At 35.9% G+C, this 71,828-nt stretch overlaps 5 protein-coding genes and 1 pseudogene across 7 annotated transcripts; 4 read left to right on the top strand and 2 right to left on the bottom strand.

Annotated features, from left to right (window-relative positions):
* Positions 1-28,388: 28,388 nt before the first annotated feature.
* LOC147279223 (putative receptor-like protein kinase At1g80640) lies at positions 28,389-32,029 on the bottom strand. The gene is made up of 10 exons (XM_086250311.1): positions 31,652-32,029; positions 31,163-31,333; positions 30,771-31,024; positions 30,526-30,658; positions 30,363-30,426; positions 30,185-30,281; positions 29,938-30,040; positions 29,288-29,406; positions 29,103-29,192; positions 28,389-28,952 (listed from the first exon to the last, which is right to left on the bottom strand). Exons 1-10 carry the CDS (start codon positions 31,833-31,835, stop codon positions 28,785-28,787), a joined length of 1,383 nt encoding a protein of 460 aa, XP_086106437.1. The 5' UTR covers positions 31,836-32,029; the 3' UTR covers positions 28,389-28,784.
* An 11,407-nt stretch (positions 32,030-43,436) lies between these two features.
* LOC147279222 (uncharacterized) lies at positions 43,437-44,759 on the top strand. The gene has a single exon (XM_086252654.1). The coding sequence runs from the start codon at positions 43,572-43,574 to the stop codon at positions 44,289-44,291; it is 720 nt and encodes a 239-aa protein (XP_086108780.1). The 5' UTR covers positions 43,437-43,571; the 3' UTR covers positions 44,292-44,759.
* Positions 44,760-53,862: 9,103 nt separating this feature from the next.
* LOC147279221 (uncharacterized) lies at positions 53,863-57,448 on the top strand. The gene is made up of 4 exons (XM_086250759.1): positions 53,863-54,341; positions 56,277-56,339; positions 56,469-56,600; positions 56,873-57,448. The coding sequence occupies exons 1-4, from the start codon at positions 53,946-53,948 to the stop codon at positions 57,137-57,139; spliced, it is 858 nt and encodes a 285-aa protein (XP_086106885.1). The 5' UTR covers positions 53,863-53,945; the 3' UTR covers positions 57,140-57,448.
* An 890-nt stretch (positions 57,449-58,338) lies between these two features.
* Positions 58,339-62,470, bottom strand: ALF4 (aberrant root formation protein). The gene is made up of 13 exons (XM_086250671.1): positions 62,089-62,470; positions 61,861-62,010; positions 61,683-61,755; positions 61,351-61,526; positions 61,186-61,245; positions 60,876-61,020; positions 60,733-60,792; positions 60,363-60,628; positions 60,190-60,261; positions 59,895-59,972; positions 59,591-59,791; positions 58,770-58,821; positions 58,339-58,626 (listed from the first exon to the last, which is right to left on the bottom strand). Exons 1-13 carry the CDS (start codon positions 62,311-62,313, stop codon positions 58,406-58,408), a joined length of 1,779 nt encoding a protein of 592 aa, XP_086106797.1. The 5' UTR covers positions 62,314-62,470; the 3' UTR covers positions 58,339-58,405.
* A 244-nt stretch (positions 62,471-62,714) lies between these two features.
* TRS120 (transport protein TRS120) lies at positions 62,715-69,467 on the top strand. Of its 3 annotated transcripts, XM_086251971.1 has the most exons (10): positions 62,715-63,230; positions 63,303-63,509; positions 63,720-63,902; positions 64,089-64,198; positions 64,292-64,351; positions 64,731-65,019; positions 65,370-65,665; positions 66,555-67,432; positions 67,646-68,596; positions 68,914-69,467. In XM_086251971.1, exons 1-10 carry the CDS (start codon positions 62,820-62,822, stop codon positions 69,132-69,134), a joined length of 3,606 nt encoding a protein of 1,201 aa, XP_086108097.1. In that variant the 5' UTR covers positions 62,715-62,819; the 3' UTR covers positions 69,135-69,467. The 3 variants fall into 3 exon arrangements, with proteins under 3 accessions (XP_086108097.1, XP_086108099.1, XP_086108098.1); XM_086251973.1 differs by having other exon boundaries at positions 63,090-63,521; positions 63,729-63,902; XM_086251972.1 differs by having other exon boundaries at positions 63,090-63,521.
* A 449-nt stretch (positions 69,468-69,916) lies between these two features.
* LOC147279218 (pentatricopeptide repeat-containing protein At1g08070, chloroplastic pseudogene) overlaps positions 69,917-71,828 on the top strand; it is a 2,003-nt pseudogene continuing 91 nt past the window's right edge.

Genomic DNA, 71,828 nt, shown 5'->3' with positions numbered 1-71,828 from the left:
CAAGGAAACGGAAATATCTACAATACGCAGATGGATTCTGGTATGCTTTGGCTACAACAATGCCTAAAAGCAATTACTTGCTCATGTACGTACTGGGATTTCATCTCCAACAAAAAGAAAACTCAATATAAACTGTTAGTTGATGAATATATTAGATTCCGGTGGTTATGAGTGAAAGATGAATGATTTGATTTGGAGGGCTTTGAATGCGGGACAAAAACGATGCCTCAGAAGGCGGCGTGGGGTTATACTTCGAGCTCTGAAGTCCCAAATTAAAAAATCACACCCAAATCAGACCCACTTTCATTTTAGCAATAGAGGCAAGAGAGTGGATCCTTCTGAGTGCAAATTAGGTTGTGACACGTGGGGACCTACTTTCTTTTTCTTTTTTTTGTGGCCACCGGGACCCACTTTCTGGTTCCAACTACCAACAGCTTTCACATCCTATAGATTTCCATGTCGGGGGGGGGGGGGGGGGAGGGCTATGCACACCACCCTAATCCACTAAGTTGACCACCCCACTTAAATTTTTACCCCTTTGTGCCCATTTTGCCTCTGCATTAAAAAAAAAAAAACCATTTCTCCAATTTTGGCCGGCCACCCCTCCCCACCGCCGCGGAGCTTCACGACGTCGATTAGCCGCGCATGGTGGTCGGATGAACAAGGGAAGACCATGGTTGGACTCGCCGTGACCTGGGGAACAAAACCCAAGTGGTCCGGCGTCTCAACTCCGCCGGAAAAGGAAGATCACCGGCGAAGGGGCCGATCGGGTCACGACGTCGATTCGCCGCGCACGGTGGTCGGATGAACAAAGGAAGACCAGGGTTGGACTCGCCGTGACCTGGGGAACAAAACCCAAGTGGTCCGGCGTCTCAACTCTGCCGGAAAAGGAAGATCGCCGGCGAAGGGGCTGTCGGGTCTTCGCCTGGGCTGATCGGGTCTTCGCCTGGGTGGGTGGGTCTTCGCCTGGGAGGGGTGAGATCGACCGGCGAAGGGGAGAGGTGGGGTCGGCGACGGTGGGGAGAGGGTGGGGTTGCGCCGGCGGCGGGGAGAGGTGGCCGGCCAAACTTGGAGAAATGATTTTTTTTTTTTTAATGCAGGGGCAAAATGGGCACAAAGGGGTAAAAATTTAAGTGGGGTGGTCAACTTAGTGGATTAGGGTGGTGTGCATAGCCCCCCCCTTCCATGTCCATTCGTAGACCATGAAATTTAATAATTCACGTGGATGAGGCCACCAAAAAGCCCAAGGGCCGAAGCCTACTCGGCCCAAAGCCTACTCGGCCCATTGGGCCCAAAGCCCAATATGAACCGAAATTTGGGTCGGTTCGGTCTGGCCTGAATAGTCATTAGGCTGGGCTTGGGCCATCCCCTTGAAGCCCACGGGCCGGGCTTCGTGCTTAGGCCCTTCCGAAGTTCGCCGGTTTAGGCCCAGCCCAAAGCCCATTTACACACAATATATCTTCAATAAAAAAATATAGGATTTTAGATATGTTGTGAATCGAACATGAGACCTCATGGAACAAATTTCAACTCTCAACTAATTGAACTGACTAGTTTATTTGTCTAATTGGTGAATCATAACATATTTAATAAGTTTTTCGTTTGTATACTCTAATAAATTATTAATATGCTTATTAAGTTATTATATAATGTTATAATCATATAATGTTAGTAAATAGTAATAGTGTAAAATGTGTAATACTATAAATAATAAACTTTTAAACTTATATACAACATTACAAATTTACAACTATAGTTATTAAAGTTATTATAATAAATTTTTATAATACAACTATAATTAAAGTTATTAAACAACGATCGTTCATTAATTCAACGATATGAATCATTCATTTTATATGTTGATAGTCAAAGATCATCCTTACAAAAAAAATCGGCCAAATAGGAATTCGTCTACTCGTTCGAATGTTCGATTATCATTAAAAAAACTACGATCATTCATTAATTCGATCACCGTTACGTCACTCTTACATCTCCGATTGAGCTAATTTTTTGCAAGGATTCTCTTTGAGTGCGGAACTAAAGTTTGAACGGTTCGGATCGTTGAAAACACGATCGATATGTGAGCTTCTACATATAAATACATTTGAAGAGTATAATTCTAATAACTTTCTCGTTGAAACCTTGTTGTTTCCATAATTATGAAGACCACAATGTAATTTTAACAATCTGACCCATTCATTTTCTATGTTCATAGTCAAAGATCATCCTTACAAAAAATCGGCCAAATCGAAATTCATCTACCCATTCAATCATCACTAGAAAAACCACAATCGTTCATTAATTTGACCACCGTTATGTCATTTTTACATCTCCGATTAAGTTCATTTTTTGCACGAATTATCTTTGAGTGAGGAACTAAAATTTGAACAGTTCAGATCGTTAAAAACACAATTGTATCGTTTGTTTATAAAAATATGTAATAAAATATATAATAAAACATATGTACATTTATGTTTTATTATAGTTATAATGTTGTATATAATTTTAAAAGTTTATTATTTATGGTATTACACTATTACTAACATAATAGTATTATATAATAACTTAATAAGCATATTAATAATTTATTGAAGTACACAAACGAAAGAGCTATTAAATATGTTATGATTCACAAACTTGACAAATAAACTAGTCAGCTCAGTTGGTTAAGAGTTGAAGCTTATTATGTGAGGTCTCATGTTCAAATCACAACATAGCCAAAATCCTATATTTTTTTTTATTAAAGATATATATATGTCTAAACAAGCTTTGGGCCCATTCTGGGCCGCCCGTTCGGGCCTAGCCCAGCGCGGCCCTCCAAGCCTGCAAGCCACGATGGGAGGGCCTTGGGCTTGTGTATTAAAGCCCAAGCCCAGCCCGGCCCGGCCCGAAAACCCTATTGGGCTCCTATAATTCAAGCCCAAGCTCGGCCCGAACCCAAAAAATTTGGGCCGGGCCCATTGCCGACCCCTACATGTGGACTTGGGTCCTGGCCGGAAATATCATAGGACTTTAAGTTGACTAGGTCAACTTTTGTCATGGTATATATGAATGCATGGGAAAGAACTAAGGAATAAAATTTCGAAATTTTCGGTTAAATTTCACCAAAAATTTCAAATTTTGGAGTCATGAAAATTTTATCACCTATTCATTGATATTTTGTCAATATTTTTTCGAAATTTCACTCACTTATTGCACCACTTGCTCTTCCCCTGTCTATTTCTCAAGTACCCTTCATTTTTTCAAGCTCAAATTTCTTCAGTTTGAATTTGGTAATTATGTTTTGTGGTTTTTGTGCTCAGTGTGTAAGAGTTATGGGAGAAAGAAGAGATTGGGGAAGGAGAGAAGGAAGAGAAGAACAGATCGGGGAGGGAGAGGGAGGAGAGAGAAGAGATGCGATGTACTGGATTACTGGGAGAGGAGAGAGAAATGAACTAAAGGGAAGAAGATAAGTCACAGGAAGAAAAGGAGTCACAGGAAGAAAAATAAGGAAAGAAAAAAAAAAAAAAAAAAGGGTTTAGGAATTTAATAAAATTGGGGTTTGGAATCTTTAGGCAATTAGAAAGAAAAAAAAGGGTTTGGAGTTTGATTTGGCTTTTTTGGAGTTTCGTTTAGTTATTTTTAAATCCTAAATTCTAATACATTTTTATATAAAAAATACCCTAAATGGTCTAAACCTTAATATCTTATATCATATCCTAAAGAATACCCTAATTTTATTTAACAGTATTTGTCTCCGATGCGTATTATATTTATCTTATATAATATGAACAGGTTCCTTCTGTTGAGATATACCTCAACTTATTTATGTTGAGGTATATCCTGTTGGGGCCCACACGAGTCGTTTTGTGTTGATCCGAACCGTTCAATTTTTACATCTCTATAGATAGATCATCCTTGCAAAAAATTAGCCAAATCGGAAATCATTTGCCTATCTAACTTTGATCAATTAAATGGACGAACCAAATATTTTTAATGAAACCGTCCATTTGTTTTATCAAAGTTAGATAGACAAATGATTTCCGATTTGACTAATTTTTTGCAAGGATGATCTATCAATGCAAATGATCCTTGCGAACGGTTCGGATCGACACAAAGCGACTCGTGTGGGCCCCAACATGGTATACCTCAACATAAATAAGTTGAGGTATACCTCAACAGAAGGAGCCTGATAATATGAAACTTACTATATAATTAGGTTTTTGCAATATTTTTTATCAATGTAGTAGATAATATGTTAAATAAACATATGATAAAGTTTTATTCAAAATTTTCGTATTTTAATAGCAATTTTCATCGTTTCTATTTAATTTTTTTCAAAATTTAAAATTTATCAAAATTTTCATCAAAATTTCTACGAAATCTGAAATTTTACTCCTTCAGATTCAGATGGATTTTGTTTCAAATTTACTTAATTCATCATCATCATGAATCCTGACAGAGATCTTATTAATTACTAGAAATAGAAGGTGGGGACTTATAAACTGCACTTGGAGTATACAAGATTTGGAATTTTCCAAGTAAAGGTGGGGGACTTGGTTACCCTAATGGCCTGATTCATGTACCAATTAAGAAAGTTTCAGACAAAGAAGTGTCATACTCTCAAGTGTCAATTAAAGACATAAAGTCAAGCACATGCACATATTCTCTAAGTCGATCTCTAACTAAGCTCTAGCTGCCACATATGTAAAATTTTCATTTTTCATTCAACTAGGGCTGGTAATGCTGCTGTATTCTTTGAATATCTTAGTTCTCTACTGTGGAAATGAGTCATTAGACAATCTAGCAAATTATGTTTGATATACAGTTTCGATTTATAATTTGCCAACATAAAAAGTCATTTTTTTGTTACATTAAAAGGAAACAAAAAAAAATCTGGATCTATCCTAATCTTAAATTTCATGATATTTACAAAACTGATTATTTTTTTAATAAATTGTTTTTTTCTTTTTTTTTTCTTAAGAATCCATCAGCATAAAGGGGGAGGAAAGCCATGCAGACTCTTCCTCGATCGAAACAAGAACCTCACTGCAAGATAGGGCGAACAAAAATGCAGCAAGAACCCATGGCCCTCGGCACCCACTAATGTATTTGAGTTGAGCACGCAACTCTTTCGAAGATGTAACATATCCAATGATTAAATTGTGACACTTTTTTAACAAGCCAATTAATTTGATTCTTTTGAGCGTACATAAAGAACGGTGCTCGATGGGTCTCTGACCCCCCAGTTAACCAAAAAAGCAAAAAGAACGGTGCTCGATCTTCTTCTTATTATTTGAACTTTATAATTAACTGGTATGTAATGTAAATAGAATCTTATTCGTGTTCTCGATCTCTTAATGGGCCCTTTGGGAAATCTTAAGTATGGACTGGTCTTCAAGCAATTCTGATATTAGTGGTTCCTCAAAGTTTGTCAAATAGAAAGTTAATTCGGTGGAATCTTTGAAGTGTCTAGATCCCAACAAAAATGTTTATAAAAACAGATACCTAAAGCCTCATATTTGCAATTTGCAACTGACCAAATCAAACACATAAGAGAACCCAATTCAAGTGAAGAAATTATGGCAGAGAAGGCAATGAAGAAGAAGAACCCAAGTAATGAGGAAATGGCCAACAAGACGACAACAACATCAACATGGTCTGAAGAGTACTACTCCAAACCAATTGCCAAAACTGCTATTGCAAGTGTAATTCCAGCAAAGAGGAGGTTAGTGAAGCGAATGGTGTTAGATTCCATGGTCCAATCTATAGCCTCTCTTCATCTCCCTTTTCACTGCTGTTCATCAAATGCCAACAAGACCAATGACACATTGCCATGACATACAACTGTACGTCTAGCTACTTCACCAGCAATATAATTCAATATATGGGATAATCTTGTGGGAATGTCAAAAAGAAATAGAAATAGAAAACCAAATAAATGATATTGTAACGTATCAACAGTACCATGCCATTTTCAATTTGTTGCAATATGTATACTTGTATCAATATATACGTTTCTAGCTACTTGTCTAAATTAATAGTTAAAGTTTCATGATTTATCTTTCCCTTTCTTTTACTACACAGAAAATGTAATTACCAAAACGAAAAAAGGGGAATTCTTAATGTACCCTACTAATTAAAGAGGTACCTTACAATTAAGATAATTTTTTTTTTTTCATTGCTTTGGCCGTTTATTCTCTGACTGATCTTCGTGCATATAAACAGCTCTAAGATGATTCAATTCAAGTTGATAGAAAAATCATTGTATGTATGCGTGCATGGCTTATACACAACCTTATTCAATTGAATCAATTCTCATAAACTTTTATGTGGATCCACAGTTATATGATAATTTGTACATGAATGTTCTAAGAAAAAAATTGTACATATATAATCAGCGCAGAAAGCAAATTCTTCATTAATAATATTGCGCCCTGAACAAGAAAAATGAATTTTACTTTTTTTTGGTCGTTTATATGGTTTTACTTTTTTTTGGTCGTTTAATCAATGCTAACTTCTATATTTAAACGTGTAGAGTAGGAAAGGAAAAAATAAGTTGAAATTACAATAGAATAACGGTTTGATCCCTTACAATATAGTAGAAATAAAATAACGTCTATATTAGAGTTGTCCATTGTTCAAAAGAGAGAATAAAATTGAAAGTCATGACACAACATGATTTAATGATATTTCTCTCTATGATTTTAAAGATGTTCCAAATTTTAATCTTCCTATCCCAAACTATTAAAAAGAAAAACATAAAAGGTCCTAAGTGGGAATAAGGAAAAGGATAGTTAATAGGTCCGTATCATTGTAAAGGCGCATTAATTCATTTCTTATTGGTCAAGACTTATTGTCAATATATATCATACCAGAAATTAACGAACATATGTTTGAGATCAATATTATTCTTTTCTTTGATTAATGTTTGCTCATTGAATTTTATTCTAAATTTTGTATTATATATATTATAAATCATTGTCCTGTATTTCTTGTAGTATTTTCGCAAATTTCTTAGCTACATATAGTTGAATACCTTTGTTTGTAAATATTCATGCAAGTATTTTTTATTCAATTTGAGTTGCGTATATTTATTAGCATATATGAATAATTATTCACGGAAGAAGTTTAGAAAAATAAAGAAAAAAGTGCAGAAGTAGGAGGACTTAATTAGGGCTTGTTTGGCACTGCTTTTCGGAAGGGTAAAAGCACTTCTAAATGAGTAAAAGCACTTATGTGTGAAGAAGATATTGTTTGGCAAAATATTTAAAAGTGCTTTGAGTCCATTAAAAAAGCACTTGGAGTGGTTTTGGGAGAAGCACATGAGAGGTGCTTCTTCCTAGAAGTGCTGCCACTCAAAAACACGGGAAGCACTTGGGGTGTTTTAATGAAAATTTTGAACTTCCTATATTGTCCTTATTTTTAATTCTAAAGGCCCAAATAACCCTTATATTATCTTAAACAGCAAATGCTAGTCTCTCTCGTTTCTCATTTCTCATTTCTCGTTTCTCTCCGAGTTTATTGCCACCGACGTCGAAACAGCTCTGAAAAATGGGAGTTTGATGTATTTCGTCGGGGCAAAAATTAATGATGAGAAAGTCCTTTGGTCGTTTGGGTTGTCTGCCTAATTTCTTCGATTGTTTTCCAGTTCGCTCAAATATCTTTACAGTTCAGATTCACCTTTAATTGACCAGTGTTATACTGAAGTCTGGGTAACCAAACCCAAAATCTTTGGGGTTATCCACTTCCAAAAGACAATTTGCTCATGCGTAAGATGTGATTTCAGCTTTAATTTCATCTCAGTGTTCAATATTTGAAGCTAAGCTTGAATAGTACCGGGACTTGGGATTTCAAGGCAAGGATTTTAAAATTTGGATTTATGAGTGCAGAGTTTGCGTGATAGGCCTTTGTAGTTTATCGATCCAACATTGATATGATGAGGTGATTTGGGCAATAGGTCATTTGGGTATAATATATAGTTTCTGCATATGCAGACTGGAAGGCCAATTTGCAAATGCCTTCTTAGCTTTTGTGCTTCTGATCTAAACAATTCATGCATTATTTTAATAAAAAAGTTGTGTTATGCATCAGCTCTTTTTTTCCTATTTGATTTTGCATCAGCCTTCTAATATGCTTTATATACATATATATGTATTCTAGTGTTCAATTTTTATTTCTTAAACATTTTATTATGTAGATAATAAAAGGTTAATAAACTAAAAAAATAAACTTTTTCTTTAAGTAGCCAAACGTCATCAAAAGTACTTATCTATAGTGTAAAAGTACTTTTATGTTGACAACCAAACGAAAAATGCTTTCATGTAAAAGTGCTACTAATAAGAAGTGCTATTAATAAAAGCGCTACGATGCAAAAGCATTTCTTAAGAAGCACTGCCAAACGGGCCTTTAATAACAAGATAAAAATAGCTTGAATTGTTACCCAAATAAAAAAGAGCGTGAATTGTCTAAAGTACCCTTTGTTAAAGTTTTTGGCTTAGTCCTATACTCCTATATGAAGTTTTTTTTTTTTTGGGTAACCAAGGATGTCTTAGGTCAATTTTCATGCACTAGACTGATCCTTTGGGCCGGTCAAAAGCAAATAATTCACATATGAAGTTAATTCATCTTTGGTACAATATATGTATGACATAAAAACACATTTTTAGTTGGTAGTGAAAAATCTATATCCTAAAAAGATCGAGAGTAGTGAATTTGTCGAGATTCAGAGATAAGAAATGGGTCTATATCATACAAATGGTTATACAGCAAAATTGTTCGTGACTATGTACTTAAACGAAAATCTTATTAAAAGTATTAGACAATCATTAAACTTTAAATACAAGGTGACTTCTTTTACGCTAAAAAAGAATAAAAAATGATAAATAACAAAAGATAGCTGCATTTATATATTAACATGATAAGTAATAAATATTCAAGACCAATGTCCAAAAAATGGAAAGCATCTGCATCATCATGATTTGACTAAGTTGAGTATTAAAAGGTAAGGTACCCATACCACTAACAGCCATCAATTCATCTATAAATGAATATCAAGTTATTGGCAAGCATATATTACTTTCATGCTATTTCTACTTCTTTCAAAAGGAAACTTTTTTATTGTACTTGCTTCATCAAAAGAATAGCATATAAGATACTGCAACAGATACCTTTACCTTTAATTTATTGTAGGAAAAAGTATTTTGTATTTTTTCTTGCTCTAGAAGAAATGTGGGCTCCTCCCTATTTCTCAATCTCAAGCATCTTTATTCCATCACAATTTTGAGCTTCATTGAAAATGTCGAAGCAGCTTCTAAGGCCCAAAATTAACCATGGGCTTGGCAGACATTGATAACTGAATCCTGTTGGACTAACCCAAGATCATGCTTGGCTTAATCTGGCCCAAACTGTAGCTTATCCATAACCTAGTCCTAGGCTCCTAGCCCACCTATTATCTATCCATTCAACTCATAAAGCTCATTTAATCCTTAGCCCACTCGTTAACCCAGCCCAATAAGAGAATGTCACCACTTATCATTTGTGAGAAAAATTAACAAATTAAGTTTTGTTTTTGATAGAAACATAAGATTTGTAGAAACAGTAGACATGGTGGTGTAAGCTGCATAACCCAGGTGGCGAACTTGTCTGGGCCAAGACGGAGCTGCGGTCCCAACTGGTGGTCAAGACATAAGTGATCACAGGCCATAAGCCCAAGATAAAGACTTGGTCTAAGCCCAAGAAGGGTAGTGTTTTCACGCCAAGGAGAAAATTGGTGAAAACCATGTTTAGGCAAATGAAATCGAGGTAGCTGTGTTGATTCAAATTTCCATAAGAGAGATGCAATAACTTAAGGAGGATGATCTGGTTGATTAGAAACCTTATTGGATGATGACTTGAGATCTTCCTACGCGAAAACAAGATCAAAGGAGAAGAACCGGTGTGGTACCAGCCAAATACGCTCCGATGATGATGTCAATGATGTGTATTTTGGGGTGTTTGAATAAGAACAAGTGATGAACTTGGGAGAATAAGGAAGAACAAGGTAAGATCTTTTGGGTTTATTCTCAGCAAGTTGTGTGTATTTTGATAGGCTTTTTAGTGAATGAAGTTATTATCTCTTTTTTATGCACATAAGTCAGATTATATAGGCAAAGGAAGTTGTGAAGGGTAAGTTACCTGCATGAGGGTGAATGGTTGAGAAGAAGCCACGCGTTCGGCCATGAATAGTAGCATGCACAGCTACTCACTTCCTTTACATTCAATGCTGCATTCAATGCAAGGATGGAAGATCAAGTGGGATGCCCAATAGTCATGGTTGTGAGCTGGGATGTCTCATCTGTCAGAGAGCCATGTCAGAGATATTCGAGTAAAGTGATTCGTCCTGACTCCAATATTCCAGAATGAAGGTGGGATCCGAGTCGAGCCGATCATAGATACCGTATACGCAAGCATGAAACATATCCACGTTCGGATCAGACATGGATGAAATTGTCCAGACGGGTCCGACGTATGATGTGACAGTTGTCACTCGACGGTAGTCTGTTGTCTGAGAAGATGATCACCAAGAGCCGAGCCGAACCGAACTGGGATAACCAAGAAAAGATGAACACTCAATTCTTAGAAGATTCTCAGATCGGGTCGGATCGGGTGTGGGGGATCTGCCAGGATGAGCCGATCCGAACTGGCAATGAAAATGTGCCTAGCTGATGTGGTGACGTGGAGGTTCAAGTTTGACCCTTTTGACCGTTGAAAAGTCGAAACTTGAAGTTGGATCCAACTAGCCACGTATCGATCCGTGATTGGTTGTTAAATCCATGTGGATTTATCCACAAACAAGATGTGTTGGACGGACCACCATATTTTATACACCCATTATATATTATGGAGATTTTTGTAAGTACTTAAAAAAAAAAATTATAAAACATGAATATACATGAAGGCTCTATAGTTTCATTTTTATGGTCTAACTCGAGCCTCCAATATCTTAAAGCCGACTTTGTTTATGTCCTCATCTTTTTCCTTAGATTATAGAATGATAACCACATTGTACGTGGTTTTATAAGATACAATGTTGTGTTGTAGAGGAACTCATTAAGGTTTGTGGTTCTTTTAGCATGAATAACTTACAAAAAGCAAGGGATATCAATGTTATCAGAGTTTCTTTCAGTTTGAAAGCATGGGATCCCAACTTACCAGTATTTGTCCAAATTTGAACACACACTGGGAAAGTAATCAAAGCTATTAATGTTCAAACTAGGAAAGATAATTAAAATGACCAAATTCTGGGTTCATGATTGACAGCTCTCTTTCCCTTTTTGTCTTGTCGCTTGGCTGTTGCTGATGTTATGAATAATTTTAGTTATCAACTCAAGCCAAACAAACACAAGAGCATGTCACTTACTTACATTATCATTTGTGAACTCTTTTTGCCTTTTGACGTCTCCCACTCTCCCTTGTCCAGAGACTTTGGGGGAGTCAATTGGTAGTCCACTGTTCCAACCTGTGCATTATGGGAGAGTTTTTTTTAAATCGGATTCTTGGAGAAAATTGTCATCTCTATCCATGAAAAGGGCGACCTATAAATTGAATTAAAACGAAGGAATGTATTTATGTATGAGTATATATGATATTGAGTCATTGAGTACTAGCAGGTGGTTAAAGCGTGATGACATGTTGGAATCTCAATATCTAACATTAGTAAATGGAACTAGTATATAAGCTCTTGAGCATTCATTTTACAAATCGATTTTGCAATGATGAGTTGTACACACCTATGAGTTCCCATTACCTCCTACTTCTTATAACCACGCTATGGTGCAATGTATATGACTACCCCATCCTAAAAGTTTTGCAATAATTTAAAGATGAATCAACAGATTGGCCTAGCAAATGGGGGGTATTGTATTCTGGTCCTTGGTAAAAAAGAAAAAAGGAAGGAGGCAGAGGCACAGAGGCACAGAGGTTTTATAATCTTCACTTTTGGTCAAGCACCCAACCTTTAGCTTTAATCAGGACTTAACTTTTTATGAGTAGGGAATGAAGGGCACCTTAAATTTGTACCACGTGCGTTGACCCCAATGGTTTCTAGCGAGCTGCTTAAGTGTTAGCTGCCCCACAATATTAATTTCCTAGGATGTCCCTTAATTTGTGTCCCAACCAATATGCTATATATACACAAACAGCTGCTAGCTCCAAGCCTCACATCTTTGCACAAATCAAACACATAATAAAACACTACACAAATTGAGTAGTGGGAGTAAATCCAGCTGAACCCAACTGAGGAAATGGCAATGAAGAAGAAGCCAAGTGATAAACAAGTGGTGGAGGTGAGCAACAAGCAGACATGTTCAACAAAATGGTTTAAAAAACCAAATAACATTGCAAGTGTGATTCCAGCAAGGAGAAAGTCAGTCAAGCAAAGAATTTTCGATTCCATATTCCAATCTATAGCCTCTTTTCTCCCTTGTAGTCGCTCATCCTCTCAATGAGCTAGGCTTGCTACGTTCGCGTACCAGAAACACTTACACCATGTGTGTTTTATAGTTCATAACATGCAGTCCATCAAATGCCAAGAAGACCTGTAACAAACATATTTCCCGAGCCATATATCCTAGTTTTAATTTATGCCTAGCTAGCTATAATTATCTTCATCAACCTCCTCCTTCTCAGCTAGTTTTGTTGTTGTTGTTGCTGCTGCTGTTGTTTCTTGTGAGTTGTTGCGGTTATCCATTTGTAGCATTGTGGCTTACCATGTCCCTTGTTCATCATGTATGCAAAACGAAATTGTCATAGAATATGTTTTACAAATATATGCATTTGTCCTTTATTATTAAGATCACTTCCTAGATAATTATTTTTCACTAATTCAATGATCAATAGTCAACTTAATCAATGATCGATCCAAATTTATAGTATGACAACATGACATACTATCTTCGATTAAATTGATTCACCATATTAATATTAACAAAAGAGAAAGGTTCAAGAGAGGATTAAAAATTAAAGGAAGGAAAAAAGAAAAATTGTGAGTCTGCAATTACTGTGTAATTGTGACATGGTGTTCTTGCAAAATAAGTGATGCTTTTCTAACAACCTTTCCTTGCATTGGCTGCTTCTCAGTTCTACTTCTACTGTCATACATGCAAATTAACAGAAAAAACAGGAGATCTTGTGAGCTCCCTCACTCTCACAATAAGTGATCTTGTGAGAGTGAGGGGGTATACCCCTGTGGCCCTGTACACATAAGTTTTTCTCTATGTACAACATCTTTCAAATGTACCTAGGCGATCTGGGACTATACTAACAATCACTGGCTTTGATACCATGTAAATCTCATGGATCTAATTTATCCTTGCAAAACCAGCTTTACAAAAAAAAAGGTGTCCACAGGTGCTTATATAGAGAGAGAAAAAAAAACAGCAGACTTAAGCCAACAGTGTCATGTGTCCCAACCAAACTTTCAGCTATAATATCACTTATTGGGGGCTCGAGGTCTTTAATTTGGTCCTCATGTTGCATCGATATTGTCTCAACTCAACCATGTTCAGAGCATTCACATATAAAGTTTTATTGTGGTAGAATAGTATATTTCATTTACGACCTCATTCCATTGGAACAAATTAAGTTTTATTCTAGATGGGGTATACCGAGTAAATTGAATATGTGATGAGCATTCAATCAATTTGTTGGCCGGAGGATGATATCTCATATCTATGTGTGATGTGTCCTTAGCTACAAGCAGTATCTTTTGGATTGCTGAACTGCTGAAGCTCTAGTCCAGTCAACCCCAAATAAACTAATCCTCTGCAAATCTTTGCTTTCATTGTTTTAAGATCATATAAATCCTCTGTATATATACCTTTCAGATTGCTAGCTATATCCTCTGAAAATCCAAGGGATCACCTCCGCCTGGCAACAACAACTAACAATTATGAGATAATTTGTCTACCAATTTGGAGCTTGATTAATTAAATAATTAGCAACCACTGTTTATTACTGCAAATGATTTCACTTTCTGTAGATTTCCAAGACCATTTGTAGACCATGATATTTAATAATTCATGGGAATATTAATAATGACTAAGTTGACCTGGTCAACTCTTGTCATGGTATGAATGCATGGCCTTGATCAAAGGAACATAGCTGCATTTCCACTGTGATAGTTACAAAACAAAAAAGCAATAGAGCATGCATGGCCTACCTAGCTTTAATTTATTCATATTCACATGGATTTTGTGTCAAATTTACTTAATTCATCATCCATGATTCATGACAGAGAGTTGTTAATCACTAGAAGTGGAAGGTAGTGCGCTTTGAGTATAAAAGATTTGGAATTTCCAGGTAAAGGTAAAGGTTGTTAATCACTAGAAATAGAAGGTAGTGCGCTTTGAGTATAAAAGATTTGGAATTTCCAGGTAAAGGTAAAGGTAATGGACTGATTCATGTGCCAATTGAGAAAGTTTCAGATAAGGAAGTGTCAAACTCTCAATTAAAGGCATGAAGTCAAGCTAACCAGGCTCTAGCTGCCACATATGTGATATATCAGCTTATAAGCTAGGACTGTTAAATTTTCTTTTTCATTCAACTAGGGCTGCTAATGCTGCTTTATTCTTTGAATATCTTAGTTCTAGAAATATATTACTGTCATATAGTCATTTTTAAATCCTTAGATGTGATGGGTTTTCACTATTAAGTATAGAATTTCCACCATTAAATGTAAATGCATGTCATGTAAATGCATGTCATTCGGTCATTGTATAAAAAACGAACTCTTTTATTATATATTAATTTTCTCATTAGATAATTTAATATATTATGTTGTCAGACTGTCTGACTGACCTTTGATCAAGTCTAATTATGTTAGAATATGCAATTCTAATTTATAGTCTAGCAACATAAAAAATCAACTTTTATGTTGTATTGTTCCTATACAATTTTATAATCATTAAAATTGGAAGAAGAAATAAATTGGATTCTGTGAGACATCTGAAGGCACCACTGAACTCAGTGCATCAAGAGGAACGATCCTAGGGTGATCCGGCACCTCAAATCTGCCGAAGTCGGCGGATCGCCACCGCAAAGAGTCGGCTCTGTCAAGCGCCGATTTGGCGCGGTGGCTTGTTTTGTGGATGGGTGATAGACATGGGGAGGAAGAGGGAGAAGAGAGGAGAAGGATGGAAGTGGTCTCGTCGGCATTGGCCTCTGGACGGCGAAGTTCTCGCCGGAAATAGCCAGAAGAGAGATAAAAAAGAGAGAAGGGGTGGGTGCGGGTGTTTTTTTGGAGAAATCAGGAATGATTTCTGATTTTTTATTTTGGGGTTTTAAATCCTAGGTTACAAAATTACTAAAATGCCCCTTGTGTTCAAACACCCGTAACATGCAGTCTGTGAACATAATTTCACGGGCTGTTCTCGTCTACTCAAGACCTTATAGTTAGCAGTATAGCCTATACTCTATACTTCTATAATGTATTAATGTATATAGTATATACTTAATTGTTAATACTATATAGTCTACATTACTTTACTACTTTATACTTTTATAGTATATTAGTAAATACTATATACTATTTAGTATATAGTATATAATATAAGTTATATAACTATATATTATTTACTATGTACTATTTAGTATATACTATATTAGTATATTACATTATTAGTATATTAGTATAATACATTAGTATATTACCTAATAGGGCTGTTAGGCTAAATGACTAATACCGTATACTAATAATAATATATTATACCATATTATACATTTATGATTGAGGTAATTACATAAATCATAAATAGTCCATAACTCTATAGTCCTTATTGATATTAATATATTATACCATATTTTACTATATTATATCATATTATACAATATACTAATTAAATTACTAATATTATCATATTATATTATACTATACCATATTATACCATATTATAGTATTATACTATATACTATATACCAAACTCTAAGTTACCAACTATGAATCTATGAAGTATAAATTTATAGTATTAGACTATTAGGGTATAGAAATTAGTAATTTAGTATGAGATATCATATACATATACAATATAGGGTTTATAATTTAGTATAATATTAGGGTTTAGGATATTTTTAATTAGTTTTTATACATAAATGTATTATATAAATTAAAAAACATATAAGTCAATAAGTTATAGGGTTTATAAATTTATATATGTTTTATATAAATTATAGAAAATTAGAAATGTATTATATAAAATTAGAAATTATATAGAAAGGTATTTAGTATTTTAGTATTTTTTATTTAGGGTATATCGATATAGTATAGAAATGTATAAAAATAAATTATTTTAATTATATTTTTTCAATATACGGTCGGTATCGGTATACCGTCGGTACCGGGTTTTGTGAACCGGTACCGTTACCGAAATCATCGGTATCGGTATGAATACCGAGTATCGGCATCGGTAACCGGCTAGTTCGGTATTTTTCGGTATAATTCTCGATCGGTTGTCGGTAATTTTCAATTTTTCGACATAAAATCCCAGCTCTAATTTCAATTATCTACTTCTATCCCAACAAATATGTGCATGCAATTATGGTATGCACAAAGAAGTTCTTAATGTTGCAATTGAAGTGGCAATGTATACCACTCCACCCTATAATTTTGTAGTAATTAAGGTCAAATCAACAGATTGATTCGCCTAGAAAAGGGTTGTATGAATCTTAATTTGTCTTTGATAAAAATATAAGTTGAACGAATTTTACTTGTATCATGTCATTTTTAAGAATTATGAATTAAACATAATTATTCTACATTGGATAAGTGACTGTCTATCATAAAATAAGTTGCACCGAGATATTTTGAGATAAAATTCAATACTTAGATGAGTCCATTAAATTTACCGTCACCCATATTAGACCTAACTGATTAAGTTTTGGCATAATATGAATATAAGATGAGGGCCGGAAGTTGTGGGCCAACAATCCTGTCATGTCCCAATTGGAAGTTGGAAATGAAGCTGTCCTATATCTTGCCCTCGCGTGTCACTCATGGACGACGACGCAAGGGAGCTAGCAGACCCTCTTAGACATCCTATAGTCCTAGGAATAGGGAGAGGCAGAGGCAGAGTTTTATAGTCTTCACCGGCCCACCCATGACTCACTCAACCCTTTAAGAATACTTTTTTTATGGGTAGGGGTCCAGGGGTCCAGGGGTCCAGGGGTCCAGGGGATGAAGGGCACTTTTTAATTGTACGTTGAAATCTTTGCTTGGTCAAGCAACTTTGATTGATTTGAAACCTGGGTTGACCCAGAATCCAGATGGTGCTTAGCTGTCAGCTGCCGCCACAAAACAAATGTTTCCTTTGTGGGCCAACCAACATGCTATATAAACAGCTACTCAAAGCCTCACATTCTTGCAACTTTGCAACTCATCATCAAATCAAACACATGAAACACTAGACGATTATTAGACAATTAAAGCGATCGAGCTGAATCCAAGTGAGGACATGGCTGCAGAGAAGGCAATGAAGAAGAAGAACCCAAGTAATAAGGGAGAGGTGGTGGTGGGCAACAAGACAACAACAACAACAACAACATCAACATGGTCCAAAACACCCAAGACTATTGCAAGTGTCATTCCAGCAAAGAAGAGGTCAGTGAAGCGAATGATCTTCGATTCAATGGTCCAATCTATATAGCCTCTCTTCTCCATGGCTGCTCATCAAATGCCAAGAAGACTAGCTGATATCATATTTCCAGACCCATCCTAGTTTTAATGCCTAGCTAGCTACCTATAATCTTCATCAACCTCCTTCTTCCCAGCTAGTATAGTCTTGTTGTTTCATGTGTGTTGTTCTTGTTGCTGATGTTAGAAATTTGAATCTACAACATGTTAGGAACACTACCACACAAGTTTTTTTCGTTGCATTAATGTGGCTTATCATGTCCCTTAATCATATATGTATGGAAAACGAAATTGTCAGAGATTTTTGCATATGTATGTTTACATATAAAATTTCAACTACTTGAATTATCCTTTTATTATTAATTAAGAGGATTACCAGAAAGAAGAAAGTTAATTGCGAGTCCTAGCATGTGAGATGCTATTCTTGTAAAGAAAGATTAAATATTCGATCGTTTTGTCTCCATATGTTGTATCAATCTTTGTGGGTGTCCCCAAATTAAATAAGTGATGCTTTTCCAACAAGCTTTTCTTGGTAATTGGCTGCTTTCTCAGTACTTGTACTGTTGTACATCCAAAACAGCTGGTTTAAAATCTCATGAAGTTGTTGATATACTTCTGTCCCTTCAACCAGGTGTACAGCAATAAGTATGCACAAACAATTTTGTAATGATGCAGTTGAAGTGGTAGTGTTTCACTATGGTTTAAAAGCTGGTAGCAAGATTATTCGATCTCCTAGTTGAATAAAAAATAATAAGAAAAAACAATAGTCAGTAGATTCAGGACTAAATAATCTTGTATGGGGCATGCCCCATCGAAGACTCTCTCCATAGATTCAGTGACCAATTGATGAATTTTTCATTATATTAATTGACAAAATTAATAAAGAATCTTTTAAATATTTATTTTGAAAAGAAACTCTTAAATATTAATTTACAAAACTTTTATTCATACAAGAGAACACACTATTATAAGTTGTTTTAGGCATTTTGTCAAACACATTGTTCTAATTTTTTTAGGAACAAAACCAATTTAATGGGACAAATATATAAGATAAATTAATGGGACAAACATCTAAGACCCAAGGGATCGAATAAACTTAATTCATCTAGTGGACCGGGCAATGTGTAAGTTGACCTCGAGGCTACTAAAATCCAGCGAAATAAGACTATGTATTTTTGTTTTTTCGCTTTTATATTATGGTTATATCTAAAACTACTTTATTTTGGGATTAATATTTAAGTTTTATATTGGAAAGAAAAATCAGAAAAAACAATATAAGTCGAGGATCTAAACTCTGAGTATGTTCCCCTATCGATTTTTCTTCATAACTTTTTTTTCACAACCTATGTAGCACATGATATACGCACAACATTTTTGCATTAAAAAATAACAATGTTGCAGAGCCTATATATAAAGCCAAAAGTTGGACAATAACATTGTGCAATATGATAGGAATTAAGTAGCATGTGTTGTACAAGGACAAAATTGTGCAGCCCAAACTCATGACTATCCAATCACTTTGTTGGAGACTTGGAGAACATATGTGCCCTACATGTCTTCGGATTATATAGGCGAAGCTTAAGTCTATGTCAACCCCAAACTCCAGGTAATTAAGATTCAAGAAAAAAGTGGAAAATCTTTGCTTCATTGTCTTCAGAGATCATGTAAATCCTATACAATCTTTGGTTTCATTGTTTTAGGATCATATATATAAATCCTCTGCAGATCTTTGACAATATTGGTATATATATCTTCCTAAATCATCAGAAAATCTAAGGGAGCTGCTCCAGTTGATAACAAGTATGAGATCGTCTACCACTCTGAGGCTTAATTAACAACTTAATTACTGTTTCTTAATGCAAATACTTTGACTTTCTGCAGATTCCCATGTCCAATATATTGTCGAACAATATCATTATTAGAAAAGCTTATAGCCTTTAATTTAATAATTCATGTTGACTTGTTAATGTCCTATTTATTTGACTTTGAGTTGACTAAGTCCACTCTTGTTATGGTTATGGTATGAATGCAATTGGTATACTCTGATGGCCATACTTTCAATTCATTCAAAAAATGAAATTGGGAAAAGCAATAAAGCATGGCATGGCCTACCTTTAAATTTATTCAGATTCAGATGGGTTTAATTTGTTTGATATTAATTATTTCATGATCATGAATCATGACAGTGCACATAGAAAATAATGAGATCAAGATATATGGGATCTCCCAATAAATTAAGGTGGTTAAAGTTGGGGACTTGGTTACCCCAAATGGACTAAATCATGTACCCAGAAACCTTAAGGCAATGGCAAGAGATGCTGATAGATATATAGATAGATACCAAATAAGGGGCTGCCACTTAAAAGGCAAAAATTATTTAGCTGTCACATATGGACACATACATATATTGATCAGTCTATAAGCTAGGACTGTTAAATTGTCATTTTTCATTCAAGTAGGGCTGCTACTGCTGCTTTACTCTGTCCTGTATTGAATAGTACGTCTCGATCAGTATAGGGTGTATAGTTATTCCCTATTATAAATTATGTTTTACAGCATGCATGTTGTTTATGTCTTAATGTGTGGTTCTAATTCATAGCCTACTAACATAACAGATTAGATATATGACAACATAACTTAGGTTTTTTTCACCGCACCATATGCAAACACTCATTTTATTAACTCTTACATCTTTGTCTGGTGTAGTTTTCAACCTTAAATGTATGTCTAACCCTTAGTAGGGATTATCTACTATTCTCTTAGACTCAAACCATGTTATATATCAGAAAATGAGGTCACAAAAGAAGGGAAAATGGAAGGTATAATACAAGGGTGTCTATCCATATCAACCTTGAGTGGGGATGATAAAATGGGAAGAAAGAAAAAGAAGTTGGATTCTTGTCACATGAGAATCTAGATAAAGCACAAGAGATGGTTGAGCTAGCATGATGCATGCCCTCCCTTGAACCTTTGATATCTCATACATGTTCGACAATTTAGATGTCCATGGTATATTATACCGGAGGCATATATCTAATGTGCAGTGTCTCTGAGTTTCTTCCTATCTTGCTTGGAGGGCTTTCTTGTTCATGAAACCAAGCCCAAAAAATGGCTTCTGGAGCCGAGAGGCCAAAGCCCAAATATTGGCTTGTAGTTACAAGTTCATTGTTATGATTGGGGTTAAATCAAGGAATTAACCTTAGTAGAAGGTTTTTGAACTTTTTGTCCTTCATTTTAAAATTTAAAGATGCAGGAAACTAGCCAAGTAGCAAGGAAGGAAAGAAGAGTTATATTATCTTCACTGGCCCACCCATGGCCCAACCCAAAGATTACCTTTGATGAAGGGTATCTTTTAATTGCACCTTGAAATCTTTGGGCCATGGATTGGTCAAGCAATTTTGATTGATTTCAAACCTGGGTTGACCCGGTCAGATGGTGCTTAGCTGTCAGCTGTGTCACCGCAACACAAATGTTTCCATGCAAATGCATCCTTTGTGTCCCAACCAACAAGCTATATAAACAGAGGCTCCAAGCCTAACATTCTTGCGACTTTGCAACTCATCAAATCAAACACATAAAACACTACGCATTAATTGGGCTATTAATTCTAGAAGGGAATTAACCACCAAAACCTTTTGGTGGGTAAAGCGGGCTGAACCAAGTGAGGAAATTAATATGGCAGAGAAGGCAATGAAGAAGAAGAACCCAAGTTATAAGGGAGTGGTGGTGGTGGGCAACAAGACCACAACAACAACATCAACATCAACATGGTCCAGAAAACCAAAGACTATTGCAAGTGTCATCCCAGCAAAGCGGAGGTCAGTGAAGCGAATGATGTTCGATTCCATGGTCCAATCAATAGCCTCTCTTCTCACTTTTCATGGCTGTTCATCAAATACCAAGAAGACAGATATCATAATTCCAGACCCATCCTAGTTTCAATGCCTAGCTATAATCTTCATCAACCTCCTACTTCCAAGCTAGTTTTGTTGTTTCATGTCAGTTGTTGTTGTTGCTCGCTCGTGTTATAAATTAGACACATTAATCTTTGAAGTGGGATATTCGATCTACAACGTGTTAGGAGTAGTCCCACACAAGTTTTTTTCGTTGCATTAATTGAATATTTGTGGCTTATCATGTCCCTTATTCATGAATGGAAAATAAAATTTTCAGAGGGATTTATGCATATGTATGTTTACATATAAAATTTCAACTACTTGAACTATCCTTTTATTATTAAGAGGATTACCAGAAAGAAGAAAGTTAATTGCGAGTCCTGTGAGATGTTATTCTTGTAAAGAAAGATTAATATTCTCTTGTTTTGTTAAGTACATGTAATTAAAAAGTTCACTTATTAAGAAGTTGAACAAAGTGTTATTAAACGTTCGTAAAAGGTTATTAAATTAGTTAGCTAAATGAATATTAGTAAAAGTGAAAAGAGTTCAAAAGAGGATTAGCAAGAAGAAAAAAGCTAATTGCGAGTACTGTGATGAGATGCTGTTGTTGTAAAGAAAGATAAATATTCTGTCATTTTGTCTGCACATGATTAAACTTCTTTTAATCTTTGTGTGTCCCCAAAATAATTAAGTGATGCTTTTCCAACAACCTTTTCTTGCACTGGCCTACTTTCAGTACGTTCCTAGCTCCAATTGTGAGAAACTATAGGGTAATAGATTGTGGATCTATGTGGTCTTTGTTGTATTGATTTGCTTAAGGTAAGTCGAACTTGTATTTTGGATTATGAACACTTCTTCATCTTCCCCCCCACCCCCCGGACAAGAATTTATGGCCGGGTCTGCCACTGGGGTCAAATGACCACTTTGGCCCTGTCATGGATCGACCTGTGAGTAGGTTGACCTTGAGGCTACTAACAATCCAGCAAAATAAGGTTCTCTACTTTTGTTTATCGCGCTTTTATTGTGATTATATCGAAAACTACTTTGTGTTTTCAGGCATATGGTTATACATTTTGAATTTTGAGTTTAGTATTTAGATTTTATATTAGAAAGATAATCATATAAAACTTGACACACCTAGTTTTAAACATAAAACAATATCAATACAAATATATATGTATATATAATAAGTAGAGGACCTGAACTCGAATATATTTCATCCTCTTAGGACTACAAAAATGTAGCATGATAAGAAGGAAAATGCTATTTGTACCAATTTTTCCTCCCTATTTTTTGTTTCACAACTCATATATGTAGCACATGATATGCACACAACAACATTGTATTAAAAAACAAAAAACAATGTTACAGAGCCTATCACGTATTTAATTGTACAAGGACAAAGTTGTGCAGTCCAAACTCATAATCACTTTGTTGGAGACTCGGAGGACATATGTGCCCCAACAAATCTTCTGAATATATAGGCGAAGCTAAAGTCCATGTCAACCCCAAACTCCAAGGAATTAAGATTCAACAAGAACGCGGAAAAATCTTTGCATTTATTGTCTTCAGAGATCATATAAATCCTTTAAATCTTCAATTTCAGTTTTAGGATCATATAAGTCCTCTGCAGATCTTTGACAATATTGGGATATATATCCACCCCAATCCTCAGAAAATCTAAGGGCATCGATCCAGTTGGTAACAATTATGAGATCGTCTACCACTCTGGGGCTTAATTAACAACTTAATTTTTGTTCTTAATGCAATACTTTGACTTTCTGCAGATTTCCATATATGTCCTCCTTCTCAGCTAGTTTTGTTGTTTCCTTTTTTTTTTTTTTTTTTGAAAGAAAGCAATAATATTGCATTAAAACAGCCAAAAAGGCATAGAAAATTCAAAATTATGGCAAAAAGCCCTACAATAATAGAGCAAACAAGTTAAACGCTTACAACGAAATAATTAAGAGCCCGATCTTGTAACGTCGACATCGAGCAAACACTATAACCGCCAAATGAAGCCAGCAAGGCACCATAGAAATTAGTGAACAAGTCGCATTTGGGTCCACAATCCAACCAACATCTCTAAATCGAGTCTAACAGTACATTAAGGAAACTGGAAAAAAGATCTTTAGAGAGCAATTAAGCGTCGCTAAAGCAAGATCCGACGTCGCACAAATCGCACACAACGCCATGAATAGACTAAACCAGAGTGATCATAAAAGCTCTCCTTTATTGAAATGAAAAAACTCTCATATGGAGAGATGAAAAAGCTCTTGCAAAGAGGGAAAAGAGTATCACATAGTACCAACCAAAACAGCAAAAGAAAAAGAGAAGGAGAAGGGAGAGGCGAGGGTACGTAGGAGCAGCGGGCCTATGAGGAACATAAGAGCCACCACCCCTAGAAATACTGAGCTGAGAAAGATATGGTTGAGGAGAGAGAAAAGAGCGTTTGGGGGTGGCGAGTAGGGTTTTTTTGTTGTTTCCTTTGAACTGTTGTTGTTACTGTTGATTTTATCAACTGGACACATGCAATCTTTTAAGTGGGATATCTTATAAACAGCCTCACACGAGTTTTTCTCTTAGTATTAATTGTGACTTATCATGTACCTTATTCATGAATGGAAAACGAAATTGTCATATATTTATGCATAAAGATGTCAACATATAAAATTTCAACTACTTGATCGAATTATTCTTCTATTACTAATTAAAAAAAGTTAATATAAAGTTTTATTAACCATACACATATGTCCTTTAAATTAAAAGTTATCAAATTAGTTAATTAGCCAAATGAGTATTAGCAAAAGAGAAAAAGAGTTCAAGAGAGGATTAGAAATTAAGCAAGTACAGAAAAGGTGATTAGCAAAAGGAAGAAAAGTTGGGAGTTGGGAGTAATATGAGATGGTGTCCTTGCGCGTGTCCCCATACAAGCGATGCTTGTCCAACAACCTTTTCTTCTTGCATTGGCCGCTTTCTCACTACTTGTACTGTTATACATACAAACAACAGCTAGCTCTAAGATCGCATCATGTTGATGATATCTTGGTGTAATACTTCTCTGAGTCCTTCAAAGTTCTACTTCTGACCTTACAACCTCGTGCACTGCAACAGGTATGCACAAAGAAGCTCTTAATGTTGCAATTGAAGTGGTAACTATGGTTTAAAGCAACGAGCAAGATTATTTGATCTCTTATCAATTGAATAAAAAGTAATAAAAAAAACTGATAAGAAAAAACAACATTGAGTACGTTGATTCGTTGACATCAAGGCTACCAAAAATTCAGCGAAGAATCTCTAATTTTGTTTTTTCACGCTTATATTATGGTTATATCTAAAACTACTTGGTTTTAAAATTTACGTTAAACGTATTGAATTACAAAAAAAAAAATATAGGTAGAGGATCTAAATTTACCAACTAGTTGTTAGTCTAGTGGTATTTTTCTCCCCAACGTTGGGAGAGCTCCAAAGTTTGAATCACCCTTTTCCCAAATAAAAAAAAAATAGAGGATCTTAAACTCGGGAATATTTCCCTAAAGGGCTAAAAAGAATCTTGCATGACAGAAAGGAAAATGTTATTTATACTCACTTTTTCTCGCCAACCTTTTTTTTCCACAACCTATGTAGAACATGATATACAAACAACAACGTCATTGCAACAACAATGTTGCATAGCCTATCTAATAATGCCAAAAGCTGGGGAAGAAAAGTTGGACAATAACACTGTCCAATATGATAGGAAGTAGCATGTTCTGTTCAAGGACAATCACTTCGTTGGAGACTTGGAGAACAAATGTGCCCTACAAATCTTCTGAGTACATAGGCGAAGCTCAAGTCCATTTCAACCCCAAACACCAAGGAATTAAGAAGAACGCAGAGGATCTTTGCTTTCATTGTCTTCAGAGATCTTAGAAATCCTCTACAATCTTTGCTTTCATTGTCTTAGGATCATATGAATCCTCAGCAGATCTTTGAGATTGGTATATATATCCTCCTCAATCCTCAGAAAATCTAAGGGAGCTGACCCAATTGGTAACATTAATTATGAAATCGTCTACCACGCTGGGACTTAATCATCAACTTTTGAAGCTAGTTTGACTTTCTGCAGATTTCCATGTTCATTGGTCAAATAATATTATCATTATTATGATTATTTGTGATGGAAAAGCTTATAGCCTTTATTTAATAATCCATATGGACATGGAAATGTCCTATTATTGTTTTGGTGCAAAAATTCCCTATGCCACGTGGAGAGCTACAAAGCTGCCACGTAGAACAAAGGATTGCGGGAGTGCCACTACCACGTAGGTGGACAAACAGTGTCTCGGCCGAAATCTTAGAGATACGAACATGAAAGTGGATCAAACGATTGTGCGCTGAGGTCAGGTAGTGATTCTCGGCCGTGGTCCTTTTTTTGCCTAGTCTTGGGCTAGGACTTCACCCAAACATGTTATAATGACTCTATGCCTGAACTCAAACGAAGTTGATACATGGCTTAATGTATCTTGACATAAATAAAAACAATAAACTTTAAAGAGGAAAGTAAATTTAATCTAGCGAAGGCATGATTGGTAGCTGATGGTAGTTCATACCAAGAATCTAACCATGCTTTCAACCCTCGATTAAACTATGTTGATAGTAGAACCAAGAAAGGTTGTTTTGTGTAAACTTAAAATAGCCAAATAAAAGAAAGATATATCAACTTAAGGACAAAGTTGGAGTGCAAATAGGTTTTTACCTAACAAATATTAATCAAGGAGTGGGTAATGAACTTCAGATATTTCAGAGTACTATAAGTCTATAACAAAAGTTAGAAGTAGTAGATCTAGGAAGCAAAGTTCTTAAGCTCAAAATCAACGAGGGAAATACATAAACTGCTTTTAGAGTGTTCATAAAGAACTTATAATAAAATAGTAAAGAAAAACAATAAAGATAACTACAGCAAATAAAAATAAGTTTGAGATATTCGTAAAAGAACTACAAAGGTTTGTTTTTAATGATAATGATTACCTAAAAGACGAGACAATTACAAAAACTAAAATGAAAAGACTAAGAAAATAGTCGCTTTGAATATTCAAAGGAAAAAGGTTAGCCGCTTTAGGATTTGGGTTTTTTTTTTGGGAGGTTGATGATCTTCATATTCTTTTTGTAGCTTAATATTTATACCATTTTCTTAGGTTAAGAAATTTGACATGACCGTATATGAATGGGTACCATCGTATAGGGCCTTTTTTATCTCTTTTTAAACCTTACGTACCTAACCTTATATTATTACCAGCTGTATGCATGTCACCTTTTCTCCTTTCCCAGCAGGTGGAATAGGCATAAATCTTCAATAGGGCATGCCCCAGTAGGGCACCTCTCACATGAGGTGGGACCCACATAGACCCTCTCGGTGGAATAGTGATATTACAGTGCTACTTTTTCAAGAATTGTTCCCTTGGTATTACAATTTTTTTTTTCGACCAAAAAAAAAATGTCATAAGATTCCTCGTCTGTCTTCTCCAGAAAAAATTTAATAGACTTGGTGGTGTTAAGCCGTGAAATACTGAAATGTTATACTTATACCCTATCCTTACTGGCTGTCTGTTTCTTCTCTTTTCAATATTAGCAGTGACACGCGGCATCTTTTGGTTCTAGTGCCAACAATTATATGACGTTGAGTTGACTCGGTCCACTCTTGTAATGTCATGGTAATGGCCAGTATGAATGCATTGACCTTCACTCTTGCATTCAGAAGGAACATTTACAAAGTTGCATTTCCCCTGATGGCCATAGGTTGCATTCAAAAAAGTAAACTGGGAAAAGCAATAAAGCATCCATGCATGGCCTACCTTTTATTTATACAGATTCTGATGGGTTTTGATTTTAATTATTTCATGATCATGAATCATGACAGAGGCCTTAAATATTAAGTGCTATTTCAGCTGCAAATTAAGATCTTGTCACTAGATTGTGGTGACTTTGGGTATAAAGCATGCCCCACAAAGAAAATAATGAGATCAGATATATGGGATCTCCCAGGGGACTTGTTTTACCCCAAATGGACCAATTCAAGTACCCAGAAACCTTCAGGCAATGAGATGGAGATAATAGATAGCAAATAAGGAAGTGGTCACTTATAAGGCAAAAATTCTTTAGCTGCCACGTATGGGCACATATATATGAGCCTATAAGCTAGGACTGATAAATTGTCATTTTCCATTCAAATTGTTGATGTCTTAATGTGTGGTTCTAATTCATAGCCTACTAACATACCATGTTAGATATGTGACAACATAACTTTGTAGAGACTAACTACTATTCTCATAGACTCACAAAAGGAGGTCACAAAGTAGGAGAAATGGAAGGTATAAAACAAGGGTGTCTCTATCCATATCATCCTTGAGTGGGGATAAAATGGGAAAAAAGCAAAAGGAGTTGGATTATTGTCACATGAGAATATGGATAAGCACAAAGAAGAACTTATTTATCTCCTCATGTGATACCACATGTCATCCCCCCTCTCTCATTGGCTATCTCTCTTCTCTCACTCTCTTTCTCTCTCTATTTCTCTCATCTCTTGTCTCTATCTTTCTCTTCAAGAAATGCCACACCACTACAACATGAGAATAGGTAAGTTTTTTCCAATAAGCACAAGAGAGGGTTGAGCATGATTCATGCCCTCCCTCTAATCAGATTTGCAGCTTGAGTTTCTCTTCCTAGTAGGGCTTTTTTTGTTTATGAAACCAAGCCCAAAAAAATGGATTCTGGATAACCTGACTATATGTTCCCACTTTCATCCTCTAAAGTCCCTCTGCTATGTGCTTGCTACAGATGGGCCAGATATGTGACCATTTGTATACATAAGATGGAAATATTTGATGTTTTCCTTAAAAAATTGACTTCATCAGAAAACAGAGCTCCAGAGGTAATTACCAATTACCTCTACCTCTACAAATTAGCTAATTTCATACACTGAAAGCGAAAGGTCAAAAATGAAATTAGCAAGTCCTTTGTACCAATACCCCTCATATGGACAAGTGATTTAAATCAAATTGATTCAATTTACAAATGTGATAAACGATCCCATTAGTTCTCCACTCCTACCGGCTACCAGACCAACTTTCCTCCACTGAAATAACTGAAGGCATCAACTTCCCAGCAAAAAGTATACGGACGCAAATCAATGGATGATTTGGAGCAGTCATGTGAGCAGAGGGAACCTGAAAATGTTGCAGAAGCATCATGAAACATGTCTTGTATCAGTGACCAGAAGACACCGTGGGGCTTTCTGGAGGTGCAGGTTGTGTAACTCTTAGTGTGCCTCCAAGCTCAACAGGAACAAGAGGAACAAGAGAATGCAAAACATCCGTTATCAGTGGGCGGTAACTTGGTTCTGGTTGTACACATAACACAGCTACAGCAGCAACCTGTGTGAAACACATTGCAACATATCAATTATACCAAATCGTGAAATTTTGTGTCCGTTTGATACAAACAGTGAAATCAATACACAGACTCAAGCAGGAATCTGTCACAGAACTAATTAAAACTGACCCTACTGTGTTTGTAATTCAGACCTGGTATAAGTGCTTCAGATCCATTGTATCTTTGATCATGGGATCCACAATGTTGGGAAGCTTTGATCTGTCAGTGAGCTGAGGCATAGCCTGTATTACAGCATTAATTTTTTGAAATATATAAGTTTTTCAGTGGGATTTATGCAAATAATTTTGAATTGAAAGCAGTTGAGAGAAAGGCATACCCATGTGACTATCGATTGGCACTGAGTTGGTGCCAGTTTTTCTACAGGCCTTCTTCCTAGTAGAAGCTCCAAAAGCACAACTCCAAAAGCATAGACATCACTCTTGTCCGTCAATTTACCTGAAAAATCATAACTCATAAGAGTAAATTTCTTACCACCAAAACTTAAAATGTAAAGCAGATCAAGCTTAGAGATGTGTAATAGCAAAAAGGAAATGTAAGAAATGCATTTGATGGCCATATTATGTGTAAATTTTACCAATATCATGCACTCCGGCCAGAAACTACCCCCCAACTTTTCTCCTCTCTCATGTTCAAATCAATTCCACATATAGTGCACTCCTGTCACTAATTTCAATTAAGCTTGAGTATAACAAGTAGTTCTGAGATTTCCTCATCCAACTAAATTCTGAAATGGTGTATGCCTCCAGTGGCAGAACATGTGCAGCTATGGGCCCAAGATAGCTTAACCAAAAGATACATATTTTATATGTCTATCAAATTCAGTGCCACAGAAGTTGTCAAGGATCCAAAGAACAGTTAGAATCTATTTAGTTAAGGGAAATAACTATAATTTAATAGACATAGCAACAAGTGAGATTTAAAGAACACACTTTTTAATTATTACAAGTTTAGTTGGCAATGGCATACCATCTAAAAGATACTCGGGGGCAACATAACCTAAGGTGCCAGAGAGCTTGATGTTATTATTGTTTTTGGCCCCGTCAGCCACAGCAAGACCAAAATCTGAAAGCTGAAACCAGCCACCATGGGAGAGAGAAAAGCTTCAGTGAACTTAATGCAAGGGGGATAATAATGCATTATACCAATATTTTAATAGAATCTCAATAATATATAAGGAAAGATGAGACACTATACTAATTTTATATAATCCTACCTTGGCATTGAAGTTGGCATCCAAAAGAATATTAGATGTTTTCAGATCTCTATGGATCACTGGAGGGTTGCAGTACTCATGTAGATATTCTAATCCTCTGGTCAACAGTGGCCAATATGTTAATAAGTAAGAACCAAATAACAATGAAAAGACTCAACAACTGGAAAAACAAGCTCACCTTGCTGCATCGAGTGCAATTTTCATTCGCATATGCCATGTTAATGCAGAACCATGAGAGGGTCCTACAAAAAATATTTTAAGAAAAAATAAATATATTAGCACCATTTGATTATCTTCATCTCTTAATTTTTAAAAATCAAAGAATGAAATAAATGTTTTACCATGCAATTGAGTTTCCAGAGATCCATTGTGCATCAATTCATAAACAATGAACCTTGTCTCACCATCAAGACTACAACCCAAAAAGGAAATTATATTTGGATGCTGAATTTTATGTAGCAACTCAACCTCATTCTGCAATTCCGATTGGTAATTCAATATGAACACAGTTAGTACACCAGATAAAATTTACAAATGAAAAACTACTATATATAAAACTTCAACTAAAATGTCCAAAAAAGGGTACCTCAAATTCTCTCTCAGCATCCTGACTTGCACAGTCTAGTTTCTTGACTGCAACAAGCAAATTATCGTCCAACCGAGCCCTATAAACGCATCCAAATCCACCCTCACCCAAGATATTACTATCCCGAAAATTGTTGGTGGCTTTTTCTAGTAGCTTGTATTCAAATACTGAAACAGATCCTTTCTTAGACGAAACCATCCTTATGGAATTAAATTTACCAAAAAATGGAGACAATGCAAGCCCCTTCTCAGCATCTTCATATACAAACCACAGAAACAGAACAACAAAAAGAACAAGGAATCTCAGAAAACAGTTTAACAAACATACTAAAACCCACAACTTTTAAAGCAATATTTACAGGGCCCAAAAAGGATTGGCACAAATGAAAGTACCTGAGCTCTGAGCACTTTTCTTGTGGCACTTGTACGGCCACTTCCTATGATAAGCCCACACACACAATAGTGCCAATAAAACTGCACCAAGTGAAGTGCAAGCAACAATGAGTGCAATTAGCATTTTCTTGTGTGGATCCATTTTATGCTCTTCAATTCCTCCTTGAATTCCTGATTACACATGGAATATATAGAGGTATGTTTCAGCAAGCTTTGGCGAAATGGGCAAATATCTACTACATTAAAACCATGAGATTTTGCACCAACATCACAAAAAGGGGTAATATCAGCCACAAATTGATAAAATCATTGAAATTAAATTCAATATATTGCATTAAATGGACTCAATTCGGGGGTCATTTTTTAAATTCGAATTTCGAACTGGTGGAACTGTGGAACCCGTGACCCATTTAAAAACCCAGTTGCTATAAATGAAAAAGAAGATGCTAGAATGAGAGAGAGCAGAGCAGAGCAGAGCATGAGTAGTACCTGGAGAGTAGGAAGTCATTGATGAAGCAATTGGAGAAATGGGTGAGAAAGCTGGTGAGGGAAGAGGAGCTGCTGATATGGAAGAGACAAGAGGGTCAGGTGTGGCACCAGCACAAATGGGACATGGACTGTGAAGCTGGACAAGTAGCCAAAGAAGATTTAGAACAAGAAGAAGAAGCTTCATTCTTGTTTGTTTTTGCTATGCTTAAGAACACATGAAGATACAGAGATATGTGAGCCTAGCTTTCTGGTTGTGGGTTCCAATGGGGGAGACAGACAGACAGAGAGAAAGAGAGGGTTTGGGGTGCTTTGAATTGTAAGATGATCTCCCTCTCTCTTCTCTCAGGCAATTTGCTTTTGAACTTCTATTTTTAAATGTCTTTGTAGTCTGCAAAAGGTACAGTCTGCAAAGGTGAAAGGGAAACATAAAGGAGAGAAAGTTATATTTAAGCTAAGGTGGGGACAAATACACACCAATCATGTGGGCAGTTATTTATCTTACAAAAATAAATAAAAATAAATTAATGTGAGACAACTCAGACAAGACAACCAATAATCAATCTCACTCTCGTGTTACCTTTCGCTTTCTCTTATGAATAAAATTCATACCATATTTAATTTGAGGCATAAATTCAATTTAGACACATAATTATATAAGTTATTTCAACGGGATTCATGAATTTTAAAATATTTCAAATACACCCGATCTATTATCTAAATTGAAAAAATGAGTTTATGTCCATTGATTCGTTGAGAGATCAGTTAAATGATAACTTGGCTTTTACTGACCGGGATTATTTGGCGACGTGGCATTATCTCAACAAACATTTTCCGCTAAATGAGCGACACAGGCCCACAATTTAATAATAATAGAGAGAGAGAGTTTGTGGGCCCATGTCAGGAGTTAGGTGGACCTGTGTCGCTCATTTCCCGCCAAATGAGCGATACAGGTCCATCTAACCCCTAACACGGGTCAAACTCGTTATCTCTTTCTCGCTCGTTGAACACAAGTGAGAGATTTATATTCGAATTTGGGGGAAAACGTGATGTTTTTTGGAGACTAAATGGTCAGGAGAGCGTTCGACGAGCGGGAAAGATGTGATGGGTGTGTGAGCCCGTGTTAAGTGGACATGTGTTGCTCATTTGGCGGGAAATGTATGCTGAGTTGGTGCCACGTCGCCAATTAATCCCCGTTAGCAAAAGCCAAGCTGATATTTAACTGATCTCTCAATAAATTAATGGACGAAATTTCATTTTTCAATTTACATAATAAATCAGGTGTATATTTGAAATATTTGAAAGTTCGTAGACCCCGTTGAAATAGCATATATAGTTATGTGTCTAAATTAAATTTATGCCTTAATTTTAAGGTGAACATTGTAGAATTTTTGAAAATCATGGTGCAAAGTAAAAAATAATCCAAACTTGAAGGATACAAACTACAAAGCGTATGTTAATAGTATTTAATTATATTAACATATAACAAATATATACACGAAATTTGTTTGCCAAATAATATAATAGTACACATACCAATATTCTTCTTGTTTGGGAATAACATGAGATTCTGACATTGAACTTGTTTGGGAATTTCTCAAAAATGAAATCCACATTGAACACATTTGCATTACTCCTCATATGTAATTCACACACAAAAGGAAAATTGATTTAAATCATATTAGGATGGAGTGATTTGGGCAACAAAAACGGTTGTATCTACTATCTACACCGCCCCTTCAATGAAAGAGTGAGGGCGTTGATTAGCAGCTATCTTGGGTGTGGAAATATTGTCATCCATAATATTATCATATGTTAAAAGTTACAACATAAGTATGAAAACAAATAAATGCTTATTCTAACAAAGGCAAAACAAGCATAGATGCGTATTCTTATCAAGGCTCTAAGAAATTAAGAATGTAGCCTTATATGGATACCAAATTGACAAAACCCATTTGATGATTCAATATTCTTATAAACAAGGACTTGACTTGTCACATGTTTGGTGAGAAACAAGTAACAAATAAAATACCCCATGTTACTCCTACTTAATATATGGGGAATGGGGAATTAACTTATTTTTTCTTTCTTTTTTTAAGGATTAGGGAGACCCACATGTGATCTACAACTACAAAATAGTCAAATTAAGATATAGGGATGGGTAAAGTGTCACACTCAGAGCTTTGGGTCAGTGCTATATGCATGCAATAGATGACAATTTGTAAGATTACAAATTACATGCTTCCAATCCCAAGGCTCACCATTTTTGGATGTTAGTAATATGAATTGGAATGATACATGAGTGGGTTAGTAGCATGGGCCCCCAATATTTTGCTTACTCTTAGGTGGGCCTAAGGTTGTGTGCATAAGTTATTTCCCAAGTCAAACAATAACAACAACAACAAAAAATGTACTTCAAATTGATAAATGTCATTGCTAAAGAAAGGAAGATGATATTGGCACCAAAGTTGTTTTTAGAGTGCAAATAACATTGTATGTTTTCTAGTTAAACACAGTGTGACATGTTCTTTTAGATTGTCAATTTAACTACACTTTCAAGTAAAACTTTACTTGATTATTGGTTCAAATAAACATTTTGGGAATATAAAACCTCATATTCTATGAGTATATAAGCAACTATATATATATATATATATATTCATATAAAGCTGCCACTAATCAAGATACCAAGATTCTTCAGGGGAGAAAGAAAGCGACAGTACTATACATATGAGATAGTCTTTTTCTAAGATGGAAAAGAAATTAAAACATCTTTTGTGGGCCAGTGCAATTTTTGTAGCCCAAGCCCAATCTAAACCAAAAGCTTAAGAAAAGAAAAAAGATTAAAAAATTTATAAATAATGTGCTTCACTGCCTTCACATGGCTTATTGTGGATTTTTCTTTTAATATAGAAAACCCTATAGTTCTGGATTAACATAGTCATACTCACACATGTGGTGGTGTGGTATCTCTATTCTTCTTCTTTCTTTCTTTTTTTTGGTTTTAATTGGCTGAATGATTCATGTGGGACCCAATTCATCCATCATGCCTTTCTTAATCTTTGTTCAAAAAATTATATTGGATGGTCTTAAGCATATGCAATGGTTGAGGTTAATAGGCAATTCAATACAAGTCTATTGACTTTCTTTTTCAATATTTGACTTGACACAAGTTTATTTTGTTGCAATGATTCAAGTTAATAGCATAAATTATAGCTATATATTATTTAATATTTTTCGTATATTTTCTTACAAATTAAAGTATATAAATTTATTTATTTGAAAATTATACCATTAAAATGATCTCAATGAAATCTTTAAAATGAGCTTAATGTTTATTATTTTTTTATAATTTAAATCAAAACCTAAATTTAAATTTCTCTATTTTATATTATAAACTATAAAATAATCATATTAATAAAAAACCATAATTCATATTATAAAACATTAATACATTAATTCATATAATAAAAGTTATAAAACCATATATAATTCATGGCAAAAATATATATATATTAATACACCAAGCTACATTACACAATCTTTCTCCTGCTTTCACTTTTTTTCATGGTGGGTCCCTCAATTTTTTTGTTGTAACTATAGATTCATTGGCAATTGGTAAGTCAATTTTTTAATGGCTTTTTTACTCAAATACCACCTGAACTATAAAGGGTGTGCTCAAATACCACCCAAACTTTTTTTCTTGCCAATTTATCACCTGAACTTTCACATATTGGCCAATTTACCATCTACCGTCATTTTAGTTAAATTTTCTGTTTATTTCAAGGGTATTTTTGTCATTTATATAAAAAAAGTATTTTAAATATTTAAAAAAAAATCTAATTAAACCCCCTAAAAAAAAGGGTATTTCCATTTTCTATTTTTTTAGTTTTTAATTTTTTTTCTAATTATATTTTAAAAAAAGTTTTTAAAATAATAATATTTTTTTATTGTATTCAAGGGCAAAATGGGAAGTTTGGGAAATTTTTTGATGATTTAACAGAAAAATGGATGTTAGGTGGCAAATTAACACATATTAATAATTTCAGGTGGTAAATTGGCAAAAAAAAAAAGTTTGGGTGGTATTTGAGCACACCCCCTATAATTCAGGTGCTATTTGGGTAAAAAAGCCTTTTTTAATCTATCAATTATCTTGTCAATTCATCTATTGCCAATTAACACTCTATTGCAAACTTATTTTATTTTAAATTGTCAATAAATGCCAATTGAATTGCTAATTGATCACCATTGCACATACTCTAATTAAGGCCACATTGCTTTAAAGACCTGGTTCATCTGGAGTCTTCCTTCGACATCCTAATCCATGCACCACAATTATAATTTATACTTTTTATTTAAGTGGCCAAAAAGAAACAATTATACTTTTTATTTAAATTAAGTAATTAACCTGGATTGGCACCAATGCTTGATGAGCAAAATTGAATTTTCTTAAATTTTTAATCTGGATTTTCTCTCTGCAGAATCAGAATGGGCCATGTATTATGCCTGCAGCAGATATAACTTGCAGAATGAGCAACCTCTTTATGAGAGAGAGAGAGAGAGAGATCAAATCAAGGTCATAATCATGTATTTTGTCAACTAATTTATTTATGGGTAGGTAGTATTAATATTTGTTTTAATTACAAGTACTTGTGAATTGTGATCACAATCTTCTTATTTTCTTTTCTGGTTCTTTTATTTCAAGATTTTTGTAATATTAAAAGCCTTCTTGATCTCTCTTTGTCTCTGAAAGCATGTGGGTTACGTGTGCATGAGTGCTAGAAGAAGTCCATGTCTGGGAAATTGTCTATTTATGTTATATGAATTGTATACAAAAGATATATAAATCTGAATTATGAGGACTGAGAAATTAAGGATTAAAGTAATTATGTATTCGATCATCATTCATTCGTTAATTTCCACCGACAGTTTTAGTTAATTTCCTCCACATTCATATCATATAATATGAATTCTATCTTGTCCAACTTGTTAATGCATTTATATCGATCCTTTCCTATCCCATTAAATGAATACAGCATAAATAACACATATGGTGAAGTTTCGCTTCACATGGAAAATGTTATCCACAAACACAAGTACCATTTTGGGTCTTTTGAGTTTTTGGCCAACCTAACCTTCTGTGCATCACGTTGGCCAAAAAAAAAACCTTCTGTGCATCATAAAGTTTAGTAAGTACATATTATAAACCAATAAGAAATCCCGAATAAATACACCTAAAGGCTAAAGCGTGGGGTATATAACCAATAGTTAAAAGCAGTTATTATTGCATCAATGTCTTGAGTTTTTTTTTTTGGCCAAGAATGTCTTGAGTTTAAATCTTCTTCCTTTAATGGCTGGCTTACTGACATATATATATATATATATATAGTATAACAGGCTCCTTCTGTTGAGGTATATCTCAACTTATTTATGTTGAGGTATGACCTTGTTGGGGCCCACATGAGTCGTTTTGTGTCGATCCGAACCGTTCAACAAGGTCATACCTCAACATAAATAAGTTGAGATATACCTCAACAGAAGGAGCCTGTATATATATATAGGGGCGTCTCGCCCCTCTCAAATATAAACCTTTTTGTGAAAGAGGGAGTGTGGCTTGTTTTTGTGACAATTTTAACAATCTAATTTTATATATTTGCACTCCTCTCAATTTTATATATTTTTGCATCAAAATAAGAAAATGAGTACAAGAGGACAAAATAAGACCGTTAAAATTGCTACCATTTTCTGATAAAAAAAAATTGCTACCCTTTTTTTTATATATATTTATCGTCTTAAAGAAATAAAATAAAAATGTCTTAATGTAAAATTGGACATTTCCATAAACAATTTAGAAGTTCAAGTGTACTAATTAAAATTGTAAGTGTATTTAGAGGCCCTAAAAACAATAAGACAATGTTTTATTTATTGTCAATCCATCAAACTATTATATTATGGGGAATGCTATCCACCTTTTTTTTATTATTCTTATTCCAAAATGTATTTTTATGATCGAAACCGTTCATTTTTTAGATAATTATTTGAAGATCATCTCTACAAAAAAAATCAACTAAATTGGAAATCGTTTGATCATGTAATCATTATCAAATAAACAAACGGTGAATTAAATTGTTACCAAAACCTTCTGTTTATTTGATCACAGTTACATAACTAAATGATTTTTCGATTTGGTTATTTTTTGTAGAGATGATCTTCATAGTTAGATTTGAAAAATGAACGGTTCCGATAATAGATTTACATTGCGGAATGAGAATAATAAAGGAAAATGTCGGTGGATAAGGTAGATTAGAAAATGTGGATAACATTCCTCTTATATTATTAATAATTTTGAACCACATATTCAGACAACAAAACACTTAATTAATTATTGAAATTTTAACAACTTGATGGTCTAAAAGAGAACATTTTAAATAGAAAAACGACCATTCTTTGTGATTCTCAACTTTACTGTTTTGGACAAGCAAAACCTTGATTTTTCTAGCAGCAGCAACTTCTCACTCCAGTTTGAACCCCTAGAAGTTTAATAGGGAAGAAGTGTCAGCACTCACCGCCATAGTCGGTAAGCTCAACTACTTTCATGCAAACAGCATCAAAGCTTGAGTATCTCCTTGTAGCTAATAAATTGACAAGATTGGACCGGATAACCCATTAGGCCCATTCAGCCCATTCCTCATTTTAGACCAGGTAGCTAATCTGTTCAAACTTCAAACCCTTCATATTTGAACGGGCCTCTACACTGGAGGCCCACTCAGTTAATAAAGCAGGGCCTATGCTTGTTTGGGCTCCAACTTGATGATTAAATTCAGAAAGGCCCACAAAAAGCAGCTTCCTATATAGCCTATTAATATTTTTTTGGGAGTTGAAGGGATAATTCCAATTTGGGACCTTTTCACATTTTGAAAAAAAGACCACAAATCACAAGGTAGTTTGTCACCAAATTAGTATTTGATAGAATATCTTTTTTTTTGTTACATTAGAGTGAACCGAAACATGGACTTATACTAATTCTTAACCAGTTTACCTACTTACCCTCACCATTTAAGCTAATTGTATAAGGCTACTTATATTTTCATCCCTCTGTCCAATTTCTCCACCCACCATTAAATTTTTTAAAAAATATAAAAATACTATTCATACCTCTCATTATTCCTATAATACCTTTGATATAACAACTCAAACACCTACCAGCTAAACACTCTTCACACCCCCCTTAACTATCATTTCACCCTCCAATCTTTTCCCAATGTTCTTTTCTTCCATAAACTCTAATTCTACTGTGCCACAAAAACTTAAAATCAATAATACTATTTGGTTGATGCTCATACATCTATTGAAATGTATGATTATTCTATACCCTAAACCCTTTTTAGTTATTTATATTTTTAGATTAAGAATTTATTATATTTTACTGTTTCTTTTGATTTAGAAATTGAATATTATTCTTAGGGACTTAATTTGAAATTTAGGAATGAATTATAAGATGGTTATAAGATTATTTTTCTTTTTTCTTGTATTTGGAAAAAAATGGGTGAGTGGAATGATAGTTAAGGGGAGTGGGAAGAGTGTTTACTATTTAGTATGTGAGTGTTTAAGTTGGTATATTAAAGACTATTGTAGGAATAATAGGAGTGAAAAAAGTGTTATTATATTTTTTTTTCAAATTTAATAGTGGGTGTAAAAATAAGATTTGTGAGAAAATAAGACAGAGAGTAGAAATATAAGCACTCATATAGAATTACTTATTTAGTTGATGACCAATAATCTATTATTTCCCTCATCCTACTTATGCATAGACTAATAACTTATTTCATCACCACACTTATCACTTAATACTAGTGCACAAGTCTATATAGGCCCATTAGTACTTGATTGCAACTTCATTTCTTATTCTTATAAAAAAAATATATAATAAGTGTATACATTATTTCTCTAATAAAAAATTATTACATGACTAGCACGAAAAAGGAATATTGTGAAAAAAAAAAATGTACATTGTCTTTGCATGTAGGTTTTTATCCTTTATTTTACCCTAACAAAATTAAATTATTAGTTCATTAATCTTTTGATTATGCTACAATGTATAGAACCTAAATCTCAAGTTCTCAACCACACAATTAGTTAATAACTTAATAATCAGTTTAATATTTTTTATCAAATATAATCAATAATCTAAATTTATGGGCAGTTAGATGCCGTCCGAGGCATCCAGCTTGGCAACAGCTGAAGGAGAAAATGGCGGTCCAGTCGAAGTTGAACCGTCCTTTGCGAGTCGGTTGAAAGTTGACACCGAGTAGGCCCATGTCTCCATTCCACGTTTACGCCAGCCAATTATCTGAATGACACGTGTACATATTACTATGGTACAGCTGTTTTGTCGTTTTCTTTCGACCACACTGCACCCGCCTTGTTTCTCTTTATTGCCATCACTTTTACAGTTTTACAACTTTTAATTTTACGTAATGCCTCATGCTTTTTAGTTTAATTACAAAGTTGGACCTCCGCTGCGCCAATGTTGACTGTTGACTAATGTAGCTTTTCCTTTATCAAGTTGGCCAATGAAGACGTGTTTTTTAAAGAAAATCAAAGGTCAAAGGCCAAACCAGGGGAGAGGACGCGTTCATGGACTTCCAATTCTAGACCATTGCAATGAACGTCGCTTATTTAAGGTTTGATGATTGCTAAATTATTAGAACCAAATTATTATATATTGGCACTCATAAAAATATTGAAAAATATCAACATACATATGGGCAAAAATATAACAAAATATAGTTGTACATTTGCATGTCTCAAGATACATATTGGGATCCCTTTGAGATTCATCTAGTCAATTATGAATACCTCATGATGCAATTTGAAATGTTTCAAGATGAAAAAAAAAATATTTATATAGAATGAGTGTATATATTTTATGTGTTTATTTCTCTTATCTTTATACCGTAATGAGATAAACCAACTCATTAAACATATACTTATAACAATTTTTTTGCACTCAAAATGCACTACTGAGACGTCTCAAGCTTTGTTTGAAATGTCGAATAGGTATGAACAACACTAGATGGTAAAAAATCAAGAGACAATTTTTATGGCAAAGAAAGAAGAGGTAGAGATAACTAAATGTCAGGGAAAATATTTATAAGAGCTCAGGATAATTGTCATCTCCAAACAAATGAGTTATCTCATGTCATAATTTCTTCACTCATGACTTATTTTTGCCATTTCTACTTTCATATTCCTTCACCAGAAAAGTTGCCTTGTAGTAGGTTTTTTATTTTTTTATGTTGTTTAGACATGTCCAGCCTTCAGAGCCTCAAAGTTCACATTAGAACGTCTTAAAATATGCCTCTGAATACCTCAAACCCTATAGTGAGATATTTCAAGATGCACATTGAGATCTTTCTACCATATTGTCATCAAATTAGGCATGTAACTATGTAAGTGATCTATCAATAATATCATTCATCTAATATTATTTTCTTACATTCAAAATTTCATATTTCTTTTTCTTTGTAAACATCCAAAATTCATATTCCACAATGGCACTAGCGCAATTCCCTTGAAATCAGGCACAATAACTAAGCCCGTGAATACCATTAAAAAAAAAAAAAAAAAACAGCGAAATCAACAAAATCAAACATATTTCCCATACGCGCTTCAGGTCACGTGAATACCATCACAACCCATTGATGTCGTTGATGTGTATATATCAACAATATTCTCTAAATGAGAATTTGAATGGTCCAAAATGATAGCTATCCAGCCTATCCCTTAGCCAACACTCATCGTATTTTTAATCTATAAATTAATTAAAACGGATGAATATCACACCATTATTTAATAATGCAATTATATTGAATTTCGTACAAAACATCCCCAGACAACTGTCACAACTCCCATTCTCAGAATAAATGTCTATACCTATTAAGTTTCCATCCATGCATTTAATCTTGGGAAAATAAAACGTCAAGTTGATGTTAAGTGAAATTAACATATTGAAAAGAAAATTCTCCAACTATAATAATTACAAACAATTACAATGAATGTAATGAAAAACTTAGATGCCAAGATCTTATTATGTCATTAGGATATGTGGTGCGACCATCCACTTATTAGAAGTTAAGTATTAATAATTTATATTTGAGGAAATTATAAATTTGGTCAACTTATTTTATATTTAGTTCAATTTTGATTTATAATTTTTTTTAAGTTATGTTTTAGTCCACTAATTGTTTCATTTGTTTAATAAAAGTTTAGATTTCTGACTTTAAATCCTTTGGGTTGTGTTTTCTTCAATTATAATTGAAGTATAAGTTATATTTCATCATTTTTTAGTTACATGAACTAATTTAGAGTATTAGAATTTAAGAAAATTGAGATTATGTGAAGTTTGAAAAATTGGTAGTTTCAGATACCTTATTTTGAGATTAATTATCTTAAGTTTTAGAACTCAAATTTAAATGATCTAAGGTTGTAAAATGAAGATGCATAACTTTAAAACAAGTATATGTTAACTGAATTTTAGTGAGATTTGATAGGATAAAAGCGAGGCCATATTTGAAAAAACAAATCTGAACCTTTATTGAACAAGTGAAATAATTAGTAGATCAAAACAGAACTTAAAAAATATCGTGAACCAAAATTGAACTAGATATAAAATAAGTAGACTAAATATGTAATTTTCTCTTTATATTTTTAATGTTTCACCTAATATTGTCCTTAAACTTTTTACAAATTAGAATGGTTATATGATTATCATTTCATATATATCTCCTTACCTAAATCTGAAATACACTGGTCAATAACTTTGGTTTAGTGATGATATACCGTCTTTCACTAAGTTTAAATTTTATGAACAATAATTATTGATTAATAAAATAAAAAATTATACTCGAATTTTTTTTTCAACTATGTAAATATTTTATAAGAACTTGCTTTTCTTTATAACAAAACTTACACTTAAACTTAAGAGATAGTTTAAAGTGTTCTTAATTACATTTGTCCTCTATACGAAAATTTGTTGATATAAGTTTCACGATAAATTTTATATCAATGAACGATAGACATCCATGTGCACCTAAACAAGTGTAAGATGGATTCCCTCCACCTTTGATAAAATATATTAAATCTTTCACATTACTTATAAAATTTAAAATTAGTTTTAAGAAACATTTTACTCAGTAGTACTTTTGTTAATAGTGTTTAAATTTTTTTTATTACAATTCAAAATACTTTTTACTTTCTCATGAAGTAATTGGTAGATGCTTCTCCTAGTCTAGGAAGTGTTTCAATAACTCCAAAAAAACTTTTAAGCCAAATGTACTTTTAATGAAAGCTATCCAAACGCATTGCAAAACAATATGCTATAAACGCAATTATATTCGTAATAATGTATTTAGGTCCATCCATATCATAACATCACGATTCACATGATAGAGTTTGGAAAACAATATTAAAATAGGAAAAAGGGTTGGGTGTAAAAAACAAAACAAAAAAGAAGAAGGAAAATACTTTTGTTAAGTGGGTGACTTTTAGAGTTTTAGGATCCTTAAACCTCATTATTAAGGGAAAAAGAAAAAACATTAATTATTAAAGGAATCGTGGGACACCGACCTGGTCCATGAGAGAGTGGGTTGTAGCCTACCGCCTTTTATCGCTTTGGACACGCCATCCCCATTGCAATTCGCTTTCAGCCTTTGCCTTTTCCTATAAAACCAACCCTTCAAGCCTTCAACTTTCAATCTCCATTACTATTACTCTCTCTCTTTCTCTCTCTCTCTCTCTCTCTCTCTCTCTCTCTCTCTCTCTCTCGGGCGACCTTATCGATTTTCTCTGTAAAACCCTAATCTTTCTTCCTCTTTCTGTTCTAAGAGCTCAAGTTTTTGGATCTGCGTTTCTTTGGTTGGACATGGCTGTTGCAGTTATCAGTCCGCAGGATTGTCTCAAAGACCCTTCTTCACGCCAAGCTCTAATCTCATCTCCCATGGGGAAATCCATTCGAATCCCTAACCCTAACCAGGCCAGCCGTACCCCCCAGCCCGACCGCAGGAAGCGGAAGGCAGCTCGGCCCAACAACTCTCCCCCGGGTCGAACCACTGCCCAGAGAACCCCGCCCGCCAAGAACCTCGTCATGGGTCAGATCAAGATCCTAAAGCGCGGCGAGGAACTGACCCGCCCCGATCAGCCATCACCTGCCGCAAAAGAGAATCGCGAAGTTCCGGATCTCGGATCCACGGACCGGCTGGGTCCGGATCCTAAGTCGGTTAAGTTGGTTCCGAAGCAGACTCGACTCGCCGAGTCAAACCGGGTTCCGAAGCAGACCCTACTCGCTGAGTCTAACCGGGTTCCGAAGCAGACCCTACTCGCTGAGTCTAACCGGGTTCCGAAGCAGACCCTACTCGCTGAGTCTAACCGGGTTCCGAAGCAGACCCGACCCGCTCAGTCGAACCGGGTTCCAAATCAGACCGGACTTGCATCCGGGTTCTACGCCGGGTCGGCGTCCTGTGTAGCCTCGCCACCTCCGAGTTCGCTACCTCTACCTTCCTTTTTTGCAAAGAAGGGTGTCACCACAAGCACCGATGAAGCAGCAAGCGAGATACTGAAGCTTCTGCGACTCAATTTGTCGTAGATGCACCGCCACGCCATCCGATGGTTCGGCGGTCTGTGATGGACTATGGAAGTGCAAGTCCAGAAGTCCTGGTTTGGTTTATGTTTGAGTTACTTGGTTCTCGACCTTCTTCCCCTTATTTTTTCGGCGGGAAGATCGGTGAGTTCAGAACTCGACCTAACGATTTCTTCTTTTTCTGGGTTAGAGATTTCATGTGCAGCAGTAGTGTTGATTTGGGTCCAGTTAGTTTTAGCTTTTGGACATATGCCTTCATTTGTTCTGTCGTCTGTGTATTAGTTTTTGGGTTACTTAAGTTACTTTTTCATTTGTGTAATTTGTTTAAGGCAGATTAGATTAGGTCTAAGGTACAGGAGGTGTTATGAGTTTGTATCTGTTAGAGGGTATATCATAATCATTGTATGTATCCCCCCAAGTCATAGTGATGTAGTTGCAGAAAGTTATTTAATGAAACTTGCTTTTTCATTCCAATGATGTTTGTAAACTCTGTTCCACTGCTTCCTGTTAAATTTATGTCGCTTTTAGGAATTTGGGTTTAATTTCTGGAAATCGCCAAAGCAGTTTCTGGAACTTTTGTTGCAAGATCTAATGGTTTGAAGGATATTTCTAACGGGTGTTTGATCATAATGATAGTTTGCCTCGGAATTTGATCGAACCCCTCAGCTGTTTAAACTTGATAGTTGTTGCTTGGTTACTGACCAATTATAATCCCAAGTATAGGATATTGGGTTGGCTGGGATTCAAATAGAGATTGGATTGTAGCTGTCAAAAGCAAAAGCAGAAGTCTTTCTCTACCTAGTTGGTCCCAGAGAACATAATCACCTCTATGGCGGTGGAGGGGTCTGTAGCTAAGTACTATGAGTCTATGGGCTAATATACTTAACATGCCCCTCTAGCCTGGGAAACCAAGCCAAGGCTGGTAATTGGTAAGGGTCAAATTTTGGAAGGTTGAGCTATGGGCTCTCTAGATGAATGGACCTCCTTTTAGTTTGGGACAACAGTGGATTCTTCTTTGTGGTTGAAATTGAAAAGGCTGAGTGGCCCAAAAAAAAAAAAATTGAAAAGGCTTCTGACTGCTGTTAGAGTTAGGCCCTGGCTTGATATCTTGTCAGCAGCAAAGTAAAGGTCTCCTCTCTGCAGATAATCAGATATGGGATAGTTTGCAAGATGAGTTAGGCTCCAAGAGTTGTTTACAAGCTGCTGCTTAGATGGTACTGGCCAGTCTTATGGCTCTTATCCATGGAGCTTAGCTTAACTGGTCTTGCAAGTTGCAAACTATCCCATGCCTGCAGAGAGAGAAACGAAGCTTTGCTACTCACAAGAGTCACAAGTTAGGTAGCTACATTTGTTAGGTATTTGCTTGGTGTAATTGATTTGAGTTTGCTCTTAGCCTCAGGTATCTTGATGGTTGAGGTAACTTTTTTGGGCTTGAATGCGTGATAGTTGATAACCAATAGATGAATGTGGATGGGGGTGGTCAATATATGCTACTACCAGGTGACCAGGACTCAGAGGCTTGTGTTGCTAAGTTGATTCCATGTGATGAGCATAAAATGTTGATTGGAAAAGCAATTACAACCATCATCACGGACCGTGCTAATGGTGCTGACAAAATTGTGACCCTTGAATGGGTTTAAAGGTACACCATTGAGATGTTGGTTGTTGTAGCCTGGGAACCCAGCCAAAGGTTGGATGAAGCTAAATGTGGATGAAGCCAGTAATGGTGACTAGTTATGGGTTGCACGTTTTGCTGCTGGTCCCGGCAAAGAGTCAAATTTTGGAAGCTTGAGTAGTTGAGCTACCTCCTTCCCTTTAGTTTGGGACAAAGGAGCTCCTGTGGGCTGTGGCAATGGATTCTTTTGTGTGGTTGAGAAGTCTGCTGACTGCTGTCAGAAGTATCCACGCACTTACTGCTAAATGCAGATCTGATGACTTAGGATCCAAGTGGTGTTTACAAGTTCAGCTGAGATGGTTTCCCTTCACCTTAAAAATTCGCAAAAATTTATTTATTTTTAAGTCACACATATAGTGGCTTGAAACTAAACTTTTTTCCTCACAGAGTTACACTTTATTTTGTTATAATACAATATACAAGAATTACACTTTACTTTGTTATGATGTAATCTGTAACTCGTATGTAATCTGTAGAATTACACTTTATAATTTTGTAGAATTATACTTTAACTGTATGATGTAGTATTATTTTAAGGTTTAAGCATATAGATTTTATGACTTCATATTTAGGATCTTAAGGCTTTAGTCCTAAATTCTAAATATTATAAAATAAACTGTATGTTTGAGTTTGAATAGTATTGTCCATACTTGATTTTTGTAGCTTAAAAATAAATACATAGAATCTAAATTATACATCTGATAATTTTTTTTTGTTGATTTCATATAATGAGCATAAAAAGCTTATTGGAAATGCAATACAATCATCATCATCATCACGAGTGCATTTTTGGTACTCTTATAATTGTTGAAAGAATTTAGAGATGTCAAATATGCTGAGGTGGCACTATTCGTGCTTTTCGTGCCATACTTATGCTGGCTCATTTAATAATTATGTCATGATCGTGTTGGCCTAGGCCTAGACCTGGCACGTCATGTGGCCCATGGCTCAATTGTTCTCATGTCGTGCTTTAAAAAGATTTTTTTATAGTGAGAAATTTATCTTAAGATAATTTTTATAATTAAATATTAATATTTTTTTATTAGAAAATTGAATTTTCTGTTGAAAGTTATAATGTTTAACGAGTTGTGGTTATGTCAAGCCTATTTGTACTCGTGCTCATGTCATGCTTGTGCGGTGTTGTGTCTAATTAGGTAAAAATTTCAACACGACCTAACTCATTTACGTGTGCCGTGCTCGTTCTAACCCAATTCATTTTGTGCTTGTGATATACCAGCCAGGGACGGATCCAGGATCCCAAACTTGGGGGTCATCATCAGATCAAGTTTAGCGCCGCGAAGCGGCGGCAAAATTTTTTAGGGACCAAACATGTGGCCGGCTCTGGTGGTGAGGGCTGGATTAGTGGGTTGGGTTTGTGTGGTGTGGGTTTTGGGAAGTTTAATTCAATCAAATATTTAAATTTAAAATTTTTAAATATATTAATTAAATATAACAATCATTAGTTATATTTTTGAATCTTAAATCTAAAAAAAAAGGATTTTAGTCTATACCCACAACCCCACAACCGTACGAGTAATAGGCCACAACACATATATGGTTTTAGTTAAAATGGGCTGCTGTATTAGCCCATCCCAATTCCCATTTGTTTTCCTTTTCAACTAGGCCTACCCACGTAGCCTTAAGTCAGCAAGATTCAGGCAATCATCACCATCACTAGCCTCTCACTTTTGTTTTATGTTCTCTCGCTCTGTCTCAACTCTCAGCTCTCACTCTCTCTCACTACTCATCAAGCATCCAAATCATCGCCACTCACCAGCTCTCACTCTAAGAAGGAAGAAGGCTAGCTATTGAAACTGTTTTGAACCAGTTCGATTGGGGCGGCTTCTCTTAGCTTGAGAAAAGTGAGGCCGTGAGGGTCGCCGTCCAAACACTCGGGGAGTCGCCGTCCAAAGAGATGGCATGTTATGGGCTTCTCAGCTGGCTACTGGGGGGTCAGACGACCCCCCACCTTTGTATGTGGATCCGTCCCTGATACCAGCTCGGACCTTTTAACACCTCTAAAAACATTCTTCATTCATGTCCTTGTCCCCAATTCCGCATCATATCCTAGGAAAATTTTACAATAGAGCGCTCCACTGATGGAGCAGTTTATGTGGACCCATAGTCTTGGAGAGGCGATGGCCCATGTAAAATTATGGGCTTGCATGGGCAGCTCTACAATTATTGGGGCTTACAATTTACTAAGTGTGTCTTGGACAATGGACATGAATAGTTGCATGGATCTAAGCCTAAACAACACAAGGCCAATGAAAAAGACTGTTCAACCAAGGCCGAAACAACACAAGTGCATGCATAATTGCATATGGGAACGAACATATTGTATAATGTATCCTTGGATTTTTATAAACATGAATGAATGAATGAATCCAAATAGTAACAGTCCCCTATTCCATTGATATCAATATTTGGTACTGCATACTCCAAATTCTTTATGATGCCACAATTACTCCACGCATTAATCTCAGTAACATGCTGCCCTTTCTTAATCGAATATTTATCTCCCAATAACTCATCATAGCTCTAGCTCGCCTCTCTGCCTTTAAATTTATTTTGGATCACCAAAAAATTCCGTAATTTTGACTTACAATAAGCGACTTCTACGTGTATGATCACATTCTCATAATATGTATGTAAGTTAAAATTTTACATTTTTTGGATTTAAGCCCTCCCCAATATCAAAAAAAATAAAAAAGTCCCACCTACATATTATGAAAAGAAAGTTATATATAATGCTTACAAATAATAATTTTTTCAACAAATGTATATAAGAGGGTTTGTATTGATTCATGGATCATAACAATTTTTACTTTGAAAATAACGTTAAGTGAATAAAACTTGAAGGTCTGGAAATCTGAATTGCAATTTAAGATGCGTATTAATTGGCTCACCATATGATCCATCCAATCTTAGTAGAGGAGTTGGGTATTGTTGGAAAATGAAAGGTAGTGCAGAATTAGGTCCCTGCCATTTTGGGGTTCACTTACTGCAAATAATGAATTTTCTTCACCAAATAGATTTATGACATTCCCTCAAGGCTAATGAAGCTGATTCCCAGATCTTTGCATATTTTTTTCCCAATTGGCTCACCATATTATGATCCATCAATCTTATAATATTTATATTCAATCTGCATGAAAGTAATATTAGGGTTATGATCTCTAAATTTAATGACAAATTAAATCCTTTAAATTGTGATTGAACGGTTATAACTTATAAGAAATCTGCATGAAAGTAATATTAGGGTCAAGACTTTTTACATTAAACACATCAAACCCTCTTAGCCCACGAGTTACTTTGGCAAAATTACTATCAAACCCTCATAGTTAAGAGAGACTTCTATCCTGGCAAAAATAAAAAGAAAAAAAGAAAGACTTTCATATAAAACAGGTGTATATACTTACACTCTCGTAATATCACCTCACATGCTAGTCATGTGACCACTTATCATGAGAGTGAAGATATATACATCTATTATATGTAAGTTTTTCTCCATACATATAAGAGCTAAATTAATTTTCTAATTTCTACTATTGACGGGCTTGTGCATGCTACACACATGTAATTGTCGTTATTGTTCATTGATAATTAAGAATATTCATATTCCATAGACACTTTTAAAACATGAAAAAACTTCTTGTCTAGACCAGTAAAATGGGTAGAGTACGTTGGACTGAACCTGATGCCTTCACTAAGTAGTAAATACATATGGAAAGAGTGACTGTAAGAAATGTAATTCTATATTTCACATTCATTGTATGCATCCTCACAAGAAATTACGAAAAAAAAAAAAGCCTTCTAAATGCTGTTGATATAACTACTAATTTCCCTGGTCCCCCAATGATTGTTTATTGTTTTTAGGTGAGAAAGGGGGCATTTTCCTGGTGAATGATTTTTACAGCTGCTGGTGGGTAACTTTTATCAAGTTTTTATACGGAAAGGGACCAAAGGTTCAAACTTTTTATGAAATTTGGACATATATAATTATATATCTAACTAACCATATTGTGAAGATAAGATCAACTTTTATGTCACTATGTATGAAGTTGTTTGTTACAGTCTTACAGAGAAATCTTTAAGAGTTACTCCATATGGTAAGATACTTTTGAAAATTATTGGTACTATCTGGCAATCACTTTGCCTTTGAACCAATGGTTATAATAAGTGATCACGACATTACTTCATGCATAAACATTGTCCACCTAACTTTCTAATAATGCCTTTTCAACTTGTGGGATTCAACTTTCAAATATTTATTTAATCACTTAAAGAATGTGAATGGCATTAAATGAAATTATTTGATAATTTTTTCTTGGCCTGCTACCAATGTATCTTGACATTTGTCAATCAATTTGTTTTTTTTTTTTTTTCTATATCATATTTATTCATTATATTCACATACCTCTTCTAAAAAAGAAGAAGTTTTAAGTCAAGATTTCCATCTTCAAATGTCCAAAACCAAAACTACCCCAAGAGTTCTAACTCACTCATGTGACGTTGGGGTGGGTGAAGAACCCTAGAATATAGGTTCAAATCTCGCTATAAAAAGAGGAAGAGAAAAAAAGTCAAGATCTGTAATTGATAGACATACATCATCTCAAACTCAAATTTTTCTTCTTCACTAAATATTTAACTTTTTTTTTTCGACCAAAAAAAAAAAATTTAACTTTTTTCTCTTTTATTTTCATAAGATAAAGAAGAACAAAGATGTGGGCAACTTATAAATGTGCCAAGACATATGACATATCTAGATATTTGCTCAATCCTTCATTACACAAATGTAACAAAAACTAAACTATATGCATAGGAAAGTTAAATCACCTACAATCTTGTTGGTAAATCCTAAATATGCTCAAGATAACCCAGATTTTTTTTTTTTTAAAAGCTCAAGTTAACACGAATAATTTGACATGCTAGAGGTGGTATTTGGGTGTAGAGTGGGCAATTCTATGGCCCTTCCAATTGAGTTACCCAACAATTATCTTTACGAATTTATAATGCTCAAAGGCTCATATTCCTTATTGACTAGTGGACCATTCAAGGACAATATTTGGGTCACTCTTAGGGGGTATTCTAATGTCACCTCATCTCTCCAAATTTTTATTTCGACAATGCCAATACATAATCGAAACAATTCACTTTTTAGATAACTAATTAAAGATCATTTATGTAAAAAATCAAATCAATCGAAAATCGTTTGGTTATATAACTGTTGTCAATTAAGTAGAAAAAATTGATGGTTTTCAATTAAAGAGTGATTTTTTGACCAAACTATTAATTTTTTCTATTTAATCAATAACAGTTATATAAGCAAACGATTTTCGATTGAGTTAATTTTTTGCAGAGATAATCTATAATATGTGATCTAAAAAGTGAACGATTCCGATCATGCATCGATATTACCAAAATTACGATTTTGGGGGAAGGGGTGACCTTGGGGTATCGGGTGACTCAAATAGTGTCCACTGTTCAATAACCACTTCTGAAGTTACAATCTTTCATATAATGCCAAATCATATTTTTGATATGCAAATTAATATCTAAAAGTATTTGGGATATGACTGGATCCACTATTTGTACGTTTCACTAATTGTCTGGATTGATAATTAGATTATATATTTGAATACTCTAAAAAATATGACTATATCAAAAATGAATTATCATATTGTTCTAAAAGAAATTGTTTGTCTAAATAGTAGGAATTGTGAGTTTTATTAACATTGAAAATCCAAATCTCATCACCAAGTTTTTTGACAAGGATGTTCTCATTTTAAGAAAACTAAATACTACATTTGTTATGACCAAAATAAATACCACATTGTGTGATCTATCTCACAATATGATCTCATGATTTGATTCGTCCATTTTTTAATTTCTCATCTAAAGATCCAAACTATCATATATTCATATGTATAACTAAACTGTTATTGTTAAAAAAAAAAAAAACTGTTATTCTAAGTCGTTGATAATAAGTGGATTATTATTTGTTTTAAAATGTACTACCAAATTAATATATGATATAATATATCAGATATCTAATAAGAACATATTATTCAGTATACACATATATTGTTGTTTTTTTTTTCCCACATTTGTATCCCACCTGATGTGTCATTATTTTACTGGATATGTATTTCCTTTTTCTTTTTTAAGTTTTATTTTTTAATTTGTAGTATCCAATGTATGAATGCCATGTAAGATGGTATGAAATTGTGGTATAAAAATGTGGTAAGTGTAGCATTACTGATTAACAATGGTTATTTTTTTTCAGATGATATTAACAACGGGTTATTTGTTTAAAATGTGAGTCCCTGTGCGTTGTGGGATCATATAGGCTGGATTGGGTGTCTTAATATTAGAATTGACAAACACGTTTAAAAATGAAACATAAACTTTGGGACAGAAAAATGATGCAAACATTCTTTATATCTTTGTTAAAATTTTGGATTTGGGTAAATATATAATAACAAAGGCATATTATGATTCGAATACCAAAGATTAGGCCGAAAAGGTTGAAGAGGTCATACCCTTTATCTTTTGGCATACAAAATGAGCATACTCAACCGAGCAGGTGTTTGGTAATTGGTTTAGCTAAAGGTCTCGAATGTGTCGGTTGACACAATTAAGACACGATTAAAACGAACACTGCACAGTGTGAGTAGAAAACAAAATTTCTCGTGGATTGGGATTTCTGCAAAGCCATGCCCCAATAACACCACGAAGACCCTGCATGCACCACAAAATCTCTGTAATGACAAAGTTGATCTCACACCGCTCCGCCCACTCCGTTGTCATTCCTTAGATTTTCAGTCGGAGTGGTACAAATATAATATAAATAAATGAGTCGAATTAGTTTTCATCAAAAACAAAAAAATTATTAAGTGTAACCGATACATCATGATGTAACTAATTCAATGTGTAATAATATTATTGGATGATATATTTAGGAGTGGGTTAGTATCGGTAACCGAACCGAAACACCAATACCGACCTCCGAACCGCCACACGCCATAATGGCTATATTCAATGCCGCCATCGCCATTGAAAATGTTGGGTTCCGACAGTTTTGAAATCGGTCGAGTTTAGTCGGTAGTATTCAGTATTAGAGAGAAAGAAAGAGAGAGGCAAGGGATGGTGGTGGCTGTGGGATGGTTATGTTGAGCTCACAGGCCGGAGCTCGTAGAAACCAGAGAAGAAGTAGAAGAAGAGAAGAAGAAGAGAAGAAAAAAGAAGAAAAAGGAAAAAAAGAAGAAGGAAGAGAAGAAGAAGATTTGGTATTGTGGTCGATATTGGAACACCGATAGTTTGAGACATCATAAATCGTATTTGACGCCAAGTTCACCAGTACTGGTCTGTAATTCTATCGATACTGAAAATTCATGAAATCCAACCGAATTGTTGGTATCGAAGCCAGCATCAAAATCGATTTTTTTAGTAATTCAGAAAAAAAAAAAAATTAACCATAGTTATATTTATATTATAATATGTTAAATTAATATCGGTTAAATCGAATAATTTTTTTATAAAAAATGACATGAATATGAAACACAACGAGTGCCAAGCCCTAGAAGTGGCATAAACTGATAAACCATAAGTAGCCCATGAACCCATGAGAATATGAAACTTGTCAGCGTTACACGTCAGCGTGTGGGGGCAACCTCTAAAAAGAAAATTAAATAAAAAAAGAGTCAGAGTCCCCCAGTCCCACACCAACAACACGAAGAGAAGAGAAGAGAAAGAAATGAAAGAAGCAACAAAAAAAAACGAAAAACTGGAATCAACTCCCCTTTCACCACCCCCCCGACTGACCCACAAACCCAACCCCCCTTATATAAATACTTTTAAACCCGTCTTTCCCAGTCTCTCTCTCATTCATTCATTCATCCGCCACCCTCCTCTCTCTCTCTCTCTCTCTCTCTCTCTCTACAATTCTAGACATCTACAGGGACTTGCTGTGCTTTTTCCAGATGGTGTTGAAAGACGAGTGGATGAGAGCCGCGATGTCCGATGACGAGCTCGTCGCCGAGCTACTCGTGCGCCTCAAGCAGTCCCAAGCCGCCGCCGCCGCCGTCTCATCTTCGCTGCTGCTCCGCTCTCCGTCCCCGACGATGCAGGCAGCCGGCGTGCTTCCCCTCAGGTGGGGCCTCAGGTTGCCACGCACCAGGACCGCCTCGTCTGCCTCCAGATGCGACGCCGTTTCGCAGCACAGAAACAAAGAGAAGCAGGGCGACGATTCCACCAGATGCAGCCCCACCACGCCGCTCTCCTGGAGCTGCGGCACCGCCTCCCCTTCTGCCACCGCCGACGGCTTCGAAGAGTCCAGCCGCCCCTCCACCTTCTCCTCCTCCGCCACCAGATCCAAGGTCCCTTTCTCTCTCTCTCTAACTCTCTGTGCTTTTCGTTTGTTTGTGTTGGATTTCTCGCTAGCTGATCTCTGCTGTGTGAAGGCTCTTTTTATTGGTTGACCGAAATACCCACGGCGAGTGTTTGTATTTACAGCCTCAGTGTTTTCTGGTGGCTGAGGCTTTCGTGTGTGTCGGTCGACAATTTTTTGCTCCTACCATTTTTGTCCCTCTTCCTTCACCTTATTTACCTCTGTCATCAATTTTCTCCTTCTTTTTATAATAATTATCTCTGGATTTGGAAACCGACGTTTCCGTTTCTCTATTGCGTTTCGTTGTCATCTCTTGAGCTAGCTGCTCAACTTCTCTCCCCTACTCACATGCTGACGAGGTCAAACATGTCATTTCGCTCTCTGTTTCTTAGATTTTTCCTTTTCCGGTAAGCTAGCTGACCGGCGGTGGTCAACCGTCGGCGCTCGTCGTTTATGGTGTCGTTTTTATTTTTGAATGACCAAAATGCCCCCCTCTGCCTTTTCCCATATTGTTCACGTGATGAAGCTAGATCGAGAGCTGAAGAGCTCCCTCACGTTTTCGTCTCGCTCCTTTTGCCGGTCACCTGTCATTCTTGTTAGCCCTTCCGGATTTACAAAATTACCCTTCGAAGTCTTGCACTAGGTACGTTTCTGGAAGGACAGTTTCGTCGGTCCAAACTATACATCGCAGTAAAAACTGCGAAGCTTCCCTAAATCCTATACTCGATCTTTCTCTGCTGAATCTTTCTTTCTTCGCGACAAAAACTAGCATCGCGTCGAGTCAAAAAGAGCACGAGGGCGTTTCAGTCATAGTAAAAAAGTAGGGTGCGGTGACGTGGTGGGCCCTATCTTAAAGTCCTGGTGGGGCCCAAGGGGGCGGGGGAGTGAGTTTTTAGGCTTAGGGATAGGTCTGCGTTCGGTTTGGTGTGGCGTTGTTAGTGGGGGTTGTGGGAGTAATTATCCTCTGTGGCTCGGGTACAGATAGCATCGTCTCTTTGTCTCTTTGTTTCTTCAACTTTTTTTTTGCCTTTTTATCGGGTCATAATTTTAATAAACACTTTCTTGCACTTTTTAGAGATCCAGAAAAAGTACTCAGATGGTTGTGGGCCGTCGATTGGAGGATTGAGTTTGAAAATCTTATGGGGGAGAATAGTTTGGTGAGTGGTGATGACTGTGGTCCTTGGGATATCTTTTTTTAAATTTAAAGAGTTGATAAATAAAAATATTTTGGGTTTTTCTTTTTTTGTGTTTCAAAGGGATTTGCATTCGGGTGTGATTGTGTGAAGGTAGCTCGAGTTGTCAGCAATTGAGAGGCAGTATTTATATGGAGGCAATAGGGAAGAAAGGGCATGTGACTTGTGAGCATGTCACGTGAGGAGTAAAATAAGGAACTTGTCACGTGTGGCCACGTGGACATTCATGAATAGAGAACTTGTATGTGCATATATAAGGTTGCTTGGTCATCATTGGGAATGGGGAAGCCAGCTTTATCCAAAAAGAGATGGTAAATTGGTAAAAAGGAATAATAGCGGTGGATACAGTGTTGTGGGACTCGTGGGATCTACATCTACTTGATGAGAAGTTTGGGTAAAAAAAATAAAAGAAAATTATTGGATTATACATTATCTTCTGTTGGTGGGGTTGATTTTGAATAATTGAAAGTGGTTAATGTTTATAGGATGATGGGTGTTGCTTGTTAGGTGCGAGTATGGCCACTTCCATGTTCATTTTCTTTCAAGGATTATGATGTTTATTTGTTTAGGATCTTCTTGTATTCATGGGATGGGGATACAAGTTCAATTCAATCTGTACCTTTGTGTGTGTGTAGTGCTTGTGTTGATCTGGCTTTTTTATGTGTTTCATTCTGTACCTCTTTTGCTGTTTATGAGTGTATTTGCTGAAGTGTGTTGCATGGATATCTCAGGGTACTGCTGCTTATGAATCCACCAGCACCACCACTGCCACCAAGAGAGCAAGGAAAAAGAAGGTAAACAAAAATGACCCAATTGCTGTATTTCCAGATTGGATTTGAATTATTTTTCTAGTTACTGTCCTTTCTAATCTGTAATGGACTTTTAACTTTTGTTTTGATATGGTCTTGGTTGTCATTTTTCAGACGTATGCTGAGCTTAAAGAGGAGGAAAGTTCCTTGTTGAAGGAAAGGACGCATTTGAAAAAGGAAATAGCGACCTTACAAGCAACTTTTAAGGAACAAAGAGCCAAAAATGTGAACTTGAAGAGAATCAAGGTGTTTCCTCTGTTCTTTATCCTATGTATTACTATTTTTCTATTATAATCATCGTATCTCGTGTATCAGCCCTTTTGGTTTTTACATATGTCAAGGCTCTTAAGTATAGATTGGAGAGAATATTTGCATCTACACTATGATTTGATAGTTTATACAGAGCATTTGTGTAGGTCAATGTTAATATTATGCTCCACCCCTTCAAAATTATTATTCAATTTGTGAGCTTGTTTATGGCTTCTTTTTGCTGAATATCATATAATTTTGTGTTGCAGCTTGACTTGAACTTGCATTCTGCAACAAATTTGAGAGCACACATTGATAGAGCAGAGAAAGCAATTTCCAGTCAACCCCATGAGAGAATAGCCACAAGTGATGATCGTCCACATCCACATCCACAACCGGATTCTTACGATGAACACAAGACTGGTTCATCCCGGGACACTTCTTTCGTGCTGCCTGATTTAAACGTGCTGCCTGATTTAAACATGGCGCCGTCTGAGGAGGAATCTGGTTCTGAAATGCTATATGGGATGAGCTGAGGAAAGCAAAGGTTAAAAATGCCCTTTATGCTCTTAATGAAACAATGATTTGCCAGTGTAACATAGCACATGCCAAGGAGCTCTTCATAAGCACACTACAAGTAGAGTCGGTGTTCAAGTGAAGTTACAGATATAACCTGCTCTGGTTCCCATTACTTGAGGTCAATGGGAGTTGACTAGTTTAGTCCAGGAGAATGTCTTGAGGGTGTGTAGCAAATTAACAATCTTAGCCATTTAGGCTTTAGAGACTCTGTTTATCAAGCCACAGGTTCTCCTAGTTTTCTCTAAAATTCTTTGGGTAAACCCTCATTACTTCTCATTTTGAAATTATTTAGTTCATAAATTGTATCATTCTTTGTAGGTAAAAGCGTTGTTGGACTCTCTCTTAATGTTAAGACTTAAGAGGTAGCTGAAATTTAAGTTATAGTTTTCAGTTTCCACACTTTTTAAGTTCAGACAGGTGTCAATGTATTATTACTATTTTAACAAAATCTTTCTATTTTTGAAAATTCTGTCAAATTCAGCCCATAAATTTTAATGTCACATTTAGAAATATCAGACAGTTACAAGTCTTTTAATGGAGGTTGAATCCTTTGTGCTTAGGATGTGACTCATTGGATAGGGGGTGGTCTCAATTATATGGGACACGCGGCCATTAAAAGTAGAAAGTCATTATTCCACCCCCCCACCCCCCTTCTTTTTTTTTTTCTTTTTTTTTTTTTCCAATGGAGTCTTTTTCATCCACAAAACCAACAGTGCAAGTAATGATGGACGCGTGAAACATGTAAACAAACTTGTAAATTCCAAAATTTTGAACCTCAGGTCCTCAGCTGGGGTGACAGTGACATTATTTCATTTCTTCATATTTGAATAAAACTTTAAAGCAATCAATCATTGCCTCTAGTATTAGAGTCTGTCTATGATTTAGATTTTGTATGATATACATACAGATAATTACAAATTTATATGCCTTAATGGTTAAAAATATAATTGTACGCCATGCGGGTCATATTTGTCCGTTCATTGATATTTTTCCCTAGATTCAAGTTACAGATAGATAAATCTTTGCTCATCATTTCAATATCTCTCATGGCATGATGACAAACAGATCTTTAAAGACAAATTCTCAACTGGAACAGTTTTAGTGAAAATCTTATGTAAAACCATTAAAATGGAATTTGTACTCAGATTATGTGTAATTGTAATTAAACTGCAATTGTACATACAATTCAAAATTGGTCTAAAATCATTCATACATGTGACAACTTATGTAGACTGTTTCAGCTTATCTTCAACAAGCTCAATACAGTGGTACAAAACTAATTCAACCGGGTTTAAGGTACAAACTGCGTCAACTGCAAGTTGATCACAATCGTTCTTGTTCTCTGCCATTATGCCTGTTACTAGGGTACGTAGAGGTAGAAGCCACTCATTATAGGCTTTCTGTAAATTGCTTCGGTACAGCACTCCAGTGAAGTTAGTTTTTCCTGTGCAATGCACCAGAGTAAGAAAATGAAATGAGAAACCCATGAACAAATACTTTCCTTCTAAAGGGAAGTTACAATAGATTCAATAGCATCGATGTGATGTTTTCCACATTAGCTTTATTATTTCAACATGATATGTTTACCTGTTGATTCGGAGATTAATACAAATCGGTACAGGTTGAGTGCAGCCAGAACCTGTAGATAGAACTTGTCATACTATTTAGAAAAGCTTAACCAATAGGCATCAATAAGCCTATACAATCAGCAGCCATACACTAAAAATGAATTCAACGACAAAGAAAAGTATATTATTTGTAAGGTTGAAGTGAAAAGAAAATATGAACAATTAGCCTCTCCTGACAATTGAGACATGTTTTCATTGCCTTCCATTGACATTTCAAATTTGATCTCAAATATCTCGACAGAAACACAAACCTACATACTCAAGGCTGACAGATATAGTTCATGTCAGTAATGAAATGGAATACAGCTGCAATTGTGCGAGTGAAAAATATGTTCCACATAACATGTTACCAGTATTGGCAGTGACGACAATATAATGAAAGAAATGAGGAAAGCAAAAAGAAAACTTCAGCTGTGAAGATGCAGAGATTGAAGATTTGTATTAAAACAGTTAAACAAGACTATTGGCACTACAGGGCAGGCTATATTAGGTCAACCTATGGTTGCCCGAGACAAATCCTTGAAGGTTTTCTAAGAAGATTAATTTTCTAATCGTGGGATAGCTAAATTACCATAAACTCTATGCTGCTGCAATCTAGATTTGAAGCTTAACAACATAATATACTACATAATATATTCCTATATCATAATATAGCTAAAAAAGAGATCATTCATAAATCATAAAATATTGCTATATCATACATGAAGAATTCAGTATTATAAGCGCGATCTACAAAAAAAAAATCACAAAAGAAATCAACAAAGCAAGTGGAAGAAATACCGCATCACTAAGCTCAGGAAAGGATGGAGGTCCTCCCTGCGGGGGCCTCAGAATCAACTCCACCAATTCAAGGACATTGGCAGTCCAAAACAATGTACGTTGATGTGTTTTACATTCTGCCTGAAGAACTTCATCATTTCCTACTCTGTGGCTACTTTCCCTGTGCATTTCTCCTCTAACAATATCTAAAAGGATTGCAACCTATATAAAGTTGAAACGCCCACATTAGGTAATGTAGCTTGAAGTCTACTTTGGACAAAAAATAAGGAATACATATCACAAACAATTGGCTTAAAGGTTTTACCATAGAGGAAGAATCGCTTTTTGTGATCAAAGCCTTTAAAATGTCAAACCTCTGAGAACTTGGAATATCAGCAAGAATCTGGTTTTGAGTGGCAAACATAAGTAAGTAGTAATGGTTGTAAATTACTGCAAATAGTTTATTCAGAACCAAAGCATGTAGAGTATATTATAAGTAAAAGCTTACCAAATGACCATATGCTGAGATATAACCCACAAATTAAAAATGCCGCAGACTATCTTGTATGTAGATTATTAAATAAACACAACCATGAGGCAACAATAATACAAATCCTCACCCTTTTAAATGCATCAAAGGCATTCCTCCTCATCGCTGTATCTGATGTATATATGATGACCATTTGAACAGCCTAAAATGTACAGAGCCCAGAAGATAAGAAAACAGATTACATTCTCTTCCTCTTTGATAAATAAGAAGTTCCTAGAGCATCTAATGATGGCAAGAGTCAACCTGAAGAGCAACAAAAAGACTAGGCTCATAAGATGAGAAGTCATTATGTTCATCACATTGGGAGATATTTCCATCTGTAATGCAAAGTATGAAATTGATGGCATGTTTTTTAAGTTCCCATGGCAGAACGACAGAAGCTAGTATGTGCTTTAGCATGCCAACAGCTTGCCACCTTTTAATCTGGTTATTCTGAAGTCCATCCTTGACAGGAGTCAAATTCTCCTCAGCAGCCTCAACAACCTCATCAGAAGCATGGCCCCAGATCACTTCAATAAATTAATAGAAAACAAGTTAAACAATTGACAAAGTGTCAAGCTAAATAAATTTGGTACAACAAGAAAGAGAGCTATCAACATTGACAGACAAAAACCTGAAAGAGATGCACCACATTTGACATCGGAAAAGCAACTCATATAATCATCTTCATCCTCTGAGAGAACAGAAACATCAAGGTCTAAAATTGGATAACAAATAGAGTAAACTGTCATATTATACAGATTAAATGGATGTTACCTCCAACTGCAATCCTAGTTATTTTATCAACGTCAGACCCAGTTATTATACCAAGATATGACAAACCACAAAATGGGAAGAAACTAGACAGTTGCAACACAAAGGGCTGAGAACTTGAAACTTTGTAATTCATGCTTACAAGAGCCTGCACATCAATGGGGACTTTTAAGACACATAAACACTTATAAATTAAAAATAAAGAAGAATTTAAAAAGTAAAAAAAATATATCAAATTGGAGAGACGTGATATATAATAGTCTAGATATAACACAGTTGAAAAGGGACTTAGACTGTATGGAGGTATGCCAACCATAATCTGTAAGACATATAGACCAAGTAGAGCACGAAGCTTTTCATTTACTCCACCTTCCTGTTGCATGGAACAAAAAGATTATCAGGATCTAATAGAGAATATATTAAGAATCTCATGAATAGCCCTAAATCAGGAAAAACATCATATCAAATTGTCACAGACCAACTTTATGCAAACTGCATGTATGGAATGAGCAATGCCCAAAGCTCCGTCGAACAAATTCTTAAATTCTGTATCTTTATCTTTCAACTTCAAAGACCAGGCCTTCAAAACTCTAAGGGTAATAGGAGTTGCTTCTTTTACTTGCTCTAAGTGACGCCTCTGAAGGGAAATAAGTACTGAAATTAAAACAAGAGACGAATGTAACAACTTCTCAGCCCTCAGCAGGTAAAAAATTGGCTGTGTCATCTTGTATGACAATTCAATTCCATATATGGCATACATAATGAATCCGATAACAGTGTCACTATTAGTTTAGTTATCATTTAAATTACCTTTTGAAAGCCCATTCAGAAGAGGCGAGACATAACCCGAATCCCTGATTTTGTCACTTGGAGAACCCAATGCCTGACCCAATTACAATAAAAAATCATCAGAGAACTAAAAACCCAACAAAACAAACATACACAATAAGTATCAAGTTGAAATAGAAAGCACCAAAAGGCAAAACACCTCGCCAAGAATCGAAAGCATGTCTCGCGGATTACACATTGATACAAAGCGATCGATAATGCTCTCAGCGACCTCCAGGCATCTATCAGAGACACCTCCAAACACGGACACTTCCTTTGGCAACTCAAAGGAGAGTGAATCAATGATCACCTGCAACACCAACAATCAATTTATGATCATCCAAATATACAAATAAATAAAGGGTAGATGAATTTAATGGAAAGAAACCTGGTCCAATGACGGAGAAGACAGGAATTGGTCAATTTGTGAGAGAGTTTGGAAGGCGTTGGTTTCTGCAGCTTCATTGTCTGGGTCTGATAGAGCAGCGTCTAGGATTGAATTGAGGAAGTTGACGAGCTCTGAAACTGAGCTTTCTGGTTCATCAACTGATTTCGACAGTGAGTTTAGGATCTCTTCAAGAAGGGGCGAGGACTGTTCCGGATGGTTTGCCATGGTGCCACTGCTGCAAGTGTTGAAGCTAGAAGAAGAAGAAGAAGATGAAGATGAGCAGGTAAGTGTATTCTAGTCCAATTCAGTTCCACTAGGGTTTTGTTCCCAAACGACCTCAAAAGGCGCCAATGCGAATACTGCCCTCTGTTTGGTTATACCGTTAAAGTGCTTTTGTTTTTCAGTTTGTTTTATGAAAAATTAGAAATCTTTACGACTTTACGTACTCTAAAAATATTGTAACATTTACATATTGATGTTTGCACCTTGTAAATAAACAGACTACAGTTTCCTGGACTTGTCCAAGGATATCCCTGTCCCGAATGAAAGTCCTTATTATTCTTACAGCCAAACACATTTCCCTCCTCTTAACCATCTTAATCCCAACTAACTGAAAAGCTCAGACACTGAGCCCGATCTGCTTCTTCCTCAGATCGACATTTCCCCACTCTCATGCTCCGAATCCACCACCACACTTAAATCGCCCCTCCAAACCCGACCCGCCCAAAAAAATGGAGCCGGACGTGAGCATCGAGACGAGCTCCATGATCCGCGTGGCGGTGCTCCCGATCGGGCACGTGCCGCCGGTGCTGCTGCGCGAGTACCACTCGATGGTGCTCCGGCACCAAACGATTCCGCTCTCCGCCATCAGCTCGTTTTACACGGAGCACCAGAAGTCACCGTTCGCCCACCAGCCTTGGGAGTCTGGCAGCCTCCGGTTCAAGTTCGTCCTGGGCGGAGCCCCGCCCAGCCCATGGGAGGACTTCCAGTCCAACCGCAAAACCCTCGCCGTGATCGGCATCTGCCACTGCCCCTCCTCCCCCGACCTCGACTCCGTCACCGACCAGTTCGACTCCGCCTCCCGCGCCTACTCCTCCTCCCTCGTCCAACGCTGCTTCGCTTTCTGCCCCGCCGACTCTCAGGTCCGCCGCTCCTTCTCTCTATAATTTTTCCGATTTTTTTTTTTTTGTATTTGTTTAATTTTGAATTTGTAGTTGGAGGATGGGAGCAAGAAAGGGGGAAACTTGATGCTGTTTCCGCCGGCGGACCGGGCCACGCAGGAGTTTCACTTGCAGACGATGATGCAGGACATCGCGGCGTCGCTACTGATGGAGTTTGAGAAATGGGTGCTCAAGGCTGAGTCTGCGGGGACCATTGTCAAGACGCCTTTGGATTCTCAAGCCACTCTCAGCTCAGAGGAGGTTCATGTCTAGGTGTCCTATATAGAATTTTAAGCTGTTATTATATATAATAATATATTTACGATTTTATTGTTAGATTCGTACCAAAAATGATCATTTTTCTTATCTGTTGGAGTTGCTATGTGAATTTCTGTGTGCTAAATGTTGCGGCTTTTATCATTTTGTTGTAGTTGCTGAAAATAAAGTAAATATAAAAGATGTAAATGGCAGGTTATAAAGGCCAAGAAGCGGAGGCTTGGACGTGCGCAGAAGCTTATGGGTGATTATTGCTTGCTGGCAGGATCACCTGTTGATGCCAATGCTCACTACACTACTGCACTTGAACTTGCTAGGTTGACTGGAGATTTTTTCTGGTATGCCGGTGCATTGGAGGGTTGCGTTTGTGCCTTACTGGTAATGGCTCTCTCTTTGGACTTGCATTGCTTTTTGTGTGTTATAATATGACGGACTCGCATGGCTTTGTGTTAAGTTATCGCTTAGATTTCGTATTGACTGATTGGTCCTGGTGGGGGAAGCCTGCTTCTGAATTCCGTCTACTTGAAAATGTCAGTTGATTAATTTACATATACATGTTCTTAGGTTGATCAAATGGGCCATCAGGATTCGGCGTTGGAAGAGGAAGTTAGATATAGGTATCATAGTGTCATTGTGCACTACAAGAAGTCATTTATACAAGAGAATGCTCAGAGGTAATTCATAAATTCTGTTGTATATAGATGGTTGTTACTTTATTTATGTATGAAATGTTTTAATAGTTACTTCAATTAATCATTTATGTGCAGAGTTTCACCCCTAACTTTTGAACTTGAGGCTACTTTGAAATTAGCAAGGTTTCTTTGCAGGTAAACATTTTTCATGAATATTATATGATTTGATAAATGCAGCATGCTGTACTGACCTGATAAACTTAATTTTCATAAGTATTCTTGAGATTATATTAAAGAAAAATAATGTGTATTATCTCTTGTCTCTTACTGGAATCTGTTCTTGCTGCATCTTATTCTTTTATTTTCTCTACTTGTGAGTCTTGACTTTTAGCCTTCCTTTCTTGGAAAATGGTTTAAATAAATTGAATTCTGACTCCAAAAAAGTCAAATTAGATGCTTCATAAGAATTTCAGTTATATGATCATATATGTCCACGAAGTGGCAATTACTATTCCAATGATAGTTATACTTACACTATTTAATCTTACATGTTTATTTTGGTTCATTTTCACAGACGAGAACTGGCTAAGGAGGTTGTGGAACTACTAACAAATGCTGCAGATGGTGCTAAATCTCTGATTGATGCCAGTGATAGACTTGTATTATACATTGAAATAGCTCGTCTATATGGAACTCTTGGTTATCAGCGGAAAGCTGCATTTTTTATGAGGCAGGTAGCTCAATTATATTTGCAACAAGATAATCGGCTGGCCGCTATTAGTGCAATGCAAGTTCTGGCAATGACCACAAAAGCATATCGTGTTCAAAGTAGAGCTTCCATCTCAGATGGTTCCCTTCCGAAAGTGAGTATATAAGTATTATGCAAGAGATTACTCATCATATTTTGCATTTCTGTCTGTCTACATGCTTGTACACATGCACTAGTGTGTGTTTTGAGATGGAATTGCTGGCTTACTTTGTGCATTTGAGGTAGGGTTACCTTGATCATTAATGGTATATATTAATCTCTTCCTCTATTGTATTCTAGAATGTAACTTTTACAGTCAAAATGAAGAATTAGGTTGAGGCTTATTTCCCTCGTAACTTCCTTGTGTGATTACCCTTTAAACTTTCTTATATGTTGTGTGGCTTAGATTGTAAGCATTTTCTTAGTAAGTTTTCTGCTTATAATTCTTCTTTTATTTCCTCACAGAAGGAAGTCGGATCAAGTCTTGCTGAGGGTGGGAAAATGCTCCACCAGTCAGTAGTCTCTCTATTTGAGTCTCAGTGGAGCACACTACAGATGGTTGTACTAAGAGAGATTCTGCTATCTGCCGTCCGTGCAGGAGATCCTCTTGCTGCCTGGGGTGCAGCTGCAAGACTACTAAGATCATATTATCCTTTAATTACACCTGCTGGGCAAAATGGCCTTGCTAGTGCACTCTCAAATTCAGCGGATAGGTTGCCATCGGGAACTCGCTGTGCTGACCCTGCTTTACCTTTCATTAGGTCTTCACCAGTACCTAAGCATTTTTCCTGTTAGTACATGATCATTTTGTTTATTGTGAAACTTAATAACAACAATATTATCTGCTATGCTATAAGTAATTCTTCTCCATAGTCTTCACTGCAAGACAAGCATGTAGTTGCACAGAGGCTCATGATGCCTTGGAGTTGGACCAATAAATATTTGTTTTACCATAAATTTTTTTAAAATTATTTAATGTATGTAAAAGCAATTAATATGCTTAATGTTGACAATTCTGAAATATACTCCTATGACAAGGTCCAAAAAAAAATTATTTTCTAACGTTAGAATGTGGAACAATGAGAAGTGAATATCTGCCAGCTCTGACCAGCTTATTAATTTGATTAGGGATGCTAGATTTTTTCCCATTTTTTGTTTCCTTCAAGTTAAGCATCATTTTTTTTAACAATGTTTTATTTACCTATATACATTTGAATAATGCTATACTTACCACATTCTTATACCACATTTTTATACCATTTTACGTGTCATTATTTTACTGGACAAGGTTTATCTTTTTCTTTTTGGATTTTTGTTTTTATTTTTTAGTATCCAATGTATGAATGCCATGTAAGTTGCCACATAAGGTGGTATTAAATTGTGGTATAAAAATGTAGGATGTCTAGAACTACTGTATACATTTTGTAGAATGTGAAAGTTATGAGATTCTTTAGTAGAGCTAAGTTGTCTTCTGTTTGTATTGGCAATGAAGAAAAATATATATCTTTTTTCCTTTAAAAATCTTTCGATATCCAAGGTCATCCGGTACTGAATATTGATGTCAATAATATGGACTTATCACCATTAGAGTATTTAATTGTTGCTCTATTTTTCTAAGATTTCTAATTAAATCATCTGACCTGCTTCTAGGTTGCATTCTTTTCCTCTGCATCCCTCACAAATGGACATTGTAAAGCGCAATCCCTCAAGAGAAGACTGGTGGGCAGGAGCTGCTCCTTCTGGGCCTTTTATTTATACACCACTCAACAAGGGAGAGCCAAACAATAGTGCCAAACAGGAGCTGATTTGGATTGTTGGAGAACCAGTTCAGATCTTGGTCGAACTGGCAAACCCATGTGGCTTTTATTTGAGGGTTGATAGTATATATCTCTCAGTGCCTTCAGGAAATTTTGATGCTTTTCCGGTTATTGTAAATCTTCCACCCAATTCATCAAAGGTGGTCACCTTATCAGGGATCCCAACTTCGGTCGGGCCAGTGACAATTCCTGGGTGCACTGTCCACTGCTTTGGTGTTATTACTGAACACCTGTTTAAGGATGTTGACAGTCTGCTCCTTGGAGCTACACAAGGACTTGTGCTTTCTGACCCTTTCAGATGCTGTGGATCTGCAAGGTTGAGAAATATATCTGTTCCAAATATCTCTGTGGTACCACCACTACCGTTGCTGGTTTCTCGTGTTGTCGGTGGTGATGGTGCAATCATTCTACATGAAGGTGAAATTCGTGATGTATGGATAAGTCTGGCTAATGCTGGTACAGTTCCGGTGGAGCAAGTGCATATATCACTATCCGGAAAAAACCAAGATTCTGTTGTCTCGATTGGAACTGAAACATTAAAATCTGCCCTTCCTTTGAAGCCTGGTGCGGAAGTGACCATACCTGTGACCTTAAGAGCTCGGCGGCTTGGCTTAGCAGATACTGATACTGCTGGTGGCAGAAGTGCCTCTGGAAGCACTGCAAGGCATTTTAAGGATGGAAATAGCCCCACATTGTTGATCCATTATGCAGGTATTCTTAAATCTATATGATATTCTCTCTCTCTCTCTCTCTCTCTCTCTCTCTCTCTCTCTCTCACACACACACACACACACACACACACGAACACTTGAGTTTGGCTTTATTAACTTTAAACCTCTCAGTGCCACGTTATCCTGAGTATGGTAGCATTAACTTGTGTGACTTGTTTTCTTTCTGACAGTTATTCTTTCATTTGCTTCTCAGGGTCTCTGACAAATACTGCAGATCCTCCAACATCTGTTGTCCCCCCTGGCAGGCGCCTGGTTGTTCCCTTGCAGATTTGTGTTTTGCAGGGTTTGTCTTTTGTGAAGGCTCGTTTACTCTCGATGGAGATTCCTGCACAAGTGGGTGAAAACATTCCCAAACCAGTTCATATCGATAACAGCCCTACTGAAGGAACTGTTGGCTCTCAAAATAAGATGGACAGATTGGTGAAGATTGATCCTTTCAGAGGAAGTTGGGGACTACGCTTTCTTGAACTCGAGTTGTCTAATCCAACAGATGTTGTCTTTGAAATTAGTGTTTCAGTCCAGCTGGAGAACTCTAGTCATGAGCATGGAACTTCTGTTGATCAAGATGCTGCTGAGTATGGTTACCCTAAAACAAGAATTGATCGGGATTGCTCCGCGAGGGTACTGATACCTCTGGAGCATTTTAAATTACCTGTTCTTGATGATTCTTTTTTTGTGAAGGATAATCAGGCAGATGGGGCCATCAGTGGCAGAAATTCAAGCTTTTCAGAAAGGAATATTAAAGCTGAACTTAATGCTTCTATCAAGAACCTCATATCTAGAATAAAGGTTCGGTGGCAATCAGGGCGAAACGGCTCTGGAGAATTAAATATCAAGGATGCTGTACAGACAGCTCTCCAGACATCTGTTATGGATGTACTTCTGCCGGACCCATTGACATTTTGCTTCAGGCTTTCTAGAAATGGCCTTGAACGTGAAAATTCTGGTTCACCAAAAGAATCTAATGTTCAAGTTCACCCTGCTGCATCCAAGGGTTCTGTGCTGGCGCATGAAATGACTCCAATGGAAGTTATGGTTCGTAATAACACAACGGAGATGATCAAGATGAGTCTTAGCATTACATGCAGAGATGTTGCTGGAGAGAATTGTGTAGAGTGTACCAAGGCAACTGTCTTATGTTCTGGTAATGTCTATGACGATGACTTTCTTCAACTACCTTTACAGAATTCATGTGTTGTTTTCACAAGTCTCTATCTTTTGTAATTGTCCCTTCTAGTTTACATATTCTCGATGTAGATGAGTATACTTTTCAGAAATAAAACATTTTAGCACCTGTTTAATAGGTTAATCAATGCTAAATCTTGCCTATTTTTTGTTTGTTTCAAGAATTGTTCGGTAGTGAGTGTTAGAACTTCCCCTGCAATTTCCATAGGTGGAGTACAATTTGATTTGCATGCTTTTGTGACTGAAGTGTTATGTGATCATTTTACCTATGTGCAGGTGTTTTGAGCGGGATCACCATGGAGGTTCCCCCACTTGAAGAAATTACTCATTCTTTCTCTTTGTATTTTCTTGTCCCTGGTGAGTACACACTGGTAGCGGCTGCCGTGATTGATGATGCTAATGATATCCTCAGGGCTCGTGCAAAAACCAAATTCTCTGATGAGCCGATTTTCTGTCGTGGGCCTCCTTATCATGTTCGTGTTCTTGGGACTGCATGATGGTCGGAGGCAGAACGTACAAGGGACCTAAGAAGGGCCATGGCCTCTGCAAACTTTTGAAAAAAAAAAAAATTCAATATAAGTTGTAGTATACCAATGTGTTGAGCATATTTGTCATTTGTAATTTCATTTTTTTTTCTCTTCTATTCTTTATTCTGGTGAACATTACAGTTAAATCAAATATCACCTAACTCAAACCCATCATTTGGATTTAATCTTTATGTTATTACTTATTAGTAATACAAGTTTATTATTATTTTTTTGTATTTAATTAATCACATGACTTTTTTTTTTTTTAAGAGTGGGTTTATTTGAACCCAATTATTTAGTATCTTATTCTTAGCCTAACTTTATGTATGTAATTGTTTTACCCATTGTTATACTTGCGAAAAACTTAGATCATTGATAATTTATTTTTGCAGTTTCCTTTTTTTTTAAGAACATAAAGGGAGTATACACTTGATGTCTCTACATCTCTCATCACGAGAGATCACGTGTTCATTGTTTTTATCTTTTTCATACATAATTTGACATGAGATATTGAGATGAAAGAAATAAATAAAATATATAAATTATTTTCATGGTTCGGGAAGCAAAAAACTTCTATCACTTAGCACTCTGGTTATATGTGAGTGGTAATTGACATGGAAAAAAAAAACAACTGTCATTGAGCTTAAATTTTAGTTTTCATTTTGAAATGTCGTTACTCAAAAACCTTGATCGACTCTTGTTTCCCTCCTTATTTCCCCGCAGCCAAACAGGAGGTTAAACCGGCAACACAAATGAAAACGGAGGCCCCCAAATCACTCCTAACTCTCATAGAAACCTGCACAAACCTTAAACAACTTCAGCAAATCCATGCCAAATCTGTAACCTCAGGCCTTTCCCATAACCAATTCATCCTCACCAGAATCACCAGTTCCTTCTTATTCCCTCAATCCCTGAACTACGCCACCCGCTTATTAACTGAAACCCAAGAACCAAGCATTTTTATTTACAATTCCATAATCAAAGTATATTCTCAATCAGAACTCCCATTTGCTGCTTTATCAGTGTATAACAAAATGAGGGTACGCGAAAATGTGTTGGGCGACAACTTCACGTACCCTTTTGTGTTGAAAGCTTGTGCTAGTGAATTGGCTTTGGACAAAGGGAGGGAGGTTCATGGTGTAGTTGTTAGAAGTGGGTTTGATTCGGATATGTTTTTGTGTAGTTCTTTGCTAAACTTTTATGGGGTTTGTGGGAAAATCGTGAGTGCAAGGCAGGTGTTTGATGAATGTAAGGCGAAGGATGTTGTTTTCTGGAATGCCATGATAACGGGTTACGCACGAAATGGGATGGTTTTGGAAGCTTGTCAGGTTTTTAGGGAGATGGAGGAAGTGGGAGATGTTATTAGACCCAATGAAGGCTCAATTTTAGCGTTGATATTGGCTTGCATGGTATCGAAACACTTGAAATTTGGGAGAGAGATTCATGGCTTTGCGAGGAAACATGCAAGCTTTGGGTTGAGTGTGAAAGTGGGAGCTGCATTGGTTGATTTCTATGCAAAATGTGGCTGCTTGGATTATGCAAAGAGAGTGTTCGAGGGATTGCCTGAGAAGAATGCTGTGGTGTGGAACTCATTGTTATGTGGTTATTCTCTAAATGGGTTTTCAAAAGAAGCAATTGATGTTTTCAAGAAAATGTATTTTGTGGATGTTAAGCCGGATAAGTTCACAATTTCAGGCTTGTTGTCTGCTTGTGCCCAAATGGGTGCTATTAATCTAGGAAATTGGGTTCGGAAATTTGCAGAGAAGAATGGAATTTGGGATGTGTATATAGGGACCTCTTTGGTAGACATGTATGCAAAATGTGGTTCTATTGGAACAGCTAGAGAAGTGTTTGATCAAATGGATCAAAAAACTGTTGTGACATGGAATGCTATTCTCTCTGGATATGCTTCGAATGGGCAGGCCAGATCTGCAATGGAGCTCTTTGATGAGATGAGAAAATCAGGTGCTAGGCCAGATTACATAACCTTCCTTTCGGTTTTACATGCTTGTGCTCATGCTGGTTTGGTTGAAAAAGGTAAGCAATACTTTGATTTAATGGTGAAGAACTATAAGATCACCCCAAAAGTTGAGCATTATGGTTGCATGGTTGATCTTCTTGGCCGTGCTGGGCTAATAAAGGAAGCAAAGGAATTTATTGAGAGGAAGGATTTTGAACCAAATGTAATTGTATGGGGATCTTTGTTCAATGCTTGTAGCATTCATGGTGATATTGAGGTAGGAGAGTGGGCAGCTCACCATTTGTTCAACTTAGAAGCAATGGATGGGGGGTCCTATGTGCTGTTAGCAAATATGTATGCTGCAGCTCGAAGATTTGACAGGGTTAAAGCGGTTAGAGAGGAAATGGACAATGCCAATATTTTCAAACCACCTGCATGTAGCATGATTGAGATTGGAGATGTTGTTCATGAGTTTCTTGTTGCTGACAAGAAGCACCCTAAATCGGAAGAGATCTACTGGGTGTTGGATAAATTAAGCGAGAAGCTCAAGATGGCAGGCTATGTGCACTTGTCTTCTTTAGATGAAGAGTGTTTGGAAATTAGCTGAGGAAGAATCATTTCTTGGCAAAAAAAATTGAAATTTGGTAAAGGGGAAAGGAAATGAAGGGAGTAGTTTCATACTCTGATCCTGTTACTGCACCTGT

This window comes from Dryas octopetala, chromosome 7 (assembly GCF_963921425.1).
Source record: "Dryas octopetala chromosome 7, drDryOcto1.1, whole genome shotgun sequence".
Taxonomy (NCBI): domain Eukaryota; kingdom Viridiplantae; phylum Streptophyta; class Magnoliopsida; order Rosales; family Rosaceae; genus Dryas; species Dryas octopetala.
Note: the sequence above shows the minus strand (reverse complement) of the source record. Positions and strands in the feature narration are given on the sequence as shown.

What these genes read in the sequence shown, in the direction of transcription:
- LOC147279221 (XM_086250759.1), top strand. Translation starts at nt 53,946, where the DNA reads ATGGTGTTGAAAGACGAGTGGATGAGAGCCGCGATGTCCGATGACGAG. An exon ending in CCTCCGCCACCAGATCCAAG is followed by an intron (nt 54,342 to 56,276) that starts GTCCCTTTCTCT and finishes TGGATATCTCAG; the next exon opens with GGTACTGCTGCTTATGAATC. An exon ending in AGAGAGCAAGGAAAAAGAAG is followed by an intron (nt 56,340 to 56,468) that starts GTAAACAAAAAT and finishes GTCATTTTTCAG; the next exon opens with ACGTATGCTGAGCTTAAAGA.
- ALF4 (XM_086250671.1), bottom strand. Translation starts at nt 62,313, where the DNA reads ATGGCAAACCATCCGGAACAGTCCTCGCCCCTTCTTGAAGAGATCCTA. An exon ending in TATATGTCTTACAGATTATG is followed by an intron (nt 61,021 to 61,185) that starts GTTGGCATACCT and finishes ATTGATGTGCAG; the next exon opens with GCTCTTGTAAGCATGAATTA. An exon ending in ATGTGGTGCATCTCTTTCAG is followed by an intron (nt 60,629 to 60,732) that starts GTTTTTGTCTGT and finishes AATTTATTGAAG; the next exon opens with TGATCTGGGGCCATGCTTCT.
- TRS120 (XM_086251971.1), top strand. Translation starts at nt 62,820, where the DNA reads ATGGAGCCGGACGTGAGCATCGAGACGAGCTCCATGATCCGCGTGGCG. An exon ending in TCTGCCCCGCCGACTCTCAG is followed by an intron (nt 63,231 to 63,302) that starts GTCCGCCGCTCC and finishes TTGAATTTGTAG; the next exon opens with TTGGAGGATGGGAGCAAGAA. An exon ending in ATTGTTGATCCATTATGCAG is followed by an intron (nt 67,433 to 67,645) that starts GTATTCTTAAAT and finishes TTTGCTTCTCAG; the next exon opens with GGTCTCTGACAAATACTGCA.
- LOC147279222 (XM_086252654.1), top strand. Translation starts at nt 43,572, where the DNA reads ATGGCTGTTGCAGTTATCAGTCCGCAGGATTGTCTCAAAGACCCTTCT.
- LOC147279223 (XM_086250311.1), bottom strand. Translation starts at nt 31,835, where the DNA reads ATGAAGCTTCTTCTTCTTGTTCTAAATCTTCTTTGGCTACTTGTCCAG. An exon ending in AATGACTTCCTACTCTCCAG is followed by an intron (nt 31,334 to 31,651) that starts GTACTACTCATG and finishes ATGTGTAATCAG; the next exon opens with GAATTCAAGGAGGAATTGAA. An exon ending in GAAAAGTGCTCAGAGCTCAG is followed by an intron (nt 31,025 to 31,162) that starts GTACTTTCATTT and finishes TTGTATATGAAG; the next exon opens with ATGCTGAGAAGGGGCTTGCA.